This window comes from Nerophis ophidion, linkage group LG10 (genome assembly GCF_033978795.1).
Source record: "Nerophis ophidion isolate RoL-2023_Sa linkage group LG10, RoL_Noph_v1.0, whole genome shotgun sequence".
Taxonomy (NCBI): Eukaryota; Metazoa; Chordata; class Actinopteri; order Syngnathiformes; family Syngnathidae; genus Nerophis; species Nerophis ophidion.
In genome coordinates this window covers 45,241,431-45,313,519 of record NC_084620.1, presented here as the reverse complement: position 1 = coordinate 45,313,519, position 72,089 = coordinate 45,241,431, and the positions used below count along the sequence as shown (strand labels likewise).

Here is a 72,089-nt window from a genome sequence, read left to right as displayed (position 1 = left end):
TCTGCTGACATGCTAGCAGAGTAGTAGATTTTTTTTAAAAAAGCTTTTATAATTGTAAAGGAAAATGTTTTATCAACTGATTGCAATAATGCAAATTTGTTTTAACTACTAAACGAACAAAAAATATGACTTATTTTATCTTTGTGAAAACATTGGACACAGTGTGTTGTCAAGCTTATGAGATGCGATGCAAGTGTAAGCCACTGTGAAACTATTGTTCTTTTTTATTTTTATAAACGTCTAATGATAATGTCAGTGAGGGATTTTTAATCACTGCTATGCCGAAGTTCTAACTAATATTGATACTGTTGTTGATAATATTCATTTTTGCTTCACTACTTTTGGTTTGTTCTGCGTCGTGTTTGTGTCTCCTCTCAATTGCTCTGTTTATTGCAGTTCTGAGTGTTGCTGGGTCAGTTTTGGTTTTGGAATTGGATTGCATTGTTATGGTATTGCTGTGTAGTGGTTTGTTGGATTGATTAAAAAAAAAAAAAAACATTTTAAAAATCGATTAAAAAAAAAAGAGAATCGATTCGTATTCGAATCGATTTTTTCCCACCCGTAATATATATATGTGTGTTTGTATATATATTTGTGTGTGTATATATATATATATATATACACACACATTTGTGTGTGTGTGTGTGTTTTCAATTTGTCCTTTCCAGCCACTCAGACACATCATATTGTTGATGTAGATGATCTATAGCTACTGTACAGATTTACTTTGGACAAGATAAGTGTTGGCTACTTTTCTTGTTAACTTATTTGTATTCGACTTTATTACATGTTTGGGAAACATTTTGTAACACACCAGTTTTATTTATTTTCATATAGAAATTGATCAGAGCTGTTCATCTATCTTATGGAGGAATGTAGTTACTTATAGAATTGGCATGCAATGTTATAAAAAAAATATGGATTTTGAATCGAGAGTCGATTCTGAATTGAATCGTTACTCACAAGAATTGAACTGAATGGAATCACAGCAGTGCATAATACTATACAAAATGTGATTTGTACAATCATGCCTTGACTGACAAATATGATGTTGTTATTGCAATGCTTCTCAAATATTTTCTGTTAGGCCCCCCTTAGGCTCCACCGTTTAGTCTATAAAATTGTTATAACTATACCTCTGTATAAAACTGTAAGATTATTAACCTTAAAGTAGGGTTGTTCGGTAAAACGGTACTAATAAAGTACCGCGATGTTAATGAATTGAAATAGGTACTTTACTGCCTTTGAAAAGTACATGTACCGTTCTTTCATCTGAATGCTGCTGTGCGGCGGTGACTACAGAGCCGAGACGCATGATGTTGAGTGTGTCAAAACTTACACACAAAGTGCATACACCAGGGGTCTCAAACATGTGGCCCGCAGGCCAATCGCGGCCCGCGAGACGTTATTATGCGGCCCGCGCTTTGATATGACAATTTAATGTTGGTGCGGCGCACAAGTTTAATATGTACGGCTCTTGACAGGTCATGCTTGCCCACGTCCCCAATTTTCCCGGGAGACCCCTGAATTTCAGGGCACCATTTTGGTCTCTGCTTTTTGCAGATTATGTGGTCTTGATGGCTTTATCCGGCCAAAATATTCAGCTCTCACTGGATCGGTTCACAACCGGAATTGGAATCAGCACGTCCAAGTCCGAGTCCATGGTTGTCTCCGGGAAGAGGGTGGAGTACCATCTCCGGGTTGTGGAGGAGACCCTGCCCTAAGTGGAGGAGTTCAAGTACCTAGGAGTCTTGTTCAGGAGTGGGGGAAGAGTTGATCGTGAGATCGACAGGCGGATCGGTGCGGCGTCTTCAGTAATGCGGACGTTGCATCGATCGGTTGTGGTGAAGAAGGAGCTGAGCCGGAAGGCAAAGCTCTCAATTCACGATGATCTACGTTCCCATCCTCACCTATGGTCATGAGCTTTGGGTCATGACCGAAAGGACAAGATCACGGGTACAAGCGGCCGAAATGAGTTTCCTCCGCCGTGTGGCGGGACTCTCCCTTAGAGATAGGGTGAGAAGCTCTCTCATCCGGGAGGAACTCAAAGTAAAGCCGCTGCTCCTTCACATCGACAGGAGCCAGATGAGGTGGTTCGGGCATCTCGTCAGGATGCCACCCGAACGCCTCCCTCGGGAGGTGTTTAGGGCACGGGGAAGACCCAGGACATGTTGGGAAGACTATGTCTCCCGGCTGGCCTGGGAACGCCTCTGGATTCCCCAGGAAGAGCTGGACGAAGTGGCTGGGGAGAAGGAAGTCTGGGCTTCCCTGCTTAGGCTGCTGCCCCCGCGACCCGACCTCGAATAAGCGGAAGAAGATGGATGGATGGATGGCAATTCTCTCGAAGCCCCTGTTAGTTTTTACCAGATTAACAATAATCAGGGAGTGCCATAATGGCACTGCCTTTAGCGCCCCTTACACCCTGAACTGGCAGCGTGCAAGCCCAGTTGTGTGTTGCATCTGGCCATGAGAGATGCACGTGTGTTATTAAAAGATATATTTGATCAACAGTTACACACGTCACACTGAGGGTGGGCGTAAAAAATTTTTTTAACACTGTTACAAATATGTGCCAGACTGTGAACCCACACCAAACAAGAATGACAAACACATTTCGGGAGAACATCCGAAACGTAATACAACATAAACACACCAGAACAATTACCCAGAATCCCATACGGACCTACCTCTTCTGGGCTACAATATTCACACCCCTGCTATCACCAACCCCACACACCCCAAACCCTTCCTACTTGCGTCGGTTGAGGTGTAGCCCTGCAAGGTGTTCTGGGTATCTGTTCTCTTGTGTTTAAGTTGTGTTAGGGTGTGGAAATTCTCCCGAAAAGGGTTTGTCATTCTTGTTTGGTGTGGGTTCACAGTGTGGTGCATATTTTTAACAGTGTTAAAGTTGTTTATACGGCACCCTCAGTGTGACATGTATGGCTGTTGATCAAGTACGTCTTGCAGCCATGTATGTTGTTCTGCAGAAGTCTCACACAACATGTTGCAGAGCCGGCACATTTGATATGTGATATAAAAGCGTGCGCGATGACATGTTGTGTGGCAGTAATCTTCTTTTGGGGGTGCGCGGACCCCTGGAGGTACTTGAAGGTATGCCAAGGGACAAGTGAGATTAAATAAAAACATTCTAAAAAAACAGCAGCAATTCATAAATACTTTATACATATGTTTATTGAATAATACTTCAATGACGTATGAATGTAAGTTCATAAAGTGTGGAAAAATAATACAACAATCCAACATTCAGTGTTGAAAGCTAGACTTTTTGTGGACGTGTTCCATAAATATTGATGTTAAAGATTTCTTTTTTTGTGAAGAAATGTTTAGAATTAAGTTCATGAATCCAGATGGATCTCTATTACAATCCCCAAAGAGGGCACTTTAAGTTGATGATTACTTCTATGTGTAGAAATCTTTATTTATAATTGAATCACTTGTTTATTTTTCAACAAGTTTTTTATTTATTTTTATATCTTTTTTTCCAAATAGCTCAAGAAAGGTCACTACAAATTAGCAATATTTTGCACTGTTATACAATTTAATAAATCAGAAACTGATGACATAGTGCTGACTTTTACTTCTTTATGTCTTTTTTCAACCAAAAATGCTTTGCTCTAATTAGGGGGTACTTGGATTAAAAAAATGTTCACAGGGGGTACATCACTGAAAAAAGGTTGAGAACCACTGTTGTAGAGGACGTTAAAGGCAGTGCAGTCACGGCAGCCCTTAATAATGTCGGCCGGGTGAAAATTGGGACAAATTCGGGAGAATGGTTACACCGGTAGATTGTCGGGAGGTGCTCTGAAATTCAGGAGTCTCCCGGAAAAATCGTAAGGATTGGCAAGTATGTTGCTAGGGTGGGAAAGCCAATCATAGAAGGTGAATTCATCAAAAAGTGCATGTTAGCGTTTTTTAAGAAATCTTTTCTCGCGGCCCAGGCTCACCCAGTTTCTGCATCCAGTGGCCCCCAGGTAAATTGAGTTTGAGACCCCTGGCATACCCGCAATAACATCTTGAAGAGGAAGAATGGCAAAAAAACGACAATTATACTGGTTGATAAAGAGGGTGGTGATGTACAATATGGAGGTAGTTGGGCTTCAAAACTAACAATAAAAGGAGGGCGAAGTGTTGCTTTAAAGCGCGCCTCGCCAAAATGTGGCGATTAGTATTCCCGCCTTTGCTTCAAACTTAGGTGAACATTTAATATAATAAGCATTCAAGTCTGCACAAGGAGTTATAAAGTGAAGTGTGACAGGTAATAATGTAGTTGTTACACCTGTACTGCTGTTGGGCTCCCATGCAGACTGTAGTAGAGGAGCTCAGGGCAGACAAAAAGCCCAATGTGTTTAATGCCGTAACACTCTTCACTTTACCCGCCAATCAGTCTGCCAAGCCCCACTTTCCTGTCAGAATGACGACACCGCCAAGTCGTGACAATCCGCTTGCTTTATTATTAGTTTTGCAGGACACAACTGGACCCATTCATCACTCTACTGCACAGTGCACTCCCTCCCCTCTCTTTACCCGCCCACTGACGTCACTCAACCAACATGTTGACATTCTCACAAAAAACATACAGTACACTAACTACTCTCATTAACCAGCTCCTCTGTTGTGCACATGTAGATACATAACATGTAGATACATAACGTAACATGTAGGTACGTAACATGTAGGTACGTAACATGTAGGTACGTAACATGTAGGTACGTAACATGTAGGTACTTAAAATGTAGCTACGTAACGTGTAGCTACGTAACGTGTAGCTACGTAACGTGTAGACACATAATGTAATTTTCCTGAAGGAACTCTCCTGACGGAATAAATAAAGTACTATCTAATCTAATCTAATCTAATGTGTAGATACATAACATGTAGATACATAACGTGTAGATACATAACATGTAGATACATAACATGTAGATACATAACGTGTAGATACGTATCATATTGATACGTAACATGTAGGTACGTAACATGTAGGTACGTAACATGTAGGTACTTAACATGTAGGTGCTTAACATGTAGGTGCTTAACATGTCGGTACGTAAAATGTAGATACGTAACGTGTAGCTACGTAACGTGTAGCTACGTAACGTGTAGACACATAATGTGTAGATACATAACATGTAGATACATAATGTGTAGATACATAACATGTAGATACATAACATGTAGATGCATAACGTGTAGATACATAACGTGTAGATACGTATCATATTGATACGTAACATGTAGGTACGTAACATGTAGATACATAACGTGTAGATATGTATCATATTGATACGTAACATGTAGGTACGTAACATGTAGGTACTTAACATGTAGGTACTTAACATGTAGGTATGTAAAATGTAGATACACAACGTGTAGATACGTAACGTGTAGCTACGTAACGTGTAGATACATAATGTGTAGACACATAATGTGTAGATACATAACATGTAGATACATAACGTGTAGATACATAACATGTACTGTAGGTACATAACATGTAAGTACGTAACTTGTAGATATGTAACATGTAGATATGTAAAATGTTCATACATAACATGCTGATACATAACATGTAGATACGTAACATATAGATACCTAACATGTAGATACCTAACATGTAGATACGTAACATGTAGAAACGTAGCGTGTAGATGCGTAACATGTAGATACGTAACATGTAGATACGTAACATGTAGATACATAACATGAAGATCTGTAACATGTAGATACGTAACATGTAGATACATAACATGTAGATACGTAACATGCAGATACGTAACATGTAAATACATAACATGTAGGTACGTAACATGTAGATACGTAACATGTAGATACATAACATGTAAATACGTAACATGTAGATATGTAACATGTACATACGTAACAAGTAGATACATAACATATAGATACGTACCGTGTAAATACGTAACGTGTAGATATGTAACATGTTGATATATCACATGTACAAACCCCGTTTCCATATGAGTTGGGAAATTGTGTTAGATGTAAATATAAACTGAATACAATGATTTGCAAATCCTTTTCAACCCATATTCAATTGACTGCACGACAAAGACAAGATATTTGATGTTCAAACTCATAAACTTTGAAATGTGGACTCGTCAGACCACAGAACACTTTTCCACTTTGCATCAGTCCATCTTAGCTGAGCTCGGGCCCAGAGAAGCCGGCAGCGTTTCTGGGTGTCGTTGATAAATGGCTTTGGCTTTGCATAGTAGAGTTTCAACTTGCACTCACAGATGTAGCGACAAACTGCAGTTACTGACAGTGGTTTTCTGAAGTGTTCTTGAGCCCATGTGGTGATATCCTTTACACACAGATGTTGCTTTTTGACGCAGTACTGCCTAAGGGAACGAAAGTCTGTTATATCATCGCTTATGTTCAGTGATTTCTCCAGATTCTCTAAACCTTTTGATGGTATTACGGACCGTAGATGCTGAAATTCCTAAATTCCTTGCAATAGACCGCTGAGAAATGTTGTTCTTAAACTGTTTGACGATTTGCTCACACATTCGTTCACAAAGTGGTGACCTTCGCCCCATCCTTGTTTCTGAATGACTGAGCATTTCACGGACGCTGTTTTTATACCCAATCATGGCACCCACCTGTTCCCTGCACACCTGTGGGATGTTCCAAATAAGTTTTTGATGAGAATTCCTCAACTTTATCAGTATTTATTGCCACCTTTCCCAACTTCTTTTCACGTGTTGCTGGCATCAAATTTTAAAGTTAATGATTATTTGCAAAAAAAAAGTTAATCAGTTTGAATATCAAATATGTTGTCTTTGTAGCATAGTCAACTGAATATGGGTTGAAAATTATTTGAAAAATCATTGTATTCCGTTTACATTTACATCTAACACAATTTCCCAACTCATATGGAAACAGGGTTTGTATATACATGTATATACACATATGTACATATATGTATGTATATATATATATATATATATACATATAAATATGTGTACATATGTGTGTATATATATACATACATATGTATATTCATATATATACATATATATGTATATATACACATAAGTATATTTATATATATATATATACATATATGTGTATATATATATACACATATGTACACATATTTATATGTATATATATATACACACATATATATACACACATATACAGTATTTATATGTGTGTGTATATATATATATATATATATATATATATATATATATATATATATATATATATATATGGTTGTGTAAATGTATACATGTATGTCTCAATCCTGGATGATAGGTATCGGAATCGGCAGCATAATACCCTGATTGAAACATTCCTAATCGTAATGTCACGAGACTGAAAGATAAATGTTGTTATGTTAGGGACAAGCTGTCGAAAAGGGATGGATAGATGGATGTCAGAAGACTAAAGTTGCAATGTTTGGAAACTAGATTTGTAATGTAACAACAACAAATCGTAACGTTAGAAGCTGAAGTTGCAATATTAACAAACAAATGTTGACTTTTCCCTCTATACCAGTTGGAAATGATTATTAATTTTTTTTAAATTTTTTTTTTTTTTTTACAATGATAACGTTTTTCTCCCACAAGAGCACAAAATGTAACTAATTATAGTAGTAATAATATGTATTACAGTAATGATAAAAGAATGTGTCAGCATACTTTTTAGACATTTTTCCGTCGTTTATCACAATGAGACATTTGGGGAACACTTTCCACATGGGGGGAGGGCTCACATACCGCAACCATTTGTGAAAGTGTGTGAAAGCTCCATGTTTGTCCACTGACGCTGTCAGACGTGGAACGAGTGAGTGTGTGCGTGTGTGTGTCGTGAAAAAGGGAAGCTTTTCCAGACATTGCCAAATGACATCATCGCCGTCGCAAATAACCTCTGTGTGCACAAGGGAAGGAGGGTGTGTGTGTGTGTGTGTGTGTGTGTGTGTGTGTGTGAAGGCTATAAAAGCAAAGGAAGTCCAGCAAAAGTTCATTTTCTATTCAAGCAGCAGAAGACCAGCAACAAGACAAAAGGTAATAACTTACTTTTTTAGGGTTTTTGTTCATTGATTTAATATTTGAAAGGGTGATAAATTATTACAAAAATATATTTTTTAAAAACAGGCATTTTTATGAATTTAAGCAATTTGTTTAATTTTGTTTTTTTTCTTAACTATTTATTATAACACATATATAATTAAGAATAAGAATATTATTATACTTTTTTTGTATAATTTAAACATTTTTGAATACATACATTTTTAATTCATCAATAATTTAGTATGTTTTAATATATTAAAAAATACAATTATTTCTCGAAGAACATTTTGTTTATTTTTATTCATTTATTATCATAACACAATTAAGAATAATATTGTTATTAAACTGTTTTTGGAAGATTTAAGGCATTTTTTTAAGGTTTACGTTTGTTATTAGTGCCAATTTAACTGTAGTTGTGTACAATTGTGTTTTATTACATTTAAAATAGCATATTTACTACACTTTTTTGCAAAAAGTCTAGACTATTTGCCATTTTTATATATTTTCAAACACGTTTTTCGATTATTATAATTTTTTTTATATCACAATTTTACAATTTAGAGTACAAAAATGCACAATTATTACTTTTTCCACACAGGATGTTTTGCACGTACGTTCTCCTTGTAGTCCTACTGAGCACTGGCAGAGGCGGACAAGCATCTCTGTCAGACAAGCACACCGACTTTGGGCTGAAGGTCTTTTCCCACTTAGCAAGAGCCACCGGGGACAGCAATGTGGTCTTGTCCCCCTACGGCGTCTCCTCCGTGCTGGCCATGGCTCAGCTGGGTGCCGCCAGAAACACCCGCAAGGCCATGACGGCCGCCATGGGCTTCAACCTGCAAGGTATAACATATTAATCACTGTTCATTATCTCAAACAGGATTTAGTTTTTTTATTATTAATATCATTGTCATTATTGTTACTATCCACGACCCCTTCTGGAGATCATTTGCAAAAATACTTAGACTATTTACTATCAGGAATGTTTGGGTCCTGTTGACTTAGATTCATGTGGTTCTGTAAAACACTCAGACTTAATCAGTGAACACACTAAAACTCAAGAAGAGAAAAAAGTGCATAAGTCGCCGGGGTGGCTGGAGCCTATACCAGCTGCATTTGAGCGGTAGGCGGGTTACACTCTGGACAAGCTGCCATCTCACCAACACAGATAGACAACATTCACACTCAAAATCACACACTACGGACCATTTAGTGTTGACAATCAACCTGTCCATAGGTGCATGTCTTTGGAGGTGGGAGGAAGCCGGTGTATGTATGTACAGTATGTATGTCCCGATACCAATATGGTACCGGTATATACATATATGTATATATATATATATATATATATATATATATATACATATATATGTCTTAATTGGATTATCCAGAGAATAGTGCTCGATACCGTGGTAGAGCACAATATGTATGTGTGGGAAAAATCACAAGACTACTTCATCTCTACATAACTGTTTCATGAGGGGTTCCCTCAATCTCCTGACGATTGAGGGAACCCCTCATGAAACAGTTCTGTAGAGATGAAGTAGTCTTGTGATTTTTCCCACACACACACACACACACACATACATACATAAATATATATATATATATATATATATATATATTTTTTTTTTTTTTCACGCAAATTATGACTGACAAATATTATCCCGAGAGGTAAACCTAATTCTTGCAATATTTGAACTTCTTTACGTAACTGGAACATTATACTCTCAAAATACAACATTTTTATTATACTATCATCTATCATGAAGGCAATCGGTACATTTTTTTGAAGGAAAATATTTTTTTTCTTGCAAACTTCTTACTTTTCATGGTGAAATTGCCACGTTTGTCTTGTCTTGGTTTAACTTTATTTTGGCGATATCTTGTGACTTTTTTTGTAAAACATTATGATTTATTTCTCGTACAATTACTTTTTGTTGGAATTTTTTGATTTTTTCACCTCTTCATAGTCCGACCGTTTTGTTACCCTTAGCCCCGTTCAACTTCCTTATCATAATTACAACTTTATTTATAATCTATTGTCGCGGCGCCGCCTATTATTTTTCTGTTACAAGCAGTCTTGTTGAATCTTTATTATTTGACTAGTACTACTATTTAAGTTGTATTGTTATTTTTTTATTCAGAGCGTGGTATGTCCAGGCAGCAGCGTATGTTGCAGTTTGAGCTGCACAACGAGGAAGGTTTGGACATGGCGAGTGGAGTGATGGTGGAGAGGAAGATGATTCTGGAGAAAAGCTTCCGTCGCGGCCTCCTCAAGGCCTTCAGCAGCCACCCTCACCAGGTGGACTTCACCAGACCCAACCAGGCGGCCAGCGTCATCAATGCTTGGGTCTCTGACCACACAGCAGGTACTTACCAAGCTACGTGAAAGTATGGCTGAGGTACAAGAGGAGGTTAGAGCGTTCTGTTGGAAATATCCGCCCTATAACAATTGCCTAAGTATTCAATGGGCCCGTAGAGATTAGTTTTTCGAATAGCGTCACCATGGTAACACAAAATGTTCCCAATTTTGAGTACCCTTGTCGGCTAAAACGAGATATATCCAGTGGTATAACATATGGGGGGTTCGTTGGCTGGTTCGTTTTGTATGAGAAGTAAAAGAAACATGCGGAACTATAAAAAAAGTACCTTTTTTGAGAATAAAGGGTGGGTTTGCAACATATACACAGGTGCCTAGAGGGCGCTAACTTTCCAAAGTATTTTACACAGTATATCCCACCATCTCTTCATCTTGGGACGGCGTAGCGCAGTGGGGAGAGTGGCCGTGCGCAACCCGAGCGTCCCTGGTTCAATTCCCACCTAGTACCAACCTCGCCGCGTCCGTTGTGTCCTGAGCAAGACACTTCACCCTTGCTCCTGATGGGTGCTGGTTGGCGCCTTGCATGTGTGTGAATGTGTGTGTGAATGGGTAAATGTGGAAGTAGTGTCAAAGCGCTTTGAGTACCTTGAAGGTAGAAAAGCGCTATACAAGTACAACCCATTTATCATTTATTTATCTCACGGTTTCTCGTACGTAATGACGTAACTACGTACGTATGTAACACATTCACGCTCATTACCTTTAGGTGTTGTCAGCTAATAAAAGTGATTTATTTGGATAGTTAGTATTAACTGTCACTGATTGTGGTTTAACAGAACAAATGTTCCATAAGCTAGCTGTTTTGCTTGGAAAAATGTTGCCACCATTAGGTGGCAATATTACAGTACTAAAGTTGTACTTTTCCAAGATCAAAGTGAAAATATCATGATTGTAATAATGTAATTTAATTTTTTTTTATTTTAAAGTTGCAATATCACATAAAAAGTTGCGTTTTTGTCCAAATTGAAAGCTGTAATATATCGAGATTAAATTGAGTACACATTAAAAACGTAATAATTTTATTAGCGAGACCATTTTAGGGACATAAGGGCAAAAAGTACAAGCAAAAGTAACAGCAACTTAATTTCAATAATACTTCATGTAATTCAAGCAAATGAAAAATAATGTTGTAAAATATCAGCAAAAAAGTATTAATTTTACAAGAACAAATCGGGAATATTACAACACAATTTGTAATTTCACACAGGAAGAGTGCCAATATCGCGATAAAAAGTTATATTAGGAAAACTGAGTTTTACAAGAAAGGAGTCATAGAAAATTGTCGCATTTTCAGAGACAAAAGCTGCGATATACAAAGATTACAAGAATAAGCAAAATGTTAATATTACAAGGAAAAAACACTGTTCAACTCTTGTTTTTTTCTATAAATTAGGTTGAAAAGCTCTTTTAATTATTGCCTGGTAATCAATTTATTACGATAACTACCACATTACTTCTGACGACTTTTTATCTTTTAATATTACGATATTCAATCCATCCATCCATTTTCTACCGCTTGTCTCTTCTGGGGTCGCGGGGCGTCGCTGGAGCCTATCTCAGCTGCATTCGGGCGGAAGGCAGCGTACACCCCGGACATTACTTCCAAAATGATGTCGCTGTTATTGCAAAAATAGTTTTACATTTGCAACCATGACATAATTCTGTAAAAAATTCATTTTTTTTCCTATAAAATTGTGCTTTTTTTCCTCGTAATAGTTTAATGTCGTGATTACGTGACTATTCTTGCGATATTACAACTTTTCTTCTCGTTTAGAGTTCAATATGAGGCTTGTAATATTTCTCATAACTTTTTTTCCCCTATCAAAGCGTAACTTAATTCCCGTTATGTTGACATTTTTTTTTGCAAAAATTAAGTTTTTTTCTTGCAGTATTGAAAAAAAAAACTAACTTTTTTTTTTTTTTTGGCCTGCCGTCCTCCACGCAAATTTGTTCACTTGTTTGTTTCAAATTTTTTTGCAGGCGCCATTCCCAACTTTTTGGCGCCGGGATCGGTGTCGGATGAGACACGCCTTGTTCTCCTGAACGCCCTCCACTTCCAGGGGCTCTGGAAAGTTCCATTCGAGCCCACGCGGACCCACGAAAGAATGTTCCACTGTGCTAACGGCAGTGTTGTTCCGGTTAGCATGATGACGTTGACCAACCGCTTCAACTACGGTTAGCCTCAAATGATCTTACGAATCAACAAACGATCTTATCAGCTAACTAGTTTTGGTTCCGCGTCAACAGGTGAGTTTGTGACAACCGACGGCGTGGATTACGATGTTCTGGAGCTGCCATACGAGGGTGACTCACTGAGCATGCTGCTAGTGTCGCCCTTCGAGCGCGACGTGCCACTGAGCGCGCTCAGTAGCGAACTGAGCAGCCAGAGGATCAAGCAGTGGCGATCGGAACTACGTCATGTTCGGAGACAATTATCCATGCCCAGGTAAGGTGTAGGCCATGCCAGCTGGATTATGCTATTTATTAGTACCTTATTGACCTATCATTACTGACATTGTTGTTTTTTGTAGGTTTACGCTCAACTCTGACGTCAATTTAAAGGATGCTCTCGTCAACATGGGCTTGGGAAACATTTTCAATCTAGCTACTGCCGATTTTACACGCATCACCGGTGAGTACAACAATAAAAATACGCACACCGAGTTGTCATTCCAATAATAAGAAAAAGTCCACAATATGTCTGAGAAATTATGCAAATGTTGCAGACCGGAATACCGTATTTTTCAGACTATAGGGCGCACTTAAAATCCTTTTTTCTTTCTTAAAACTCGACAGAGCGCCCTATAACCTGGTGCGCCTAATGTACGGAATAATTCGAGTTTTGCTTACCGACCTCGAAGCAATTTTATTTGTTACATGGTGTAATGATAAGTGTGACCAGTAGATGGCAGTCAAACATAACAAATACGTGTAGACTGCAATATGATAGCAATGTGACTCAAGTAAACAACAACAACATTTTATATGTTCCATTGAAAATAGAGAACATTACACACGGCGCTCAAAAATCCATCAAAAAGTTTTAGTCCGACTTTGGTAAGCTATGAAGCCACACCGCTTGATGGATTGTTGCCGCATTAAACATACGAGTATTATTATGGTGTGTGTATAAGGTAAGACATATTATCTGGCATTTTGTTTCGCAATATTATGCAAAAGCAACTTTTCTTACCTTCTGGTACCTGCTGATTTGTATTTAGGATCTGCATAAGTTGAAATGTTCCAAGAATAAATCGGGAATATTACGACACAAGTTGTAATTTCACACGGGAAAAGTGGCAATATCGCGATAAAAAGTTAGATAAGGAAAACAGAGCTTTACAAGGAAGGAGTCATAGAAAATTGCCACGTTTTGAGGGAAAAAAGCTTCAATATACAACGATTACGAGAATAGACAAGATTATCATATAACGAGGAAAATCACTGTTCAACTATCTTGTTTTTTTATCTATAAATTAGGTCGCAATTTACACGAAAAAGCTCTCTTAATTAATGCCTTGTAATCAATTTATTTCTATAACTACTACAAGCGCAAAATCAACTTTTCTTACCTTCTGGTACCTGCTGATCTGTATTTGGGATCTGCATAAGTCCTGAAAATGTGCGCGCTTCTGCCTTTGTAGTCGATAAGCTTCTTTTTTTTCTCTAACTTCTTGTTATGCGACATTCATTCTCCGCTGTTGCCATTTCTAATATAAAATAAATGTGTTCCGAGAAAAACTTAAGAGCAAAAGTGGCAATGTTATAAGGATAATGTCAAAGTGTCATAAAGATAGAAGAGTAAAGATATAATTTAGTATTATAATAAAGATATAATTTATATTGTCAATGATTTAAGAATAAAATCGTAATTGTACGAGAACAAAAGTCAAAATTCAGTCAACAGAATTAGGAAAACGGGGATTACAGACCAAACTAAAGGTTTCCTAAACATTGACGTAAATCAGCCAAAGGTCGACAGACTATTGATTATTCTCTAATGGCTATAATCAGCGGAATAAACCAGCCAACCGGTTGCTCCTTCAGACCCGAGTTCAAAACTAACCTTGTCTTGTTTCCTTGAACTCTTCAGGCGATGAGAGGCTATGCGTGTCCAAGGTTTTCCAGACTGTGAAGCTGGAGGTCAATGAGCGGGGAACAAAAGGAGCGTCAGCCACAGGTAAGAGTCGGAGATCAAAGGAGCACAATGGAGCGTATACATGCATACTATAATAATAATAATAATAATAGATTGTATTTGTATTGTACTTAACATACGTCAGGAATTCTGGGCTTCATGTAAATAAATGACATTACTTTATTTGCATATATAAGTACAGTACTGTATATATGTATACTATTTATACCTTCAGTTTTAATACATATATACACATATATATATATTATATAAACACAAAAAGGCCAAAAATGTGAAGACACCTTCTCCTCATTCAATGCGTTTTCTTTATTTTCATTGTAGATTGTCACTGAAGGCATCGAAACTATGAATGAACACACGTGGAGTTATGTACTTATTAACACAATAACTGAAAACATGTTTTAGAGTAGAATAGAATAGAATAGAAAGTACTTTATTGATCCCTGGGGTATTCTAGTTATTTTTTTCAAAATAGCCACCCTTTGCTCTAATTATTGCTTTGCACACTCTTGGCATTCTCTGGATGAGCTTCAAACACACCTGTGAAGAGAAAACCATTTCTGGTGACGACCTCTTGAAACTCGTAGAGAGAATGCCAAGAGTGTGCGAAAAAGTAATCAGAGCTAAGGGTAGCTATTTGGAAAAATTAGAATATAAATCATGTTTTCAGTTATTTCACCTTTTTTTGTCAGGTACATAACTCCACATGTGTTCATTCATAGTTATGTTGCCTTTAGTGACAATCTGCAATGTAAATAGTCATGAAAATAATGAAAACACATTGAATGAGGTGTGTCCAAACTTTTGGCTGGTACTTTATAAGTATAGTTTTAAGTCCAGTAATGTATTTATTTATTAGATAGTGACCTTTTCTTGTGCTTTTAGCTGCTGTGATGTTCTCTCGAATGGCGGTAGAGGAGATCACTTTGGATCGACCTTTCCTCTTCCTTATCCAGCACAAAGGAACCGGAGCTATTCTGTTCATGGGACACTTCAACCAGCCTCTTTAAATACAAATGTATTTTTCTTTACTGAAATGACACTGATGCACTTCACAAAACAAAGGACATATGTTACTATGCTTCATTTTTAGTTGTTTTTTTACTAATTGTCTTGTTTGCAACACTGTATTTGTATTTATATTGTATTTATTAAAAATAAAAATATATTTTAAACAAGACTTTAGATTTGGTATTTCTTACTGTGGAGCAAAATACACTGTATTCTGTCATGATCTGTTACACCATATCGTGCCGAATTTTGAGTGTGTTGGCGTTTTTCCTGTGTTTAGTGTCATAGTTGTGGTTTAGCGCTCTTATTTTGGTTGCATTTTGTTTTGTTTGTGTTCTCCTGCAGCACCTACACACTTGCCTCTGAGCGCTTCCTGCACCTGTTTTCTTTTACAATGAAAACTATTTAACTTGGTAGCGGCTGCTACCTTTTTTTTTTTTGAATGAGTAAGTCTTTGCTGTTCTCCAGCATTTGGTTTTGTAGCCTGATCAGTTTAGTTTCGTTATGCGTAGTATTCCCTAAGCTTCAGTGTCTTTCCCTTTGCAGCACGCGCCTTTTGTTTTTATCATCACATAAAATACTTTTTACCTGCACGCTGCCTCTTGGTAACACACAAATTATCGCTGTGACGCGACCCATGGGTCCTAATATTCTTTAATATTAATTCCTTCTTTTAAAATATAGATTTGTTTTGTCAGTTAATTATGAGGGTTTCAACTAAATTTCTAATTTAATATATTTTCTATTAGAATTACAACTTTTTTGTCATAACAATAAGATTTGTTTCATGTCATAACTATTCCATTACATTATTATTGAAATATTAACATTTTTTCTTGTAAATTTATGACTTTTTTATTATTATCATATAATAAGACTTTAAAAAATAAATCACATTCTGACTTCATTTTTTGAAACATTACAAATGTGTGCAGTTACAACATTATTCCTTCAATATGACATATTTTTCTTCGAAGATACTTTTTTATTTTGGTATGACAAGTTTATTTCATACTATAAATGTTTTATTTATTTGTACATATTTTCTCTTGGAAAATTTGAACCTATATTATAAAAATAATTTGAATTGTATTATTTGGAAACCATTTCAACTTGTGGATTTATCATTTGCAAAAATAGACAAAGATTAATAGTACAATGTATCTGCATTCAAATCTATGAATTAATTTATTAATTCATTTTATTTTTAATATGTTTGGCAAAAAAATGTATACCCAATTCATAAGTTTTCAACTCTGAAACAAATGCATTTTGTAAAATATTTTAAGGATTCAATGTTTGTAAAAATCCAAAATAACTGTAACTATGTTATTTGGTAAAATAGTTTTAGTCATTATTTGTAATATTTTATATCAAGTAACGAAGAGGGGCCACAGTTTCAAGAGCCTAATTGCAAAATAAACACATCGGCTTTCACACTGCTCTGTCAAATGAATTCATTATTCTGCCCTCGCTACTCATTTTCATGAATTGATTAACGTGGACCCTGACTTAAAGACCTACAGAAACCCACTACTACCCACCACGCAGTCTGATAGTTTATATATCAATGATGAAATATTAACACTGCAACACATGCCAATACGGCCTTTAGTTTACTAAATTACAATTTTTTAAATTTCCCGGGGAGTTTCGTCATCGAAACGTCGTGTAATGATGACGTGTACGCAAGACGTCACGGGTTTTTAGGAAGTATGAGCGCTTCGCACACACACAGCTAAATGTCGTCTGCTTTAACGGCATAATTATACAGTTTTTTGGACATCTGTGTTGCTGAATCTTTTGTATTTTCTTCAATTAATATTGGAGAAGTCACAGTAGAAAGATGACGTTGGGAAGCTTTAGCCTTTTGCCACACAAACACAAGGTGATTCCTTGTTTAAAATTCCTGGAGGTGAAACTTTACTATGGATCAGAGCGCGGTCAAGAGAACATTGATCCCGACCACATGTCAACCAGCAGCTTTCGGTGAGAAAATTGTGGTTAAAAAGTCAGTTCTTACCGGAGAAAAGCTGAGCTTGTGCCGTCCATAAAGCTGCTGTCGACTCCCCTGAGACACTGCGCGTCAAGACACCCTTGGAGACACCCTTCCGACTATCAGGTAATATTAAACTCACTAAAAAACTAGACACACAATATAAAGATAAGGGATTTGCCAGAATTAACCTAGTAAATGTGTCTAAAAACATTGGAATCTGTCCCAATGCAATCGCGGTTTTTTTATGTAACTTTTTTTTTTTTGTAGTCCATCGCTATCAATATCCTCAAACACAAATCTTTCATCCTCGCTCAAATTAATGGGGAAATTGTTGTTTTCTCGGTCCGAATAGCACTTTTTGTTGGAGGCTCCCATTAAAAACAATGTGAATATGTGAGTAGCCACCAACATGTGACGTCATCGTCTGCGACTTCCGGTAGAGGCAGGGCTTTTGTCTTAGCACCGAAAGTTGTGAACTTTATCGTGGAAGTTCTTTACTAAATCCTTACAGCAAAAACATGGCAATATCGCGAAATGATCAAGAATAACACATAGAATGGACCTGCTATCCCCGTTTAAATAAGAACATCTCATTTCAGTAGGCCTTGAAACAAGTTGAAAAACTTATTCGGGTGTTACCATTTTGTGGTCAATTGGACGGAATATGTACTGTACTTTGCAATCTACTAATAAAAGTTTTAATCAATCAATCCATCAATCCAGCGTGTGCAGCTAGTTAACAATAGCGGTGTCGCCCTCTATTGGTCAAATTTTGCACTGCGTGTATTAAACAAGATTTGATTGTCACTGTCAAACAACAAAACAACATAAGACTACAAAATACATTGCAAAGTCATACACTTTAATACAAAACAAAATGAATATATTTATGCAAAAAGTATATTATGTATACTTAAAAATGGTTGACCAAGTTTTGTGATGAAACTTACACTGTTGCTGCTTGTCTGGATCGATGTGTCCGTCGCTTAAAAGGTCCGCCAGAAAACAATGATTCGAATACTTGCTCGTGGTAGAACGAGCAAGTATTCTTTGTTGGACAGCCGTTGTTAAAAAATTTTTTTTTTGCAATTTATTTAGATTTGTTTAATGTTTTCCAGGGTTGAATTGAGTAGTCTTCTTCTACTCACCCTATTGCTGCGTCACTGTGACACATAGCCCTCGCTGTCACCCCGCTGGCTGGCGGGAGTACTGCATGCATACACGATCAACCCAATTTTTAATGGTTTTATCGAGCCTATTCAGGTGATGTTCGGCAGGCCGAATGAAAATCTTTGGCGGGCCATATGTGGAACGCGGGCATGTTGTATATTGACTCCTCCTGGACGAATAACGTACGTATATTGAGGAGGTTTGTTCACTAACTCAGATGCAGTAGAAGGAAATTACGTAATACAATTCTTGTGGAATTGGCTTAGCGTGCTGTCTGTCAAATACTTCCCCAGCCAATCAGTGCGTGGTACTTGCATCGTTGGTCCCGCCTCCACCTGCTCGTCGCAATATTATCAGACAAAAAAAAACGGTGTGGCGAATATTCCACGTTATTTAGCGTCAAACGGACATCATCTGTCGCAACTTTTTAGAATCTTGCTTTTAGTGCGTAATTATGACGTAAATCAGCAGGAAAGGACATCGTTGATTTTATAAAAATCCAATGATGAACCGTATACCTGCTCCACAAAGCCCGTAAACTAGCACGGAAGGCCGTTTTTTTACGGCCGCTATTATTCATGATATCTTATTCTTACTTTTACGGATTAGATCCAGTCGATGATGCCTGTTAAACATGTCGGGGAATCAATACAAAGGCCACGAAGTCAGCTGCTGCATCAAATACTTCATTTTTGGATTCAACATCCTCTTCTGGGTAAGCTTTGATGGAAGGAAGCCTTCGAACAAGGTGGACATTTTGTTCGTAACCGCCTTTAAATGTCATTTAAATCCAGGCGTAATGCCTGCTCTTGTAATCCTACTGCTGGGGATGCTAGCAGCTGCTAATCGGCTTCTTGTTTGTTGTTGGTGCCCTTCAATGTCAGCCTTGCCAGCAACATAAACAATAGAATATAGGATTCATAGACTATTAGTTTTACAGCATTATTACAATCATTTTTATTCTCTATGTAATAAAGTTGCACAATGTTCCATATGTTCTCATATAGTACACATGATAATGTTGCTTTAACCCTTGTGTAATGTTCATATTGTTCATACTCAGCCAGGGTTTGTGGGTCTGATGGACCCGTTGCATTGTGGGGCTTTTAATGCCCCAATTCAAATGTGCGAGAAAATGAAAGCAGACAGTGTTTGACAAACAATGTTGCAACCTTGTGTGGGAACCGCAGGTGCAGAAACACAATAGAACAGGGGTCACCAACGCAGTGACCGCGGGCACCAGGTCGCCCGCAAGGACCAGATGAGTCGCCCGCTGGCCTGTTCTAAAAATATCTCAAATAGCAGCACTTACCAGTGAGCTGCCTGTATTTTTTTAAATGTTATTTATTTACTAGCAAGCTGGTCTCTGTTTGCTCGACATTTTTAATTCTAAGAGAGACAAAACTGAAATAGAATTTGGAAATCCAAGAAAATATTTTAAAGATTTGGTCTTCACTTGTTTGAATAAATTCATTTATTTTTTTTACTTTGCTTTATGAAAGACAATTTTTGAGGAAAAAATATAACCTTAAAAATTATTTTAGGATTTTTAAACACATATACCTTTTTACCTTTTAAATTCCTTCCTCTTCTTTCCTGACAATTTAAATCAATGTTCAAGTATTTGTTTTTTATTGTAAAGAATGATAAATACATTTTAATTTAATTCTTCATTTTAGCTTCTGTTTTTTCGACAAATAATATTTGTGAAATATTTCTTCAAACTTATGATTAAAATTCAAAAAAATTATTCGGGCAAATCTAAAAAATCTGTAGAATCAAATTTAAATCTTATTTCAAAGTCTTTTGAATTTTCTTTTTCATTTTTTGTTCTGGAAAATGTAGAAGAAATAATGATTTGTCTTTGTTAGAAATATAGCTTGGTCCAATTTGCTATATATTCTAACAAAGTGCAGATTGGATTTTAACCTATTTAAAACATGTCATCAAAATTCTAAAAATAATCTTAATTAGGAAAAATGACTAATGATGTTCCATAAATTCTTTTTTTAATTTTTTCAAAAATATTTGAATTAGCTTGTTTTTCTTTTCTTTTTTTTTGGTTGAATTTTGAATTTTAAAGAGTGGAAATTGACGATAAACTATGTTTCAAGATGTAATTTAATTTTTTTTCGTGTTTTCTCCTCTTTTAAACCGTTCAATTATGTGTTTTTTTCATCATTTATTCCCTACAAAAAACTTTCCGTAGAAGGAAAAAAAATGTACAACGGAATGACAGACAGAAATACCCCCTTTTTTTTTTACATTTATCTTTTTCTATACATATTTATTGTGAAAACTCATTAAGATGATCAGTGTTTCCACAAAGAAAAATATCATTAATTATTAATAATAACATAGAGATAAAGGTAAATAGATCAAATTGGCTATTTCTGGCAATTTATTCAAGTGTGTATCAAACTGGTAGCCCTTCGCGTTAATCAGTACCCAAGAAGTAGCTCTTGGTTTCAAAAAGGTTGGTGACCCCTGCTTTAACCCTTGTGTAATGTTCATATTGTTGTTACTCAGCCAGCGTTTCTGGGTCTGATGGACCGTTGCATTTTGTGGCTTTTAATGCCTCACAATCAAACACTTTTACGTTAAAATACTGAACAGATATTTATTGGGATAAGGTAAACATCTGTTCAGTATTTTAACATAAAAATGTTAAAATACATTAATATATTTATCAAATACATAAAATCCAAGTGCATACATAGTGTTAAAATACATTAATATATAAATTAATTAATACGTAAATCAAACACTTTTACGTTAAAAATACTGAACAGTTGTTTATTGGGATAAGGTAAACATCTGTTCAGTATTTTAACATAAAAGTGTTAAGATACATTAATGCATTAATCAAATACATTAAGTACAAATACATACATAGTGTTAAAATATATTAATACATAAATACATTTATACAGTAATCACAACCCACAAAGGCCGGCTGGCATTTTGTGGCTGTTGAAGCCTCAGAATCAAACACTTTTATGTTAAAATACTGAACGGTGGAAGAGGGGTTAGTGCGTCTGCCTCACAATACGAAGGTCCTGCAGTCCTGGGTTCAAATCCAGGCTGAGGATCTTTCTGTGTGGAGTTTGCATGTCCTCCCCGTGAATGCGTGGGTTCCCTCCGGGTACTCCGGCTTCCTCCCACTTCCAAAGACATGCACCTGGGGATAGGTTGATTGGAAACACTAAATTGGCCCTAGTGTGTGAATGTGAGTGTGAATGTTGTCTGTCTTTCTGTGTTGGCCCTGGGATGAGGTGGCGACTTGTCCAGGGTGTACCCCGCCTTCCGCCCGATTGTAGCTGAGATAGGCGCCAGCGCCCCCCGCGACCCCGAAAGGGAATAAGCGGTATAAAATGGATGGATGGATATATGTTTACCTTATCCCAAAAAACATCTGTTCAGTATTTTAACGTAAAAGTGTTTGATTGTGAGTCATTAAAAGCCACAACAACGTAACAACAATATGAACGTTGCACGGAAAATTTCTCTGCCAGTTTCTGGATCACAAGGTTGCAACTGGGGCTGGGCAATATGGCCTTTTTTTTAATATATCGATATTTTTAGGCCATATCGCGATACACGATATGTATCTTGGTATTTTGCCTTAGCCTTGAATGAACACTCGATGCATATAATCACACCAGTATGATGATTCTATGTGTCTACATTAAAACATTCTTGTTCATACTGCATAAATATATGCTCATTGTAAACTTTCATGCATAGAGGGAAATCACAATTAAGTTAAATGACCAAAACTGTATTTATTAAACAGTTATTAAGCAGTGGCACAAACATTCATGCCATTTCAAAACAGAAAGTGCAAGATTGTCAGAGACATTTTAAAACAAGCTATGAGTGCACTTTTGTGCATGATTTCACTAAGATGACATATCAAAACAACACTAAATTAAAGTGAACTTTTTGTACAGAACGCCACTACAATAGTTTAAAATATTCCATGATGTCACAGAATATATTTCAATATCTTTCAAATAAAAATGAGCTGCATAATAGGAAATCAAATCGCTATGGGGTAGGTTATTGCGGACATTATCTCCTTTTGTTGTTGACAATTTTTTTCATACGGAATTGATCTGGAAATGTTTGCCTAAGCATTTTGATGGCGTGGGCGTGTGGCACTGAATGGAGATGTTGACATGCGCAGTAAGCACTCTTTATTCTCGAGCAGGTGACTTTTCAAATAATGCTACATATTAGCAGTGATGCTACTTTTGATAGCAACACTTTTGCCGCATACTTGACAAAATACGGTAGTCTGTTCGACATATTCCCACTTGAAGCCAGACCACCGCCAGACGATGCTGTTTTTCTTGGGAATTCTTCCTTCATTTGTTACCAGATTCGCACCTTCTTTCTCTCGTATTACCACTCGCACCACAGCTAACGTTACCCATGCTGCTACTTCTCTGCTCCGCAAGGGCGTGTACGTATGTGACATATGTAAGAAGGTGCGCTTGTGGCTGTGAGAAGGAGAGACAAGAAAGAGTGGGAAACGCATGCAGTGTAAGGCCAGCAGCTAAAAGCAACTGCGTGAGAACGTATACTCGAATATCACGATAAAGTCATTTTCTTTATCGCACAGAGACAAACCCGCGATATATCGAGTATATCGATATATCGCCCAGCCCTATTTGCAGCATTGTTTGTCAACACTGTCTGCTCTCATTTTCTCGCACATTTGACCCTCTGATATTCTGTGTACCTACACTCTGTCCTTCTCTTGTCTAGGCTTGCTGTGTGTGTGTGTGTGTTTGTGTGTGCGTGTGTGCGTGTGGCACACAGAACATCAATTTCTACACTTCTATTAGCCCCGTGTCCAGTGGACCCGGACATCTTATATGTAATAGAAATGTGTAGGGGGGTGTATAGTGTGTGTGGTCATTAAATATGTAGTCTGATATATGTTCTTCATAGAAAATGAGCCAAAGTCAGTGAACCTAGGTTTGAAAAATTAATTAATTGTATCATTTTTCTTCATTGTATCATTTTTCCCACGGACCGGAACACCACACAAGGGTTAATATTATGGGAAAAAAGTTGGGGTGGAAAAATTAAAGGGAAAATAAAAAAAATTAAGGCAGTGATCCCCAACCACGGGTCCGTGACGCATTTGCTACGGGGCCGGAGAGAAACATTAAATGATTTATAAAGTACTGTATTTTCTCCTGACTTAACATTGGCCTGTCCCACTAAACCAGGCGTGTCAAACTTGTTTTCATTGAGGGCCACACCGCAGTCATGGCTGCCAATAGAGGGCCGCTTGTAACAGTAAACAATTAATGAATTTGCGTATTACTTTAAATATTTTTTTTAAATAATGTAAAGAGTAACAAAAATCTGTGGATTTGACCACTCTTTTTTTACAGTCTGGCAGCCAAGTTGCCAGACTTTTACTGTAAAATATATGATGTTATTTTATTATTATTATTTTAAAGGCCTACTGAAACCCACTACTACCGACCACGCAGTCTGATAGTTTATACATCAATGATGAAATGTTAACATTGCAACACATGCCAATACGGCCGGTTTAGTTGACTAAATTGCCATTTTAAATTTCCCGCAAAGTTTCCTGTTGAAAACGTTGGGGAATGATGAGGCGTATGATGACCCGTGCTTGTGACGTCACCGGTTGTAGTGGACATGTTCTTCCAGCCCGATCATAGCTATAAGTAGTCTGCTTTAATCGCATAATTACACAGTATTCTGGACTTCTGTGTTGCTGAATCTTTTGCAATTTGTGCAATTAATAATGGAGAAGTCAAAGAAGAAAGATGTAGATGGGAAGCGGTGTATTGCAGCTGCCTTTAGCAACACAAACACAGCCGGTGTTTCCTTGTTTACATTCCCGAAGGTTAAGCTTTACTATGGAACAGAGCGGTCAAGCGAACATGGTTCCCGACCACATGTCAACCGGCAGGTTCGGTGAGAAAATTGTGCTAATAAGTCGGCTCTTACCGTAGACATGAGTGGAGCTTGCGTCCTCCTGCAGCTGCGGACTATTACCTCCTCCCACCGGAGACACTGGCGGTCACCACACCTGTGGCCACACCCCTCCGACTTTCAAGTACCATATAATCTCATAAAACACTAGTAACACAATAATCAGATAAGGGATTTCCCACAATTATCCTAGTAAATGTGTCTAATAACATCTGAATCGCTCCCACTGCCCTCGCCTTTTTTTAAATTTATTTTTTAATTTTTTCATTTTTTTTGTAGTCCTTCACTCTCACTATCCTCATCCACGAATCTTTCATCCTCGCTCAAATTAATGGGGAAATTGTTGCTTTCTCGGTCCAAATCGCTCTCGCTGCTGGTGGCTATGATTGTAAACAATGTGAGGATGTGAGAAACTCCACAACCCGTGACGTCATGCGCACATCATCTGCTACTTCCGGTACAGGGAAGGCTTTTTTATTAGCGACCAAAAGTTGCGAACTTTATCGTCGATGTTCTCTACTAAATCCTTTCAGCAAAAATATGTCAATATCGCAAAATGATCAAGTATGACACATAGAATGGACCTGCTATCCCCGTTTAAATAAGAAAATCTCATTGCAGTAGGCCTTTAACAACATATTACTGTAGATATAAATACAGTGCCACTGTTTAATTTTCATTTTGGCAACTCAGCTGCCAGTTTTTTTACCATAGGAAAAAGTGGTACCTTAAAATCATCAACCGTGGACAAAACAAAACTGACAGCTCAGTCGACAGAATTTTACTGTAAAAAAACAAACATTGATTGTTTTTTTTTTCCAACTCACAGTAATACGCTGTAAAAATCTCCCTGAATTTTACAGTAAAATCTATTGGTTATTTTTATAGTGTACAATTTGATGGTTAACTTGCTACGAAACCATAAGTTAAGCAGATATTTAATCATTTATTTGGATTTTGACCAACAAAGTTAGATAATATAATAGGGTGTACCCTACCTTCCGCCCGATTGCAGCTGAGATAGGCTCCAGCACCCCCCGCGACCCCGAAAGGGATACACGGTAGAAAATGGATGGATGGAGTGTTTGTTGCAATATTGGACACTATTTTTTTTCCCTGTCAAACTAGAAAAAAAAACCTTATACCTTTTAGTAAGAAAGTAAAGAAAGAAAATATAAGGTAATTAATTGACATTATTTCCAGGCTTTTGCGGGCCATATAAAATGACGTGGAGGACCAGATCTGGCCCGCGGGCCTTGAGTTTGACACCTGTGCACTCGACACACTAATGCGCTTGTTTATAGATGTACAATAAAACTCCTCATAGGAAGTTGCCATTTGTTATAACTTTGTGACATGATACAATGCACATTAATAAACATATCAAATATAAATGGGACAGATTGTAGCCAAATCAGGCTGATTTCCATCAGAATTTTATTGCAAAGAAACAAGCCCAGAGTTAACACTAATTCAGCCTTTATAGTGAGTTGTACTTTTCACAAGTGGGAAGCCGGTCCCTGAAAATAATACCTACATTAAACTGGTTTGTGGTGCAAAAAAGGTTGGGGACCACTGTTTTAAGGTACAATTTTTTTAAATATGTATTTGCAAATATATTTTATTGAATTTTATGGTTAAAATCACATTTGACAATCATACTTTGCTCACTCAGACCCTTCATACATGCACACATACACACTTGATGAGAGAGGTGCACTTTGGCTTTAACAACTCAAAGTTTAAAGTATTGACTTTATTAGGAAAAAGTACCCAGATATTGTTTATCTGGCTCAGGATCAGCAGATGATTCAGATAGCAAGATGGATGAATATTCCTCGGCATCAAGGATCCTCAGGAAGTGATCACTTGATCACCTCACGGGGGACCTCTCCACCGTTCACACTTAAAAAAGAAGAAGAAAGTCGCATTTTTGTTTACATTGACAGATGTGTAAAAAAAAAAAAAAAAGGCACAAAAAAAGCAAGTCAACCGTGATAAAACCATATCAAAAGTGACTCAAAAAAGCAATAGTATTGTGGGAACAATAACAATAATAAAAAAAGGAAGTATAGATAAAATGATAAATGGGTTGTACTTGTATAGCGCTTTTCTACCTTCAAGGTACTCAAAGCGCTTTGACACTACTTCCACATTTACCCATTCACACACACATTCGCTCACTGATGGAGGGAGCTGCCATGCAAGGCGCAAACCAGCACCCATCAGGAGCAAGGGTGAAGTGTCTTGCTCAGGACACAATGGACGTGACGAGGTTGGTACTAGGTGGGGATTGAACCAGGGACCTTCGGGTTGCGCACGGCCACTCTTCCACTGCGCCACGCCGTCCCACAACAAAAAATATACAACACTTTTTTAAAATGTCTATAAGTTATGATGTAATATGTCAGTAAAGGCTTCCAAATTAGTTTCCATTTATTCATGTTTGTAGAGTTTATAAATCATATTTTTTCAAGAGTCATTACATTCACAAGTTCAAGAGACAGGTATTTTTTGACTAAAGGTTTGTTTAAAAAAAAAAAGATTAAATATAAATGTTTTTTTTTCCACATTAAAAATCACTCTTAAGATTTTTTTTTTCTCAGGAAATGTGTTTCGTAGTCTTTTGAGAATAAAAATATTTTTTCCAAAGTTTATAATGTGTCCTCTTATTTTGCAGTTGCTCGGCATGGCCTTGGTTGGCATCGGACTGTGGGCATGGAGTGAGAAGGTGAGTCCGACTTTCTTTGATTGAACACTTTTTAGTTTTTGATCCCATTTTTCATGAAATCTGATAGTATTTTCTTTGTATGTACACAAAATATATATTTCTCTCAAATACTAAATCTGTGTTGTGGCACGTCAAGATGCTGATTCAACAGCATAATGATTGCACAGGTGTGCTGTCGGTTGGCCACAATACAACCGTCAATATCTGCTGTGACCAGGTGGGCATCAAGTTCCACAATTATTTCGACTTCTATTCATAGGGTTCTTAATTTAAATCATCACTGAAATGATGAAACTCTGTTATGAAATACAAATGTACTTTACTATTACTCCTCATCATAAACATGCTATAAATGCAAACTTCTAAATTGGACAGTTTTTAAACTTTAACTGTCTCAAGTCTCAAAAGTGCCATTTTAAAGTGAAGAAGGAATTGCAAGTGAACTTGTACTTTACTTGTGCTGCAAAATTACATTACTGCACATACATTACCGTTTCTTCAAGTGTACCGTATTTTTTGGACAATAAGGCGCACTTAAAATCCTTTAATTTTTGCAAAAATCGACACTGCGCATTATAACCCGGTGCGCCTAATGTACGGAATAATTCCGGTTGTGATTATTGACCACAAAGCAATTTTATTTGGTATATTGTGAAATTATAAGTGCGACTAGTAGATAGATATAAGTCACACAGATATGTGTAGACTGCAATATGATGCCAGTAAACAACACCAAAACTTTAAATGTTCCATTGAAAATAAAGAACATTACACACTGCACTCAAAAATCTGTCAAAATATTTTAGTATGACTTTGATGCCGCACCGCTTGATGGACTGTCGGCCCATTACGACTACCGTAGTCAGAGATACAAGAATTACTATGGTGTGTGTATATTGCCTACTAGAGATGCGCGGTTTGTGGTCTCATCCGCAGAGTCCGCGGATAAACCGCGGGTCGGGCGGGTGACATGATGAAAAAATTGATTTTAAATAGATTCGGGCGGGTGGCGGTTGAACCATTTGGAAATATTTGATATACATGGTTCAGGGATCGACAACCTTTACCACTCAAAGAGCCATTTTGACCCGTGTCACAAAGTAAAGAAGACAACAGGAGCCGCAAACATTCCCGTAAATATCTGCTGGCAGTCACCCAGTTAACAAGGATTAGGGCGTGCTATGAAGCCATTGCCTTTGACGCCTTCTACAACATGTCCAAATAGCTTGCCAGTCCAGCAACATGTTGTATGTGGCTTCCGCTGACACACGCACACGACTGCAACGCATACTGGGTGATACAGAGTACACTGATGGTTGTGATATAAACAATTTTAACACTCTTACTAATATGCGCCACGCTGTGAAGCCACACCGAACAAGAATGACAAACACATTTCGGAAGAACATCCTCACAGTAACACAACATAAACGCAACAGAACTAATACCCAGAATCCTTTGCATCCATGACTCTTCCTGACTATATTATACACCCCGCTAGCACCAAACCCCGCCGCCCCCACACACCCCCGTACGTCGGTAAGGTAGGCGGGGTTGGGGGCGCGGGGGTGTAAAATATATTCAGGAAGAGTCATGGATGCAAAGGATTCTGGGTATTTGTTGTGTTGCGTTTATGTTGTTACTGTGAGGATGTTCTCCCGAATTGTGTTTGTCATTCTTGTTTGGTGTGGCTTCACAGCGTGGCGCATATTAGTAAGAATGTTAAAATTGTTTATATCACAACCATCAGTGTACTCTGTATCACCCAGTATGCCTTTCAATCTTGTACGAGTGTCTGCGGAAGCTGCATACAACAAGTTGCTGGACTGGCAAACAGTTTGTACGTGTTGTTGAAGGCGACAAAGGCAATGTCTTCATACCACACCCTTATTCTCGTTATCTGGATGAGTACCAGCAGATATTGGCGAGAATGGTTGCGGCTCCCATTGTCTTCTTTACTCTGTGATACGGGTCAAAATAGCTTTTTGAGTGTTGAAGGTTGCCGAACCCTGATATATAAAAACGGGCGGGTGGTGAGCGCTTGCGGTTTTGATAAAATGTTGGTGCGGGTGGATGACGACTTTAGTGATGCGGTTGCAGATGATATAATTGCCTATCCGCGTATCTCTATTGCCTACTAACTAGGCCTACTCAGTGGCCTAGTGGTTAGAGTGTCCGCCCTGAGATCGGTAGGTCGTGAGTTCAAACCCCAGCCGAGTCATACCAAGGACTGTAACAAAGTGACCCGTTACCTCCCTGCTTGGCACCCAGCATTAAGGGTTGGAATTGGGGGTTAAATCACCAAAAATGATTCCCGCGAACGGCATCGCTGCTGCCCACTGCTCCCCTCACCTCCCAGGGAGTGATCAAGGGTGATGGGTCAAATGCAGAGAATAATTTTGCCACATCTAGTGTGTGTGTGTGACAATCATTGGTATTTTAACTTTACTTTACTTTATTGACCGTATTATTATTGACAATATTATCTGGCGTTTTGTTTCGCAATATTATGCAAAAAATTACCTTCAGGTACCTGCTGATGTGATAAGATCTGCACAAGTCCTGAAAATTTGCAAACATCCGCCACTGTAGTCCTTGCCAATGCCGTAATCGATAAGCTTCTTCTTTTTCACTACCTTTTTGTTGTAGCGCATTCAACACTCTGCTGTTGCCATTTCTAATATAAAGTAATGTAAAGTTCTAACTTATATCTCACTATGGAAGCGCTAAAAACTACAATTGTAGTGTGTTTACATTATTCACCCACGAAACTTAAGTTATTAGAGAGTTCCAGTCGGACGTTTTTTCACGGGACGCATTTCTAGCGTTGTTGTTGCACTAGTGAGCCACGGATGACGAGATGCTGCTCCGTTGTTGATTTAAGTAAAGTCGGAATGTCATTAAAACAGTTAGCTCCATCTTTTGACACTTCTTCCACTCCCGTCCTTGCACGCTACACCGCTACAACAAAGATGATGGAGAAAAGACGCTGTTGAAGGTGAGCCATGTAAATAACTGCCCACAAAACGGCGCATCCTGAAGCGACTGTCAGAAAGTGGTTTGACCAAGGAACCAACAATACATGTTTTGTAAACCACAAGGAAGTGTTTTACATTTTGAAAAAAATCATAGTATGACTCCTTTTTGAAAATAGACCTGAATAGATCTGCTCATCGGCAGTGCGCCTTATAATCTAGTGCGTCATATGGTCCAGAAAATACGGTAAATTGATAATAACATTGAAATGTAAAATGTTGCACTTTTTAAACTGATCGGAGATGAATTGATGAGCCCAGCTGGTCTTGTGAGTGAAGCAGTAACAGCAGTAAGAGACTTTTTTAGGGACCACTTGAATTGAAATATCTGTATTAATTTGTACAAACTCCTGTATGAGTTGCTGGCACCTGATTATCAAAATGTAAATAATTATATTATTTAATAAGAATCATTAAAAAGTCTTTAGCTTTTTTTGGAACTGGTCAATTTTAAAAACGTTAGGTACAATGGCAAACAATTCTCAACATTTTCAACAAAATAAGCTACTGTAACAAAAACAAATACAAACACAGCAAACCATGCAAAGATTTAAAAAAAAAATAGCATGAAAAATTATTTATATTGTGATTAATAAATAAAGTACTATCTAATTATTATAAAGTATTTTGATTGTCAAGTTCATTGCACCCAAAAAGTACAAGAAACACAAATATGACAGGATGGTGCTCTGTGAATATAGATTAACCCTTTGATGCATAACATGGGTCAAATGTGACCCAACCAAGTTTTTATTATCTGTTTCTTTGCAATAATTGAATGTAATCTTTCAGTATTCCAGGTATTCCTCAATTAACTTGTTTTTGGTCATTAAACATTATTTTATTCTTTCTCTTCATACTTTTTGAATAAAATTGATTTTTGTATTACTACCCTTCCAATGCACAACATGGGTCAAAAATGACCAACATCTATTTTCTATGTTATTTCATGTTAGCCTGAGCGTTGCTTTGCTATATATTTCAAATAACTGTATTTTATCGTTTACTATCACATATATTTGGTAAATATCATGTTTTTGTTCAGCTAAAATCATAATTTAGGGTTAGGTCGCAACATCACAATGGACAACTTCTTCACCAGTGTCCCTCTGGCTGAGAAGCTCCTTGAGAAGAACCTGACTATTGTTGGGACTCTTTGTCAGAACAAACCAGACATACCACCTATCATGAAGCCATGCAAATCACGGATGATTCATAGCTCAGAATTCGGATATAATGGCAACATGACCATGGTGAGCCATGTGCAGAAGAAAGGAAAGGCTGTTGTCCTTCTGAGCACAATGCATGATGACAAAGCAGTGGATGACAGTCAGAAGAAGAAACCAGAAGTGATACTGTACTACAACAGAACAAAAGAGGAGTGTACACAACAGATCAGATGGTTGGCACCTACACATGCAAGCGGAGAACACGGAGGTGGCCCATGGTGCTATGGTACAATATGCTGGATATTGCCACCCTCAATGCTTACACCAACTTCACTACAGAACACCCTGGTTACATGGGTGGTGTCACCAATGCACGCCGACTATTCATCAAGGACCTGGGTAAAGAGCTGGTCATGCCACATATGAAGAGCAGCATGGAGGGCACGCCCACACTCCAAAAGCGTATCATAGAGGCAATGGGAAGATGCAGGATAGAAAAACAAACCATAGTCACCACCCAACCAGAAGAGGACATAAGACAGAAGGGTGCGGCGAAGAGGAAGAGGTGTGCGATCTTCCCATCTGCCAAAGACAGAAAAGTCAGCTGGTGTTCGCAGTGCAAGACGCCTGTGTGCAAGGAGCACAAACGCATAATGGTAATGTGTGCTACATGTGAGGAATCTGATAACTAACTATCCATCCATTTTCTACCGCTTATTCCCTTTTGGGGTCACGGGGGGCGCTGGCACCTATCTCAGCTACAGTCGGGCGGAAGGCGGCGTACACCATGGACAAGTCGCCACCTCATCGCAGGGCCAACACAGATAGACAGACAACATTCACACTCACATTTAAACAATAGGGCCGATTTAGTGTTGCCAATCAACCTATCCCCAGGTGCATGTCTTTGGATAACTAACTAATAAAGAATAAAAGAATCATAAGAACTGAATTGACTATTTTATTTTACGTTGGTCTAATTCACAAGACTGCGATGAGGTGGCGACTTGTCCAGGGTGTACCCCGCCTTCCGCCCGATTGTAGCTGAGATAGGCGCCAGCGCCCCCCGCGACCCCCAAAAAAAAGGGAATAAGCGGTAGAACATGGATGGATGGATAATTCACAAGTTTATTTTTGTTTCTGCCAGATGTTTGCCAAAATGACAAATAACCAGGTTTCAAATAATAAATGTATGATTGTTTGGCCCGAATCACATCTAAAACAGGCATTTGAAGTAAAATATTATTTTAATATGCCTTCATCCATTTTTGACCCATGTGTGTAAACTTGATGTAGTATTACAAAAAATACTTTTCTTCATTAAGTATAGTAGGAAAAATATAAATAATGATTTGTGGTAATCAAAAACAAGATTTTTAAAGAATAATTGAATTATTAAATTATAAAATACATTGATTTCAAAAGATACAGCAAAGAAACACTCAGGCAGCATGAAATAATATGGGAAATTGATGCGGGTCATTTTTGACCCACGTTGTGCATTGAAAGGGGTGTGGATATGTTATGCATCAAAGGGTTAAAAAAAAAAAATCAATATTAGCAAAAAAATAAAAAGTTTAAATATATTCCTACAAAATAAACTTTACACAGAAAACATTTTACATCACTGACTTTTTTTTGTAGTTACTAAACATTTTTGATAAACATTTGTTCAAACCTTATATATACACAGCCTTTAATCTTTTTATTAGAATGTAAAATAGTAAAACATATAATGGTCAACATTTGTTTTGTTGTATTATATGTTTGTTGTTTATTTTACATACATTTAATATTATGTAGTAATCATTTAATAACATGTTTGTTAAATAAATTGTGTAATAGGAAGAAAGAGTAAATGTAAGGTTTTTGTTAAGATACTTTGTCTTTGTGTCTCCTAGGGGGTTCTGTCCAACATTTCGTCCATTACTGACCTCGGGGGTTTGGACCCGGTGTGGCTCTTCATGGTGGTGGGGGGAGTTATGTTCATCCTGGGTTTTGCAGGATGCATCGGAGCCCTGCGGGAAAACACTTTCCTGCTCAAATTTGTACGTGGCACTCCATTCAATTATGACAAACATGGACATAATGATACAATTAAAATGTTCTGCTAATTACCGCAGTTTTCCGTATTTCTGGGAATCATCTTCTTCCTGGAGTTGACCACGGGAATTCTAGCCTTCGTCTTCAAGGACTGGATCAAAGACCAGCTCAACTTGTTCATTAACAACAACATCCGGGCGTACCGCGACGACATCGACCTGCAAAACCTTATTGATTTCACTCAGGAATACGTAAGTGTCACTCTTCTTGTTAAATGAACTACAGCAGTGGTCCCCAACCACGGGCCGCAGAAGAACTTTTTATTTAAAAAAAATAAAAAATTTATTTTTTATTTTTATTTTTATTAAATCAACATAAAAAACACAATATACACTTACAATTAGTGCACCAACCACAAAAACCTATGTTTTCCATGACAAAAACGTCCCTTTTTCATGACAAAGAAGAAAGAAAAAAAAAAAGCCCCCCCACCCCCCGGGCCGCGGGACAAATTATTAAGCGTTGACCGGTCCGCGGATACAAAAAGGTTGGGGACCACTGAACTACAGTACATGGTGCTTAAAACACATAGCCCTCAATCCCAGGGCATTCAATTAATCACAACTGGACTATTTGGTTTGTCTTAAAAGACATTTCGCTTCTCATCTGAGTAGGCTTCATCAGTTCATATTTGAAGACTTTGGTCATATCTAGTCTTAGACTTGGATTGGTTAGATTGGGCATTCAATTGATCACAACTGGACTATTTGGTTTGTCTTAAAAGACGTTTCGCTTCTGATCTGAGTAGGCTTCATCAGTTCATATTTGAAGACTTTGGTCATATCTAGTCTTAGACTTGGATTGGTCAGATTGAGTCTTTTTTTGGACCGTGATGTCCACATTGGAGAAAACAGAGGCCTCCATGTTGTGGTTTACCAAAAACCCACACATACCGATCAATACCTGCTTTTTGACTCACACCACCCACTGGAACACAAACTGAGCGTTATCTGAACCCTACAACACAGACCTGATAATGTTCCTACCAGGCCAAAGACAAAGAGCATAGGCATTTGAGGGACGGCCTCAAAACGTGTGGGTACCCAAGCCGGTCGTTTGTGAAATGTGCATCCAGTTCCAGAAAAAACTAGAACAGAGTGGATGAGGAGGGACAAGGTGACAGATGCAAAAATATTGTCATTCCAAATGTATCATGTCTATGTGAGAAAATTCAGAAGAATATTTAACCAACCCAACATTCCGGTACACTTCAAACCAGACGACACCCTGAGACAGAGACTGATGCATCCTAAAGACAGAACATACCTGTAATGAAGAATGCACTGATTCATATATTGGGGAAACAAAACAACCACTAAGCCGACGCATGACACAGCATAGGCGGGAAAACTCTTTAGTCCAAGATTCAGCTGTCTACCTGCACCTCAGGGAAAAAACGCATTCCTTTGACATCAAACATGTACACATTCTGGACAGGGAGGATGAATGGTACCAAAGAGTGAGGGAAGACATCGCTGTCAAGGTTGAAAAAACATCCCTGAACAGAAGTGGTGGTCTGTGACAACACCTGTCTCCCACAAACAACGCTCTCCTTTCAAGCATTACTAAGACTCTGCCATTTAGCATCCAACAAATAACAGGAGTTAGAAACATTCTGCTCGCAGAAGGTGACCAGAATGCCATTAGTGCATTTGTTTACAACTGAATGGAATGCTAACGTGGGGGATTCCGATTATTTTGGACTGGTAGTAGTCAATCCACAGCGATCGTTCTGCCACACAATACCTCAATGCTAATGAGAGGAAATTACACATCGACTGTCGTTGACTTGGACAGTTAAGATTGTTTGTTTACATTAAAACAGTTGTTTTTCTCACTGTGATAGGGCGAAACCATCCTTGCCCAGGCACACCCTCCTAGTTTTTGGAGTATAAATATTTGGGGTTTTGGCACCAGCCACGAGACTAGATATGATCAATCTAAGTATAAGACTGGATCTGATCAATCTTAGTGTATGAGCATGAACTGATGAAGTCTACTCTGATGAGAGATGAAACGTCTTCTAGGACAAACCCTGCAGTCCAGTTGCGATCAATTGAATTTATTTATCTACAGACGGACATAGCTTTGTATTTCATTATTGTTTCTTTTGTTAATATTAGAGTCTGTTCTGCAAAAATTCTAAACACACACAGCTTGTGGACAGGGACCCACAGTTAAAATATACATCATCATATACCGTATTTTTCGGACTATAAGTCACAGTTTTTTTCGTAGTTTGGTCGGGGGTGCGACTTATACTCAGGAGCGACTTATGTTTGAAATTATTAACACATTAATGTAAAATATCAAATATTATTTAGCTCATTCATGTAAGAGACTAGACGTATAAGATTTCAGGGAATTTAGTGATAAGAGTGACAGATTGTTTGATAAACATATAGCATGTTCTATATGTTATAGTTATTTGAGTGACTCTTACCATAATATGTTACGTTAACATACCAGGCACGTTCTTAGTTGGTTATTCATGCACTTATTCAGCCTGTTCACTATTTTTTATTTTTTTTAAAACCGCCTTTCAAATGTCTATTCTTGGTGTTGGGTTTTATCAAATAATTTTCCCCCAAAAATGCGACTTATACTCCAGTGCGACTTACATATGTTTTTTTCCTTCTTTATTAAGCATTTTTGGCAGGTGCGATTTATACTCCGGAGTAATTTATACTCCGAAAAATACGTTAATATAGAAATACAATACAATACATTTCAAAATCTACCCACCAAATACCCATTTACAATTTCATTTATGAATAAAAAATGAATCTTTAAATCCACCAAATCAGTCTCAATATCTTATTATTCAAATTTGATTAAAAGCTTGCATCTTGAAGATCTGCGATAATCTCATCATACATGACCAAAATTTTGCGACTGTGATAATCTCATCAAACATGACCAAAATTATGCGACTAATGTGGATTCCTCAACCATAAGGGGTGTGTTAAAAGTACTAAGCATAACGTTGCAATACATTTAGCTTGAAACGCTTTTTAAAAATGTTTAAAATGTTATTCTTTTATATAGTTAATCTTATTCCAGATCGTCGGGCCTCTACAGCAGTGGTTCTCAACCTTTTTTCAGTGATGTACCACCTGTGAACATTTTTTTGATTCAAGTACCCCCTAATCAGAGTAAAGCATTTTTTGTTGAAAAAAAAAGAGATAAATAAGTCAAATACAGAACTATGTCATCAGTTTCTGATTTATTAAATTGTATAACAGTGCAAAATATTGCTCATTTGTAGTGGTCTTTCTTGAATTATTTGGGAAAAAAGATATAAAAATAACTGAAAACTTGTTGAAAAATAAACAAGAGATTCAATTATAAATAAAGATTTCTACACATATAAGTAATCCTCAACTTAAAGTGCCCTCTTTGGGGATTGTAATAGAGATCCATCTGGATTCATGAACTTAATTCTAAACATTTCTTCAGAAAAAAAGAAATCTTTAACATCAGTATTTATGGAACATGTCCACAAAAAATCTAGCTGTCAACACTGAATACTGCATAGTTGCATTTCTTTTCACAGTTTATGAACTTTTATTCATAGTTTGTTGAAGTATTATTCAATAAATATATTTCTAAAGGATTTTTGATTTGTTATTATTTTTAGAATATTTAAAAAAAAAATCTCACGTACCCCTTGGCATACCTTCAAGTACCCCCAGGGATACGCGTACCCCCATTTGAGAACCACTGCTCTACAGGCTATACTAAAGCCTGTGCACTTTTGATGACGATTTTTCCCTCTTAATAAAGGTTTACTTCTAATGTTATATATATAAGAAGTAGTGGTCACTGGAATGAGCTGGCAGAGTCTAGAATTTAATCCATATACTACGTTATACATAATTAAGCACTGTGGAATCTGTTGCACTCTGTAAGCTTCAGAAGATTTTACCCAAAGATTGTGCCAATGATAGAACACGAATGACTTTCTTCTGAAAGATTTCCAGTTTTTAAGATAACTGGGATACGTATTACACCATAAGACATTGCAATAACTTATATGTGGTTCAAATAGAGTCAGAATTAGGAGAGTGTTAAGAAGAAGAAAGTGCCTCAATTTTGAATACCCAGAGATTACGACCTGGATAAATGAGAACATCCATAGACACGTAGTCATTAAATTCCACACTTAACATTTTAAGTCAAAATCAACAAGCTATGCTAATTTCCCAGCAGCAAGCAGCATACTTGTCTTGTCCAATGTTCCCCGCGCACAAACTCCCTGAGCATTCCTTTTAACATCATGTGTGCACGGTGTGCTTTACTTTTAATATAAGTAATTTGGCCCACATGCAATTATAAAAATAACAACAAACTTGTTTTTCATGAGCTTTGTGGTACAGCCATTGTACACCTTATCAGACAATGGACCGGCTTCCTTTGTTTCAGTTTCCGTGGCTTCTGTAACCACGGAATGCCCTAAGCCTCGCCATAGGATAGCAGCTCAATGAGGCTTGTGCCATCTACATATTTCTACTCCAACTATGGATGTGCCACTCTCTGATCGTTTCACGATAAAAATGAGGTTAGCACTGCCGTATTGACCCCTCATTAAGTCTGTCCTCTGTTAATGACATTGATTGGCTGCATGAATAAACCCTTGTGACCCCTCATATCATTTGCTGTAGTATCCAGCCCCGCCGGATACCTCAACCGCTGTCCGTCATTGTTTTATCTGTTTTCCGCCATAATGAAAATGTATTTTAGTTTTGGTCATCTAAATCAGGGGTGTCAAACTCAAATACAAAGTGGGCCAAAATTTTAAACTGAACAAAGCCGCGGGCCAAGGTTGAACAAATTAACCTTTTGATAGGGACCCAAACAAGTTTTGCAATGAATATTGAACAAGCAAGGCTTAAATAGGGCAGCACAGTGGTACAGGGGTTACTGCATCTGCCTCACAATACGAAGGTCCTGAGTAATCTTGGGTTCAATCCCGGGCTCGGGATCTTTCTGTGTGGAGTTTGCATGTCCTCCCCATGACTGCGTGGGTTCCCTCCGGGTACTCGGGCTTCCTCCCATGGAACAGGCAGAGCTTATATAACGTAATAGTGCAAAATCAACTTTCAAAAAACAAACGAAAAAAATCAGTGGTATATTAAATAAAACATAATTTAAAAAATGAATGCCTCTTTTCTATTTGCAGCCTTCTGAGGTAAATATCAACATTAACTTTTTCCGCAGGCTAATAAATTCGAAAATAAAATTGAAATCAGGTGGGCGGGGTTTGGTGGTAGCGGGGGGTGTATATTGTAGCATTCCGGAAGAGTTAGTGCTGTAAGGGCTCCTAGGAATTTGTTCTGTTGTGTTACGGTGCGGGTGTGCTCCCGAAATGTGTTTTGTCATTCTTGTTTGGTGTGGGTTCTCAGTGTGGCGCATATTTGTAACCATGTTACAGTTGTTTATTCGGCCACACTCAGTGTGACCTGTATGACTGTTGACCAAGTATGTGTGTGTGAAAGCCGCGTATTTTATGTGACTTGCCCAGCACACTGTTTATGTGGAGGAAAAGAGGACGTGACGGCATGTTGTAGAGGACAGTGCCTTTCAGGCACGCTCCCAATATTGTTGCCCGGTTGGAAATCAGGAGAATGGTTGCCCAGGGAGATTTTCGGGAAAGGCACTAAACTTTGGGAGTCTCTGGGAAAATCGGGAGGGTTGGTAAGTATGAGTATTAGTGGTGAATGTGGTGTTACCGGCGGGCCAGTTCTAATGTTAATTTGATATTGCCTCAAGGGCCAAATGAAATTAAACGGCGGGCCAGAGTTTGACACCAATGATCTAAATTAATTTACTTTTAGTCAACTAAATTCCTCAATATCTTAGTGACAAAAATACATTAAATTCTGTCGACTGAAACATAAAGTATAAGTCATCTTTGAAATTGTCTTGAAACCACTTTTATTAGGGTTTTACTGCAGAACATCTTAAAAACCAAATCCTCAAAAAGATCTGAACTCCATGAATATTTTAATAAGTACATTTTACACTAACTTTACTGTGTTATTTTTTAAGCTGGAATTAAGCATATTTTTCAAATGTTGTATAATATATGACTAAAATGATCATGTGAAGAAATTAGTTTTACTCTCTATTTTGTATAACTACCAGTGTTGGGTTAGTTACTGAAAACCAGTAACTAGTGACAGTTACTAGTTACTTTATTTTAAAAATAACTCCGTTAGTTACACCAAAAAGTAATGTGTTACTGTGAAAAGTAACTATTTAGTTACTTTTTTTTTCTTTTTAATTTTAGGGCTCCCATTAATGCCCTTTTTAGCCTTCATTTCAGTACTGTCATTCCACTGGAGAATAATACAATCTGTTGATTTGAATCATTGAACTCTGCTAAGCAATGTGGTCTACATACAACACACAAAGACAAAGATATGTTTGAAAGGGCCAATTTATTTCGGGCCAGAACAAATTGACAAAACTATTGTAAATAGCTGCAACATTACATACATAAGTAACAAACCGCATAATAACATGTCACAACATAGCTGTAAACATGGCTTCACCGAAGGAAGGCACACATGACATGATCATTTAATGTAACTATATACCGCACACATACTGCTATACACATGCCTAACCAGGTATTTTTTTCTCTCAAGGAATTGTGAAATAAAATCATGTTTTCAGGAGATCAACACTATACTGAAGCCCAGAACACTCTACGCCAGGGGTCACCAACACGGTGCCCGCGGGCACCAGGTAGCCTGTAAGGACCAGATAAGTCGCCCGCTGGCCTGTTCTAAAAATAGCTCAAATAGCAGCACTTACCAGTGAGCTGCCTCTATTTTTAAAATTGTATTTATTTACTACCAAGCTGGTCTCGCTTTGCTAGACATTTTTAATCCTAAGAGAGACAAAACTCAAATAGAATTTGAAAATCCAAGAAAATATTTTAAAGACTTGGTTTTCACTTGTTTAAAAAAAAACATTTATTTTTTTACTTTGCTTCTTATAACTTTCAGAAAGACAATTTTAGAGAAAAAATACAACCTTACAAATGATTTTAGGATTTTTAAACACATACCTTTTTACCTTTTAAATTCCTTCCTCTTCTTTCCTGACAATTTAAATCAATGGTAAAGTTTTTATTTTTTTTTATTTTTATTGTAAAGAATAATGAATACAGTTTATTTTAATTCTTCATTTTAGCTTCTGTTTTTTCGACGAAGAATTTTGTGAAATATTTCTTCAAACTTATTATTATTAAGATTCCAAAAAATTATTCTGGCAAATCTAGAAAATCTTTAGAATCAAATTTAAATCTTATTTCAAAGTCTTTTGAATTTCTTTTACAATTTTTGTTCTGGAAAATCCAGAAGAAATAATGATTTGTCTTTGTTAGAAATATAGCTTGGTCCAATATGTTATATATTCTAACAAAAATGCAGATTGGATTTTAACTTATTTAAAACATGTCATCAAATTAATCTTAATCAGGAAAAATGACTATTGATGTTCTATAAATTATTTTTTTAATGTTTTCAAAAAGATTTGAATTAGCTAGTTTTTCTCTTCTTTTTTTCGGTCGAATTTTGAACTTTAAAGAGTCAAAATTGAAGATAAACTACATTTCAAAATGTTATTTTCATTTTTTTCGTGTTTTCTCCTCTTTTAAACCGTTCAATTAAGTGTTTTTTTCATCATTTATTCTCTACAAAAAAACTTCCGTAAAAGGAAAAAAAAATGTACAACGGAATGACAGACAGAAATACCCATTTTTTTTAGGTATATAGATTTATTTATGAAATTGAGCAAATTGGTTATTTCTGGTAATTTATTTAAGTGTGTATCAAACTGGTAGCCCTTCGCATTAATCAGCACCCAAGAAGTAGCTCTTGGTTTCAAAAAGGTTGGTGACCCCTGCTCTACGCAAACTTCTGTCTCGAATGACCTACGTCTGTAAATAAAAATGTCGTATTAAACATTGTATCCAAATAGATAATGAAGTAAAACATTGAGATGACGATAGTTTGTTAGAGTTAGTAAACACAACCTTTTTCATTCCCACATCTTGGCGGTGTGCAGAGCGACTGCTTTAGTGACCGCTCTACATTGTGTTTCTTTCTCATCATACATGGTATCATGATACATGGCATCATCATACATGGCATCGTCATACATACCTGCTGTGAATGATTCCACCATAGTAAGGTGATTTTTTTTCAGCCCGTAGTGTGTTTTGTTGTTGCGTCTTGTTCATATATGTTATTTCCCCAACTCGACTGGAGGCTTCGGTTTCAGATGCTGCAATAATTTTGTTGTGCGGATGACTTTTTGAAACGCTTTGCGGCGTGCGGTCATTTGTACCACGCCTGTTGCCACGAAGCCAATGTACTGACAACACTTTTCTTGGGAACAAGCGTCTCGCTCTCGTTAGCGGTAGCATTAGCCATGTTGTGTCACATGTAGGAATGTCCGGTAATATTGATATTATCGGCCGATAAATGCTTTAAAATGTAATATCGAAAATTGTCGGTATCTGTTTCAAAAAGTGGCTTCACGGTGGCAGAGGGGTTAGTGCGTCTGCCTCACAATACGAAGTTCCTGCAGTCCTGGGTTCAAATCCAGGCTCGGGATCTTTCTGTGTGGAGTTTGCATGTGAATGCGTGGGTTCCCTCCGGGTACTCCGGCTTCCTCCCATTTCCAAAGACATGCACCTGGGGATAGGTTGATTGGCAACACTAAATTGGCCCTAGTGTTTGAATGTGAGTGTGAATGTTGTCTGTCTATCTGTGTTGGCCCTGCGATGAGGTGGCGACTTGTCCAGGGTGTACCCCGCCTTACGCCCGATTGTAGCTGAGATAGGCGCCAGCGCCCCCCGCGACCCCAAAAGGGAATAAGCGGTAGAAAATGGATGGATGGATGTTTCAAAAAGTAAAATGTATGGCCTTTTAAAATGCAGCTGTGTACACAGACGTAGGGAGAGGTACAGGGTGTCAATAAACCTTTAAGGCACTTCCTTTGCTTGCCGGCCCAGTCAGATAATATCTACGGCTTTTCACACTCACAAATTAATGCAAGGCATACGTGGTCAACAGCCATACAGGTCACACTGAGGGTGGCCATATAAACAACTTTAACACTGTTACAAATATGCACCACACCGTGAACCCACACCAAACAAGAATGACAAACACATTTCGGGAGAACATCCGCACCGTAACACGACATAAACACAACAGAACAAATACCCAGAAGTCCTTGCAGCACTCACTCTTCTGGGACGCTACAATATACACCCCCCACCCACAAACCCACAAACCCACAAATCAACACTAACCCCCAACCGCCTTACACGTCAACCTCCTCATCATCTCTCTTAGGGAGACCATGTCCCAAATTCCAAGCTGCTGTTTTGAGGCATGTTAAAAAAAAGTAATGCACTTTGTGACTTCAATAATAAATATGGCAGTGCCATGTTGGCATTTTTTTCCATAACTTGAGTTGATTTATTTTGGAAAACCTTATTACATTGTTTAATGCAGCCGGCGGGTCATCACAATAAAATTAGGCATAATAATGTGTTAATTCCACGACTGTATACATCTGTATCGGTTGATATCGGTATCAGTATTTAAGAGTTGGAAAATATCGGATATCGGTCAAAAAGCCATTATCAGACATCTCTACTCACATGTGCCACAAGTTATGGAAGCTCCTAAGGGGTAATAAGTATGCCGTAACAAGAGTAGAAAAAAATTGATTTTTACATTTTTGAATCGTCTGGGGGAAAAAAAAACCTCAAATATATCGATAAAATCGATGTATTGTGCAGGCCTAATGTAAGTTAGGATTGGCGTATGTTGTTTTTAATGGTGTATTCAGGTGTACTGGAGAGGAGGCTACACCGGATAGTCGAACCTCGGATTCAGGAAGAACAGTGTGGTTTTTGTTCCGGTCGTGGAACTGTGGACCAGCTCTATACTCTCTGCAGGGTCCTTGAGGGTGCATGGGAGTTTGCCCAACCAGTCTACATGTGCTTTGTGGATTGGAGAAGGCATTCGACCGTGTCCCTCGGGAAGTCCTGTGGGGAGTGCTCAGAGAGTATGGGGTATCGGACCGTCTGATAGTGGCAGTCCGCTCCCTGTACAATTGGTGTCAGAGCTTGGTCCGGATTGCCGGCAGTAATTCAGACCCGTTTCCAGTGAGGGTTGGACTCCGCCAAGGCTGTGCTTTGTCACTGATTCAGTTAATAATTTTTATGGACAGAATTTCTAGGCGCAATCAAGGCGTTGAGGGGATCTGGTTTGGTGGCTGCAAGATTAAGTCATCTTTTTGCAGATGATGTGGTTCTGATGGCTTCATCTGGCCAGGATCTTCAGCTCTCACTGGATCGGTTCGCAGCCGAGTGTGAAGCGACTGGGATGACGATCAGCACCTCCAAGTCCGAGTCCATGGTTCTCGCCCGAAAAAGGGTGGGGAGACCCTACCCCAAGTGGAGGAGTTCAAGTACCTCGGAGTCTTGTTCACGAGTGAGAGAAGAGTGGATCGTAAGATCGACAGGCGGATTGGTGCGGCGTCTTCAGTAATGCGGACGCTGTATCGATCCGTTGTGGTGAAGAAGCAGCTGAGCCGGAAGGCAAAGCTCTCAATTTACTGGACGATCTACGTTCCCATCCTCACCTATGGTCATGAGCTTTGGGTTATGACCGAAAGGACAAGATCACGGGTACAAGCGGCCGAAATGAGTTTCCTCTGCCGGGTGGTGGGGCTCTCCCTTAGGGCAAAAGCTCTGCCATCCGAGAGGACCTCAAAGTAAAGCCGCTGCTCCTCCACATCGAGAGGAGCCAGATGAGGTGGTTCGGGCATCTGGTCAGGATGCCACCTGAACGCCTCCCTAGGGAGGTGTTTCGGACACGTCCGACCGGTAGGAGGCCACGGGGAAGACCCAGGACACGTTGGGAAGACTATGTCTGCCGGCTGGCCTGGGAACGCCTCGGGATTCCCCGGGAATAGCTGGACGAAGTGGCTGGGGAGAGGAGCATCTGGGCTTCCCTGCTTGGGCTGCTGCCCCCGCGACCTGACCTCGGATAAGCGGAAGAAGATGGATGGATGGAGGGGTTTTTAATGGGCAAAGTCTCTTGTTGTCATGCATCAGTCAGTCTGTGAGTTTATCAATCTCAGTTTTTAGATCATTTTAATTTTAAAGTGTAATACTAACTGTCAGGAGTAGAGCTGTCTGAGATATCCGAAATTCCGATATTGTCCAACTCTTAATTACCGATATCAACCAATACCGATATGTACAGTCCTGGAATGAACACATTATTATGCCTATTTTTTGTGATTTCCTGCTGAATGCATTAAACAATGTAAAAAGGTTTTCCAAAATAAGAGAACAACTTTAACTCAAATAATGGAAAAAAGTGCCAACATGGCACTGCCATATTTATTATTGAAGTCACAAAGTACATTATATTTTTAAACATGCCTCAAAACAGCAGCTTGGAATTTGGGATATGCTCCCCCTTGGAAATACCATACTTGGAATTTCACAAAGTCTAAGTCTAAATCTAAGAAAGTGCATTATTCTTTATTTTTTTAAAACATGCCTCTAAACAACAGCTACAAAACAATGAAGGCACACAGCTTCAGTCCAGAGTATACTAGAGTAATAAAGTAAACAATAACATAGTCCTCATTTAGTGCAAGACGGTCTGGCATACTGTATAACGGCAAATTATGAACTGGGCTCAATCTGCCCTGCTCTAACTTGTTTGTATGAGTAACAAAAATGTGCTGCAAGCTAGTGGTGAGTGCTTGAAGTGGCTTACCAGTCAGCCAGAGCTTCTGAAATGCTGTGTTGAGACAGGGCACCTTCGCTCACTGCAAGCTGCAAAGTGTGCGCCATGCAGGGCAGACTATCCACACCAAACTCCACCGTCGTGCATTGTCCCTGATCACAAAGTGGGCTTTCGCCCCAGGGTGGGTTTTGTTGTCTTTTTGTTTTTTCTCTGCGGAGTCTTTAAGCGACAACTGTGTGTTACTACTTTTTTTCCGCTGTTTTCTTTTCATCCATCTTCCGCTTATATTCATCGTGTATCTCCTTATGATTCTTGAAAAGGCAAGAGATCAAATTGCTCGTAAAGGAAGACGTTTTAGTTCCTCCTCGCATAACCAACTTTTTGCAGTCATCGCAAATTGCCAGTTGTTTATCCGTCAGACACACTTTAAAATAATCCCAAACCATACACATGGTGTCGTTCATCAGTCATCGAGCGAGCTCGCTTGTTAGAACGGGCAACAACACATTCTTGTCGCTGTTGTGCTGTGCTTGCGGCGGTTTGATGAGGTAATCAAGTGTCGCCAGTAAACCTCTCATGCTGCAGTCGTCAACTCCCGTGCTGTGTGTGGGAGAGGGGAGGGGCTGCTGACTGGGTTAATATCTGTGTTTTACCTGACATGTACCGCGCGGTAAACGGCGTTTTAAAAAGTCATTAATTTTACTTTTTGAAACCGATACCGATAATTTCAGATATCACCTTTTAAAGCATTTATCCGCCGATAATATCAACAGGCCAATATTATCGGACATCTATAGTCAGGAATTGTGTCGTGGTTATCATTTATAGCGTTGTTTCCCAGTGAAAAAATACAAACACCTTTTTATTAGTTGTAGTTGTGATTGGATCTCCACTGTGATGTACCACCCGCCCCTCCCCTGCATGCTACTGTGATTGGATAGATTTCTTATTTGTCCCTTCCGCCTAGAGACAAAATTAAATACAGTATGATTGCATTTTCTCTTGTCAATTATGTTTGTCTCGTTTTTATTCGTCGACTAAATTGTCAATTAATTTTGTCATTGTTTTCATCATCGTGCAAATAAGATGAACATTTATAGTCAATGAAATTAACACTGATTCCGAGCAGAAAGCAGTTGTGGGGAGTGGGGATCATGAATTAGGTAGCTCTACAACAGAGGTTGGCAACCTTTACCACTCAAAGAGCCATTTTGACCCGTTTCACAAAGTAAACAATGGGAGCCACATAACTCTTTTGAAATTTATAATGAAATAATACTGCATACAGAGTTTTTTTTTTTGCTTTGTGCTATGTATAAATCAGGGGTCTCAGACACGCGGCCCGCACCCAATATGAAAATATAATGTTAGTGCGGCCCGCGAGTTTTATATGAATGCCGCTTGACAGCGTCACACCTGCTAACCCTCCCAATTTTCCCGGGAGACTCCGGAATTTCAGAGTAATTATTCTCTCGAATGTACGCTGGTGTTCACCCAATGAACAATAATAAGGGCGTACAATGATGGCACTACCGCTAGCGCCCTCTACGTCTTGTACAAATGGTTTGCCAGCCCAAAGAATTGTTTGACGAGGCTAATGCAGACTCACGTAAGAGACTGCAAGGCATCCTTATTCAACAGCAATACAGGTCACACTGAGGGTGGCCATTTAAACAACTTTAGCACTCGTACTAATATGCGCCACACTGTGAACCCACACCAAACAAGAATGACAAACACATTTCAGGAGAACATCCGCACTATAACAAAACAGAAGAAATACCCAGAATCCCATGTATCCCTGAGGACACCGGGCTACATTATGCACCCAGCTACCACCAACCCAACCGCGCCCCTCCGTGCGTCGGTTGAGATGGGCGGGGTTGGCTAGGGCGGGGCTGTATAATGTAGCCTGGAAGAGTCAGGGATACATGGAATTCTGGGTATTTGTTCTTTCGTGTTCATGTTGTGTTATAGTGAGGATGTTCTCCTGAAATGTGTTTGTCATTCTTGTTTGGTGTGGGTTCACAGTGTGGCGCATATTAGTAAGAGTGTTAAAGTTGTTTATATCACAACTCTCAGTGTGACCTGTATGGCTGTTGAGCAAGTATGCCTTGCAGTGGCGTATGCGTTCAGATAGAGGTCGCAACCAAAATGTGACCGGCCGGCCGGCACGCAGATAGCGTGGTGAAAATCCTGGCGTGATGAAATGTAGAAAGGGTGTTAGAGGCATTGTCATCACAGCACGCCCTCAAAGTTGATGTCTGAAAAATATTTTCCCGGGAGATTTCTGATTGAGACACTGAAATTTTGAAATCTACCGGACTTTTCCGGGCGGTTGGCAAGTATGCGGCTGAGCCACATCAGAGTGGTAAAAGAGCCGCAGGTTGCCGATCCCTGCTTTACAGGCACTGACCGAATTCCTGAAGAGGAATTTCTACACCATTTTGTTGCACCTGGCGAGCAAACACGCGTATGAACATCTCTAGGTAAAGTTGACAGTTTCCGTCTTAACAGAGCAAGCATGCCTGATAGAAAAAGTTCAAAAATATGGTTTCACTTTTAAACATGTCCAAGATTAATGCAAATTTGGATATGCTAGATGGGTGTAAAAATAATGGATTTTCAAATGAATTGCAATTCTTACTTGTAACGATTCTTAATTGACCTTCAACTTTCAAATTTGTTTAAGTGACCAGACATGCACGTTGCAATCAAACAGCTGGTGCTGAATTAGTACAATACTTACAGCGCAAACACTTTGTAGGGTTCAATGACTGGCCCATTCAACTTCGTGCCAATAGACGACAGTACTTTTTGACTACAGCAAACTGAAATAAAAGCATGTAACCAGATGAGACTCAGATGTGTAACAAAACCGGATCCAAAAGATAGAATTATCAGCTCTGAGTAAAATTGAGATGTAGACACAAAAAAGTATTTAAAATTGGTATCATGTCGATTTGCAAGTACTGGTAACCGGTACCATATCGGTTCAAATGTGACGGGTACACATTCTTTATCTGGAATTTGTTAGTTCCAGAAAAATCCTTTAGAAATCATTGTATTATTGAGGTACCCGAAAGTGTTTTTTTTCTTGCATCTGCATGTTACACATTTTAAAATAATTTTTTAAAATTATTTACATGTTGTTTTTTTCTCAGTGGGAGTGCTGCGGCGCCTTTGGCGCGGACGACTGGAACCTCAACATTTACTTCAACTGCACCGATACGAACCCCAGTAGGGAAAAGTGTGGTGTTCCGTTTTCCTGCTGCACCAAGGATCCAGCGGTAAAAAAAATATATATAAAATTAAAATGTAAATATTCATTGGAACCCTTTTTTTAGTAAGAAGCAATAGGAAATATTCGTAGTATTGATATTGTAGTGAGATTGACTATACTGTTTGTTTTTGTTCAGGAGGACGTGATAAACACTCAGTGTGGATATGACATCCGAGCAGAACCGGTAACTAACCTCTAATTGTGTATAAGCAGCACTTTATCTGAACATTTGGTTTGAGAAACATGTCATGCACTGCCCTGACTATTCTAGAATAACACCAACATTTTTTCTGTCATCTTTCACTTATGCCTTCTCCCTCTGTCAGTTTTGACTTGAAATGCATGAAAATCTGTCGAGGAACCCTTATTTCCCAGTGAACAACATATACTTTTCTTTAGCGCTTCAGTGCAATATTGCGTTTTTGCTTTCTCTGTCTGTTTTCCCCGCCGCAGACTTTGGATCAAACGTAATCATGACAAATTGTGATATATTTTTAAGAAGCAGACAGCAAAACAACACAGTTGAGACTAATCTGTCATAATACAAAACCCAAAACCAGTGAAATTGGCATGTTATGTAATTCGTAAAAAAAACAGAATACAATAATTTGCAAATCCTTTTAACTTATTTTCAATTGAATAGATAGGGACAAGCAGTAGAAAATGGACATGGATGGGTAGACTGCAAAGACAAGATATTTAATGTTCGAACTGAGAAACTTAATTTTTTTTTTTTAAATATTCATTAACTTAAGAATTTAATGGCAGCAACACATTGCAAAAAAGTTGGCACAGGGGCTTTTTTACCACTGTGTACATGGCCTTTCCTTTTAACAACACATAGTAAACATTTGGGAATTGAAGAGACCAATTTTTGAAGCTTTTCAGGTAAAATTATTTCCCATTCTTGCTTGAGGTACATCTTAAGTTGTTCAACAGTCTCTGTTGTCGTATTTCAGGTTTCATATTGTGCCACACGTGTCTTGGCACTGTTTTGCTGAAATAAGCATAATACCTATGATAATGTTGCTTTGATGGCAACATATGTTGATCCAAAACCTGTATGTACCTTTCAGCATTAATGGTGCCTTCACAGATGTGTAAGTTACCCATGCCTTGGGCACTAATACACCCCCATACAATCACAGATGATGGCTTTTGAACTTTGCACCTATAACAATTTGGATGGTTCTTTTCCTCTTTGTTTCGGAGGACACAACGTGCACAGTTTCCAAAAACAATTTGAAATGTGGACTTGTTAGACCACAGAACACTTTTCCGCTTTGCATCAGTCCATCTTGGATGAGAGCTCGGGCCCAGCGAAGACGGTGGTGTTGCTGGGTGTTGTTGATAAATGGCTTGGCTTTCGCTTTGCATAGAGGTTTAACTTGCACTTGCAGATGTAGCAACAAACTGTAGTTACTGTCAGTGGTTTTCTGAAATGTTCCTGAGCTGTACCGCCTGATGGATCTTAGGTCTGGAATATCATCCCATACGTGCAGTGAATTCTCCAGATTCTCGGAACCTTTTGATGATATTACGGACCGTAGATGGTGAAATCCCTAAATTCCTTGCAATAGCTCGTTGAGAAATGCTGTTCTTAAACTGTTCGACAATTTGCTCACGCATTTGTTCACAAAGTGGTGACCCCCGCCCCATCCTTGTTTTATGAATGACTGAACATGTCATGGAAGCTGCTTTTATACCCAATCATGGCACACACCTGTTCCCAATTAGCCTGTTCACCTGTGGGATGTTCCAAATAGGTGTTTGATGAGCATTCCTCAACTCTCTCAGTCTTTTTTGCCCCTTCAGCCAGCTTTTTTGACATGTTGCAGGCATCAATTTCCAAATGAGCCAATATTTTAAAAAAATAACAGTCTTCCAGTTTGAACGTTAGATATCTTGTCTTTGCAGTCTATTCAATTGAATATAGGTTGAAAAGGATTTTGCAGATCATTGTATTCTGTTATTTTTCACCATTTACACAACGTGGCAACATCACTGGTTTTGGGGTTTGTTCAACAAACGGCCTTTCTTCAGCAATGTGTCTGAGGTTTAACGCATTTTGGGGCAAAAGTGCTAATTGGTCAATCAATCCATTCTTTCTCCTTAAAAAAGTAATTAGTTACAATTACAAATTACTCTGCCAAAAAGTAATTGAGTTAGTACCTCATAGTAAAAGTAATTAGCTGCTCAGTAACTGTGGTGTTATTTTTCATTTTAATTTCAAATTACTATTACATTTGATGATTGAGGAATAAAATCGGTACATACACTATTTTACAACATTTGGCATTTGTCTTAACTCAAAGGATTCCAGTGTGCCATATGATATGCAAAGAAATAAATATGCATAAAAAAGAAATATTCCGTAAAGCAGGGTGTCTTCAGTATGGCCCGCAAGACGCCATGAGTTTAATAATGAATCTGGCCCGGAGGGGTGTTTCCGAATTAATATTGTATATACTACAATATGTATGCCAAAAATATGCCACCATGTTGTGGAAAATGTGAGTAAAGCAAGACAATGACCAACAATTGGGACCTGATGTGATTTTTTTTTTTCATTGTCATTGTCATTTTATTGTCATTGTTCATTAAGAATAACGAAATTGTAGAAAACAGCACAGCAAGCACTTATATGACCCAATACTAACAACCTTCACTACGAATGGCGCAAAAAAAAAATGCAACCAACACAAAAACTACGCACTTGGTCAAACATAACACAACCTGCTCACTGAACTTTGTTGTTTTATAAAAAAGAAAACGTCCACGCACCATAAAAAAAATTCTAAATAACACCCATATAAATCCATCTTAATGCACGATGGGAAAAATGCAAAACACTCTCTCCACAGTTTGGCACATTTTAGTTGCTTGATATTTCTGATTGATTACAAAACTTTAAAGAGGTCGTCACGGAAGTAAACTTTAACATACTCTTAATATCCAATTATATTAATTATATATCCATTATATTATAATATGTTCACACACACACATATACTGTACATATATGTATATATATATAAATATATATATACACACACACACATATATATATATATAAATGTTTATATGTATGGAAATATATTTATATGTATGTATATATATATATGTATATGTATGTATATATATATGTATATACATATATATGTATTTGTTTATATATGAAAATATATATATGTATATGTATATGTGTTTATATATGAAAAAATATATATATATATTTATATATATGTATATGTATGTATGTATGTATGTAATATATATATATATATATACACGTGTGTGTGTATATATATATATATATATAATATGTATGTGTGTGTTAGTTTCCATGCTTTCGGCCCCTGACAAACTTTTTTAGCCCAATGCGGCCGCCAAGTTAAAAATGGGGCGCATTTGGCCTTTAAGTAATGCAATTCTCTGCACCTGTATACCAAAATACCATAATCTAAATGTTATGTTATCACTGCACCTTAACTGTAATCTAATTGTTATGTTATCACCGCACCTAAACCGTAATCTAAATGTTATGTTATCACCGCACTTTAACCATAATCTGAACACGGAAGTGAAGCACCACCCACCTCTGAACGACACACGCAGCAGGCGTTTGCTGCAGGAATGTTAAAAATGGGGAGCATTTGGCCTTTAAGTAGTGCAATTCTCTGCACCTGTATACCAAAATACCGTAATCTAAATGTTATGTTATCACTGCACCTTAACTGTAACCTAAATGTTATGTTATCACCGCACCTTAACCGTAATCTAAATGTTATGTTATCACTGCACCTTAACCGTAATCTAATTATTATGTTATCACTGCACCTTAACCATAATCTGAACACGGAAGTGAAGCATCACCCACCTCTGCACGACACGCGCAGCAGGCGTTTGCTGCAGGGACGTCATCTTCTTACGGCGAAAAATAGTCCTTTCCTGTCGGGAGATAGTTTCACAAGGTACACTTTCTTTTGTGTATTTTTGCTCACTTGTGGCTCATTATTAGCAAGTGAACTGCATCCAAGTTCCGCCCGCTATAGCACGGGACGAGGGTCGAAAAGGAAATTTTGGTGTTAATTGCCAATGTCAAAAAATTAGCGCAGTTATTGAAATTTATAGTAAACGTGTTATTATCGTGTTAACTTTGACAGCCCTAGTAATAATGCATTCCAATTTCCACGTATGTGCAGATTTTGGGTCAAACGCGATCCCAGTTATCTGATAGCCTGATAGTGTTTCCTAGCGACCAGCAGCAAGTAGTCCGTCTCAGACACTGGTAACTACTCCAACATAAAAGTGTAATTGGCTTTTCATCACTCTTTCTTTGTCACTCTGTGATTTTTGACACATTTGGGGTAGAATCAACAATCCAGCTCTTCTCACTCAAGACAGAAAGCATTCTCATTGACCTTTTCAGTGCAATTGTCTGCAAACTTTCAGTTAAACGTCATCTTGTAATACGGAAAGCAGCAACCGTTTTTGTGTAATCCTGCCAACTAAGTTACAATGAAGCAACTCCGCAGGACTCCGAGCAAAAAGACTACATCAACGTGAAAGGCTGTGTGCCGCAGTTTGAGAAGTGGCTCCAGGACAACCTCACCTTGGTGGCCGGGATATTCATCGGAGTGGCGTTACTCCAGGTTAGTATATCCGGCTAGAAGGTTCCCTTTATTGTAGTAGTCATGTGTTTTACAGAGTTGTGTCAAATCTTGCAGATCTTCGGGATTTGTTTGGCGCAAAACCTTGTCAGCGACATCGAAGCCGTGCGGGCAAGCTGGTGAGAAAACTATAATTATTTCTCATTATAAAGTAACATACTTGTTTACATATTTTAAAGCTATCTGTCTTTATCTTACATCGTAGTGCATCAATCTTCTGCTGATGAGTAGAAAAAAGCTAGATTTGACTTTGCTCCTTTATTAAGTAAACACTGGGTATCTCTAAAGTCAAAAATTTTTTCGGATGTTATTAATTTGTTGTTAAATATTTATTGCTGAATGTAATAAACCACAATGTCTTTTTCCACGCCAATCATTAGCTATGATGCTTGTGGTTATGTGCTATTTTTACGATAACGTCTGGTTTACGTAAAATTATTTTTGCAGTTTTTTTGCAGTTTGTTTAGTTTTTTTAAAGCAGTGGTTCTCAAATGGGGGTACGCGTACCCTTGGGGGTACTTGAAGGTATGCCAAGGGGTACGTGAGATTTTTAAAAAATATTTTAAAAATAGCAACAATTCAAAAATCCTTTATAAATATATTTATTGAATAATAATTCAACAAAATATGAATGTAAGTTCATAAACTGTGAAAAGAAATGCAACAATGCAATATTCAGTGTTGACAGCTAGACTTTTTGTGGACATTTTCCATAAATATCGATAAACATTTCTTTTTTTGGGAACAAATGTTTGGAATTAAGTTTATGAATCCAGATGGATCTCTATTACAATCCCCAAGGAGGGCACTTTAAGTTGATGATTACTTTTATGTGTAGAAATCTTTATTTATAATTGAATCACTTGTTTATTTTTCAACTACGTTTTAGGGTTTTTTTAATCTTTTTTTTCCAAATTGTTCAAGAAAGACCATTACAAATGAGCAATATTTTGCACTGTTATACAATTTAATAAATCAGAAACTGATGACATAGTGCTGTATTTTATTTCTTTATCTCTTTTTTTCAACCAAAAATGCTTTGCTCTGATTAGGGGGTACTTGAATCAAAAAAATATTCACAGGGGGTACATTACTGAAAAAAGGTTGGGAACCACTGGTTTAAAGGACAATTAAAAAGATAGCTACTCCAAATTTAGCACCATGCTAATTTCCACCTGTGGTCCTTTTAAGGCACGGTTAGCATCCACAATCAAAATGACACAACAAGATTAAAAATATATAATATTAAAGTTAAAATTTAAAATGCAGGTGCAACATACAAATACAAGGTGCTACATTGTCTATTGTCACGCTAGTCAGTAGCTGTGATGCTTGCGGTTATGTGCTATTTTTACGATGGCATCTGGTTTACGTCAAATTATTTTGCAGTTTCTGTTCATTTTGTTTAAAGGACAACTAAAAAGATGGCTGCTCCTAATTAAGCACCATGCTCATTCCATCTGTGGTCCTGCTAAGGCACGTTTTACATCCACAATTAAAATGACACAGCAAGATTAAAGTCACAATTTAAAGTACAGGTGCGATATACAAATACAAGGTGTTAGTGACACATTTGTGTGCACTGTTGTCAAGTTACGGCATTTTAGGATTGATCTTCTGAATTGTAATGCGTTTATTGTTACTCCATTAGGGTGCCCCCCACCCTCTCGGTGCGACAACCACAACTGCCCACGAGCAAGAAAGCGTACTATGCGTGAGACATTGTGCGTAGTTAGTTAGTGGGTGGTAGAAATCCTAATAGCTTTCGCTTACTTGTGCTGTGTCTTGTTTGTTGTGTTGTAGTAATATTAAGCTATTAAATTAGGAATGTTTTGTGGTAGCGCTGGCATCAGTGCGTTAAAGGGCAAGATGAAGTAGCAATACATAAAATGAATATGATATTCCTGTTCCTGCTTCGACTTTGTGTCGATTTAGTGCTAGAATTTGTAGAATTGTACGTAGTAGACTGGGGGGCTGTAAGTTCCAGTGTTTACTCATTATATCTGTCTTTCTCTACTAGTTTCTTTACCTAAAGAAGAAACAGCACTTTATTTTGAACAGGTAAGCAGGCAATTTTTCCCCCAAAATTCCAGAATTTGGTTGAATGTGAGTGTGAATGTTGTCTGTCCATTTGTGTTGACCCTGTGATGAGGTGGCCACTCGTCCAGGGTGTACTCCGCCTTCCGCCCGATTGAAGCTGAGATAGGCACCAGCGCCCCCCGCGACCCAAAGGGAATAAGCTGTAGAAAATGGATGGATGGATGGTTGAAATTGACAATAGAGATATAGTGTTTGGTCCATGTTGATATCTGAAGTACTTTTAGCGACAAACTAGAGCTGGGCGATATTATCGATAAACTCGATATATCGTGGGTTTGTTTCTGTTCGATATAGAAAATGACCATATCGTGATATTCGAGTGTATATTCTCACACAGTTGCTTTTAGCTGCGGGCATTACACTGCATGCTTTTCCCACTCGTTCTTGTCTTTCCTTCTCACAGAGACATAAACAAGCGCACCTTCTTACATGCGTCACGTGTGCAATGTCACACGCCCTCCCAGAGCAGAGAGGTAGCTACATGGGAGAAGGTGCGAATCTGGTAACAAATGAAGGAAGAATTAATTACCAAGAAAAACAGCACGGAGTGTATCGTCTGGGGGTGGTTTGGCTTCAAGCGGGAACATGTTGAACAATTATGCGGCAAAAGCGTTGTAACAAAAAGTAGCAGCACTGCTGATATTTAGAATCATTTGCAAAGTCACCCGCTAGAGCAGGGGTCGGGAACCTTTTTGGCTGAGAGAGCCATACAAGCCAAATATTTTAAAAAGTATTTCTGTGAGAGCCATATAATATATTTTTTTAACACTGAATACAAGTAAAGGTGTGCAGTTTTAAGTAAGACCAACATTTCTAGAGTATTATAAGTCTCTTATACGTTTTAATAACATTGTTATTCTGAAGCAAACCAACGATAAATAAAATAATTTTTACCGGTAATGCGACTTCTTGAACAGTTGCGGTAGGAACCGGATGGATGGATTAAAATGCATGAGAATGTTTTATATTTTGAACGTTATTTTTGACACTGTGATTACCAGCGGAATTATTAATTACTTACCGTGTTAAGCAATGTCAGCTAAGATTTATCTGGAGCCAGGTGCAGTCATCAAAAGAGCCAGGTCTGGCTCTAGAGCCATAGATTCCCTACCCCTGTGCTAGAGAATGAAGAGTGCTTGAAACTGTGCATGTCAACATCTCCTTTTGGTGCCACACCCACTTAATGCAGAAGCAACAATTTCCAGATCAACACTGTATGAAAAAAAAATCAACAGAAGGAGTTAACGTCCGCAGAAACCTACCACAGAACGAAGGACGTACACCGTTTGATTTCCTATTATGCAGCTCATTTGTATTTGACCGTTCTTGAAATATCTTGCGTGACATCATGCACAAAAGTGCACTTTATTTGTTGTAAACTATTGTAGTGGCGCTCTGTACAAAAAGTGCACTTTAATTTTGTGTTGTTTTGATAAGTCATCATAGTGACATCATGCACAAAAGTGCACTAATTGCTTGTTTTAAAATGACTCTGACAATCTTGCACTTTGTTTTGGAAATTAAATGAATGTGCCACTGCTTAATAACTGTTTAATAAACACAGTTTTGGTCAATTGACTTAGTTGGGATTGCCCTCTGCATGAAAGTTTAAAATGAGTATATATTAATGCAGTATGAACAATAATGTTTTAATGTAGACACATAGAATCATCATACTGGTGTGATTACAGTATTTTTCGGATTATAAATCGCTCTGGAGTATACGTCGCACCGGCCCAAAATGCATAATAAAGAAGGATAAAAACATTTATACGCCGCACTGGAGTATAAGTCGCATTTTTGGGAGAAATTTATTTGATACAATCCAACACCAAGAATAGACATTTGAAAGGCAATTTAAAATAAATAAATAGTGAACAACAGGCTGAATAAGTGTACGTTATATGACGCATAAATAACCAACTGAGAAGGTGCCTGGTATGTTAACGTAACATATTATGGTAAGAGTCATTCAAATAACTAACATATAGAACATGCTATACGTTTACCAAACAATCTGTCACTCCTAATCGATAAATCCGATGAAATCTTCTTCCTCGATGTTGCTTCTAAACAACTCTGCCAACTCCAAAGGTGTGCACCGCTTCCTCTTGTTGTTTTCTGCTGCATATTTCACTACATCCAGCTTGTAATCTGCAGTACATGATTTCCTTTTCGGTGCCATTTTTGTTTAGCCCTTCTCAGTTTTTCTAAGTTACCGCCAAAGATGAAATGATCAATTTTAATAGCTACGGCAGTAGCATATAGCAGTTAACATTCCATGACCCACAATGCACTTCTGCCATTACCTTCCCCCGCCGAGTTCTTATTGGTTGACGTGTATGTGACGATAGCTGACGTGTGTGTGTGACGATTGCTGACATTTTCTTCGTCTCCTCTGCGAATGAGATAAATAATATTATTTGATATTTTACGGTAATGTGTTAATAATTTCACACATAAGTCGCTCCGGAGTATATGTCGCACCCCCGGCCAAACTATGAAAAAAAAATTGCGACTTATTGTCCGAAAAATACGGTATATGCATTAAGTGTTCATTTAAGGCTAAGGCAAAAATATTGAGATATATATCGTGTATCGTGATATGGCCCAACGATATTGAGATATTAATAAAATGCCATATCGCCCAGACCTACGACGAACACATTTTTATTGCGACCCAGACTGTTCTCTGACCCATAGGGATGGGTACCTTTCGCAATTGAACTGATACAGCATCGATTCCCGGTACCTGTCAATCGATAACAGTACCAATTTTCTGTGTTTTGTGTGTGTTCGTGCGGTACTAAATGTTTTTATATTTACCTTATTTTCCGGACTGTAAGGCGCATTTAAAATCGTTTTTTTTCTTTAGTGATTTACGGAATAATTCTGGTTTTGCCTACAGTCCTCAAAGCATTTTTGTTGGTACGTGGTGTAATGATAAGTGTGACCAGTAGATGGCAGTCAAACAAAAGAGATACGTGTAGAGTGTAATATGATGGCAATGTGGCTCTTTTTGTGCTGTATTTTCCATTGAAAATATAGCACAGCGCTCAAAAACTATCAAAATCTTTTAGCACGAGTTTGGTAGGCTATGAAGCCGAACCGCTTGATTGATTAAACATACGAATATTATTTTGATCTGTGTATAAGGTAAGACATTATCTGGTGTTATGTTTCGCAATATTTTGCAAAAGCAACTTTGCTTATCTTCAGGTATCTGCTAATCTGTAATTGCGATCTGCATAAATCTTGAAAAATTGCGCGCGTCAGCCTTTGTAGTCCGTGCGACCTTGTAGTCGATAAACTTCTTATTTTTCTCTCTATTTTTTTTGTTTTTATTATGGGACATTCATCCTTTGCTGTTGCCATTTCTAATATAAAGTAGTGTAAAGTTCTTACTTATATCTGTCAGTAAACTCGCCATGAAAGCGCTAAAACATACCGGTGTAGTGAGTTTACATTATTTACCCAAGGAACTTTAGTCATTAGAGAGTTCTGGTCGGATTGTTTTTCACGGGACACAATTCCTGAGTTGTTTCCCAATAAGGAGATGCGGCTTCGTTATTGATTGAAGTAAAGTCTGAATGTCATTAAATCAGTTTGCTCCATCTTTTGACACTTCTTCCACTCCTGTCCTTGCACGCTACACCGCTACAACAAATATGACGGGGAGAAGATACTGCCGAAGGTGAGCCACTTAAATCATACAAAACGGCGCATCCGGAAGCGACTGTCAGAAGATGCTAGAAGATGATTTGTAGAACATCATTTCTGCAACATTTTGACCAAACAACCACCATTACATGTTATGTACACCACAAGGGAGTGTCTTTAATGCGCTTTATAATCCGGTGCGCCTTTTGTATGAAAATAGACCTGAATAGACCCGCTAATCGGCAGTGTGCCTTATAATCCGGTGCGCCCTATGGTCCGGAAAATATGGTAAATTGATAGTAACATTGCAATGTTATAAAATAAAATTGAAATTAATATGACTCCTTTAATGCGCCCTATAATCCAGTGCGCCTTATATATGAAAACAGATCTAAAATAGACCATTCATCGGCAGTGCGCTTCATAATCCGGAGCGCCCAATAGTCCGGAAAATACGCTAAAATTTCATACTGTGCTGTCCAGTTATGTATTGTTTTCTTCCAGTCTCATCTGTAACTATTACATTGTAGACGTTGCGTGCATTTATAATTCCAGGACACTGGGTGGCGATAGTGTACAGACTATAAATGAGAACAATGAAATTGTCAGGACCTTGTAAATAAAGCCAGCAAAACTCCAGATAAATTTCTCTTTGAGTGGATATATCACAGCAAGTTTGCATTCATTTCGGTTTGTCTTCAGCATGTTTCTGTAGTCAGGAAATTTGTCTTTCAGTTGAGCCTACAAAGTGTTTATACTGTAAGTATTGTACTTTTTACACACCAGCTGTTTTGAATGTAACATGCAGCTTAGTTGTGGTTTTAATTACCAAATTTGGAATTGTTGAATTTGCCATGTAAAATTACTGATGCTAATGAGTAGTATGTTTATGCCATAGCCTATGTAAATTAGTATCAAGCTAAAGCGCTTTCTATCGGGCATGCTTCCTTTAATTTTTTGACATGAAAAAATGGCAACACTACCTCGAGGGTGCCCGTTTGAGTCCGCTATGAGTTTTTGAGTGCTCGATTGCCCGACAAGTGTATCAAAATGTGGTACCGTTTGGTTTTACGCTAATTGTTACCCAGTAGTACCTATAGAAGAACTAAATTCTGTACCCATGCCTAATGATGTGTTTTGCACAAAAATCTGAGTTTTGTCCAACCTGTAGAAATATTATTTAAGTATAGTACTGTTATTAACTCACACTTTGTTTAACTTCAAGAGATAGCATATTTTTTTAAATCTCAGGTACAGTTAGACTTTTTGAAGTGTTATCCAGTTAACGGGGCACTATTTCTTATAGCCACAAAAAAATTTACCAAAATGTTAAACAGATACGATAATATAAAAACACCTTTGAAGAGCACTTTTTAAGACGAAGGAAAAAAAAATTGCTGAAGGATTTTTTTCTTTTTTTTTGTCTTGGTTAAGCGGATTTTACGAACTCAGCTCCTGGACTTGAGGCCTCCATGAGGACGTCAAGAGCAGGACGGATGACTCCACTGCTCACCTACACCGCGACAAGTATGGATCCCAATGCACTACACGCAGATTGTAACATGTTTTAAGATGAAATGATCTTCATGCTGATAACATAGTTGTGTTTTTGCCATTCCACTGTGGAGGAATTCTTGTGTTTGCCGTACGACTGAATGCTATTCAGCGCCGTGGTACGGATCACTTGCTCTGGTGTGCCAGAGAGTCTCGGGACAAAACACAGTTAACCGTCTTCTTTCGTTACTTGTTTGACCTTTTCAACATTTAAGTTTTTTGCGGGAGAAATCGAACCAGACCATTTAGGTAAAAGTCAATCAGATCCATGCCAATTAAAGAGACTGTGCAACATTTCCATTCCAACCTTTGGAGTAATTGTGTGATGTGTTTGCACCAGGGCTTGCACAGACCAGTCGGCCTTAAAGGGGAACATTATCACAATTTCAAAAGGGTTAAAAACAATAAAAATGAGTTCCCAGTGGCTTGTTTTATTTTTCGAAGTTTCTTTCAAATTTTTACACCTCCCGGAATATCCCGAAAAACTGCTTCAAAGTGCCTGATTTTCACCATCGCTATATCCACCCGTCCATTTCCCTGTGACGTCATACAGGGCTGCCAATACAAACAACATGGCTGTTACCACAGCAAGATATAGCGACATTAGCTCGGATTCAGACTCGGATTTCAGCGGCTTAAGCGATTCAACAGATTACGCATGTATTGAAACAGATGGTCGGAGTATGGAGGCAGAAATTGAAGAAGAAATTGAAGCTATTGAGCGAATAGCTATTGACGCTATTCGGCCATAAAATGGGTGTACCTAATGAAGTGGCCCATAGCATGGCTGCCCTATTAGCATCGCTGGTAAAATGTGCGGACCAAACAATCAGGACTTTCGCATCTTGTGACACTGGAGCAACTTAAATCCGTCGATTGGTAAGTGTTTGTTTCGCATTAAATGTGGGTATCTAGTATTCAAATGTACATACAGCTAGCGTAAATAGCATGTTAGCATCGATTGGCGTAGCATGTTAGGACCGATTAGCTGGCAGTCATGCCGTGACCAAATATGTCTGATTAGCACATAAGTCAACAACATCAACAAAACTCACCTTTGTGATTTCGTTGACTTAATCGTTGCAAATGCATCTGCAGGTTATCCATACATCTCTGTGCCATGTCTGTCTTAGCATCGCTGGCAGACACTCTGGCAAATTCAATGGGGGTCTGGCGGCAGATTTCTTGAATCCCTCCCTGTTAGTGTTGTTACACCCTCCTAAAACACACCGACGAGGCATGATGTCTCCAAGGTTCCAAAAAAAAGTCGAAAAAACGGAAAATAACAGAGCTGAGACCCGGTGTTTGTAATGTGAAAATGAAAATGGCGGGTGTATTACCTCGGTGACGTCACGTTCTGACGTCTTCGCTAAAAGACCGATAAACAGAAAGGCGTTTAATTTGCCAAAATCCACCCATTTAGAGTTCGGAAATCGGTTAAAAAATACATGGTCTTTTTTCTGCAACATCAAGGTATACATATTGGCGCTTGCATAGGTTTGGTGATAATGTTCCCCTTTACGAGGCACAATGGCGTTTATTTTCTGACGTCGACTCGTCACACTGACACATCCTTGTAATGTGGGCCAGGACATCCAAGTAGAGTAGAAAAGGAGAGTTGGACTTGCTTGGATTTGTCTTCTTTTTCTTGATTTGTGTGCTTTTAACATGGTTAAGTAGCATATTATTACGTATAATTCTGAAAATCTCACCCGGTTAGTAGGGTGGTGAATCTTTGGGCGCCACACGATTCTATTCTTGAGGGTAACAATTCGATTTAGAATTGATTCTCGATTCTAAAACATTTCCCGATTCATAATGATTCTCAATATAAAACCAATACTTTTTAGTAAAATTACGTGCCAGATAAATGGTAAATTGGTTGTACTTGTATAGCGCTTTTCTACCTACAAGGTACTCAAAGCGCTTTGACACTACTTCCACATTTACCCATTCACACACACATTCACACACTGATGGAGGGAGCTGCCATGCAAGGCGCTAACCAGCACCCATCAGGAGCAAGGGTGAAGTGTCTTGCTCAGGACGCAACGGACGTGACGAGGTTGGTACTAGGTGGGGATTGAACCAGGGACCCTCGCGTTGCGCACGGCCACTCTTCCACCGCCCTCCCGGGGCCATAGTTATACGATTTAAATACAGAACAGCTCTGATCGATACTTTTTCAAAATACGGGTTTTGTTGAATAAAATTCTACCCAAATTTTCAATAAAGTCAAATACAAATAGGCATACTTGCCAACCCTCCCCAATTTCCGTGCCCCTCCCGAAAATATCCCGGGGGAACCATCCTCCTTAGTTTCTCCTGATTTCCACCCGGACAACAATATTAGGGGCGGGCCTTAAAGGCACTACCTTTAGCGTCCTCTCTCACCTGAAAAGGAGACTATTATATATGTCTCCGTTATCCATAGGTTTATCTGTAACCCATAAAGTAGGCTGGCACAGAGCTATTTCTTAGCGTGTGTTTATTCCAGCTGGCACGTTAATACACTGACACACAACATCCGGATTCCCATCATGCATTGCACCAAAACTACAGCCAGTAGTAATGGCCGACAACATAACAGAGACAAAGCAGAAGAACGAAGAAGAGACATGGGTACGACGAGTAAGAAGAAGAAGTACGCTGGCAAGTTCCAAAATGATTGGAAAAAATTATTTCAGTTCATCCAAGACAGCTCGAAGGAGAAGGGGTATTCTGCCTGCAAATTTTTTTAGATCAGCTTTTTCTATTGAACACGGTGGCCGAACAATATACTCATTCATGAACTGATTACTTTATTTATATATATATATATATATATATATATATATATATATATATATATATATATATATATATATATATATATATATATATACACACACATATATGTATATACACATATATATGTATGTATGTATATGTATATATATATATGAGGTTGAAAATATTTACACGAATTTGGAGGTCTCAAGGTTGGCAAGTATGCATATAAGGCAACAGAAAAAGTATCCAACACTTCTCTTTTCTAAAGTAAATCTGTACAGCAGATATAGATCATCTACGTCAGGGGTGTCAAACTCATTTTAGCTCAGGGGCCACATGTAGGAAAATCTGTGGACAAGCGGGCCTGACTATTAAACTCATGGCTTTAAAACAAAAAAATAAAGACAACTTCAGATTGTTTTCTTTCGTCTTACTTTGGCCAAAAATAGAACAAACACATTCTGAAAATATTACAATGAAAATATAGAAAAAAAGCGGTAAAGTTTAGATCCATGAAGGAAAGAAGAAAGTGAATGAATGTTTATAACTTTTACATATGCATAAAAAATGTTATTCTTTTGTTTAATTTGTTTTGTGAATTAATTAATGTTTGACAGCCTTTTTCCAAAACACAATATAGAATGTGAGATATAACAGGATAATGCATACATTTATCATTAGTTTTCAAAACGCTAACAAAAAAGTGGGACCCCAGAAATGTACTGTGGAACCCCATTTTGATGACTTGATGGGGTCCCTAGCCCCAACACTGATGGAGTATTGGTGCATGCAAAACACGCGGGCCGGTTCTAATACCGATCAAATATCATCCCGAGGGCCATAGATAATTAATTCGCGGGCCAAGTCCGGCCCGCGGTTCTTGACTTTGATATCCCTGATCTACATCAACAATATGATTAGTCAGAATGGCTGGGCGTATTTTTATTTTTATTTTTTTTTAAATCTTTTTAATTAAGAATTGTTACAAGTAAGACTTGCGATTCATCCGAAAATCAGGTGTTGTACTTCCTGTCAAGTTAGACCCTTATCAAGGCAAAAATCGGTGCAGGACCTTTTCGCTGGCATTTTGTGAAACACGCTTTGCATTTTTCTTCAAAGTTTTTGAGCATGGAGATGAGACTTTTAGACATGCATGTGTTTTTATTTATGACGAGGAAACAACGTCATCAGTGACTTATCGGCCTTCAACAATTCTGAAGTCCTGCACGTAAATGACTGATGATATATTTTTTTCCACGTCAAGATGTGGGACGCTTCACAAACCCGTAACGTGTTAACGTGGGAAGAAAACCCGGACTGGTGTTTTCCACAGTGAAATGTCAGAATTTTGAACACACTTCAAAACACTGTTCTCCCCACACAAAAAAGGTGAAACTCAAAAGTCGAGATGTTGGATACAGTAACAAAGATGGCGCATGTTGAGATCTCAAATACACACATGCCAAATGTGAATGTGACCAGAATGGGGAATGTCACAACTTTGTCAAGCTTGAAGACGCTTGTTGTCGTCTCATGTGGAGGTCTTAAATGAAACACTGGCACAAACATGAATCTACACACCCACCAGTCTCACGCTCACAAAAGTCGTGACGAAAATTTAAAGGGGAACATTATCACAATTTCAGAAGGGTTAAAACCCAGGGACTTGCACATGATTATATAGGTGCAGGGGCTCAACGTCAGAAAAGAGCAGGAAATGTTTTTTTCTGGTCCTTTACACAATATGGAAATTAATATAAAATTACATTTGCTAATAGGAAGCTAACTACTTAGCTGTGTGTCCTTTGTAGGTAAAAGTGATTGCCATTTCTTTTGTGTCAACATATTATTGTCATAATGAGTTAATTCACATTATAATAGGCCTGGAAGACATGAAAAGCAACAAAACACTGGTTTATTGTTAGGCTATTTATTGTTAAAGATAAGCACTTTAATATTGAACATTGAACAGTGCAACATGAACTTCGAAAAAATTAAATAAATAAATACCCAAATGGAAAAAACTTAAATGTGAAAATCTGTCCTTCTTCCCTTAACTTGATATAAACACCATCAAGTTGTAACTTACGGTCTTTCTCACTTAATGCTCAGACTAAACAACTGAAACGCAATACAACTTTATATCTAAACCTCTACTGTGAGAGAAATGTGATCCGCCGTAAACACAGTGCATTTTATTTAGAAAATTAACCCGGTGTTTGTTTTTGTATTTTGTACACTACTTCCTGTCCCGCACGACCTGCTCTGCTCTGTGCGGAATTGATGTGCCGTGCTCAGTTGATGCGCTGTGCTCCGACGTCCGGCAAAAACAGAAGCTGACACATTGAATAATAGAATAATACAGCGTTGTTCTGAAATATTACCCATATTAGATGCTGAATAAGTGGACGGCGAGTAGACCATAACTCACAGGTTCAAGTACCTCCACTGTCACGTGTCCTCAGGGACGCAGTTGGCTCTCTCTCCTCTCTCTCACTCACTCACTCGCCCTCTCTCCCTCTCTCTGTCGGAAGCGGCAGGCTCAAACAACCCGGTATTACAACAAGACGTGGAGTTTTTGTACCGCTGTTTTTTGTTTTGTTTTGTTTTTTTACATCCCAACAGGAATTTATTAATGTTGTTTAAAGAAAAAAAAAAAAACACACACACAGGCAGAGGGCACTTTTTAGGACGAGGCAAAAAAGGGCAGGGGTTCAAGCACCCATAGGGCTCTATGTGTGGACGTGCCAGTTAAATAATAAAAATCAGTTCCAAGTGGCTTATAGCACAGCAAATTATAGCGACATTAGCTCGGATTCAGACTTGGATTTTAGCGGCTTAAGCGATTCAACAGATTATGCATGTATTGAAACAGATGGTTGGAGTATGGAGGCAGATAGCGAAAACGAAATTGAAGAAGAAACTGAAGCTATTGAGGGAATAGCTATTGACGCTATTCGGGCATGCATGTCTGCGTTAGCATTGCCGGTAAAATGTGCAGACCAACCGATCAGGACTTTCACATTGACACGGGATCAACTTAAATCCGTCGATTGGCAAGTGTTTGTTTCGCATTAAATGTGGGTGGAAGGAGACGCTAGATGTAAATATAGTTTCAAATGTACATACAGGTAGCCTAAATAGCATGTTAGCATCGATTAGCTGGCAGTCATGCCGTGACCAAATATGTCTGATTAGCACATAATAACATCAACAAAAGTCACCTTTGTGATTTCGTTGACTTTATCGTTGGGAATGCATCTGCTATCCAGACATTCTTGTCATCTCTGTGCCATCTCTGTCGTAGCATCGCCGGTAAAAAAAAAACGAGGGACTTTCGCATCTCTTGACACTGGAGTAACTTAAATCTGTCGATTGGTAAGTGTTTGTTTGGCATTAAATGCGGATGGAGGGAAAGGCTGGATGTTAATATAGCTAGAAATGAGGCGTAATGCTGCAATATGTATACACAGCTAGCCTACCTAGCATGTTAGCATCGATTAGCATGCCGCGCTAATTGATGCACATTCTACGTAAATCAACTTGAATCCGTCCCTGATCGTGTTGTTACACCCTCCGACAACACACCGACGAGGCATGATGTCTCCAAGGTATCGCAAAACAGTCGAAAAAACTGAAAATAACAGAGCTGATTTGACTCTATGCGTGTGATGTGGTAGGGAAAAATGGCGTTGAGTACCGATGTGACGTCACGTTCTGACGTCGTCGCTCAGAGAGGGATAAACAGAAAGGCGTTTAATTCGCCAAAATTCACCCTTTTAGAGTTCGGAAATCGTTTGAAAAAATATATGGTCCTTTTTCTGCAACATCAAGGTATATATTGACGCTTACATACGTCTGGTGATAATGTTCCCCTTTAAGAAACACTATTGTCATTTATTGTTTTCTTTATGGGGACGCATGCCCATGTTCTTACAATTCATGTTTGTGTTTGTCAGTGAAACACTTCAGTATTTTCCTAAAGTTGTAGCACTGTTTATAAATGTGTAAATAAACAAAGGCTTCCCCATTTGTGTTCATATTTTGGTTTTGTTGTATTTATTTCTTTAAATCATTCAATCCATACAGTATGTAGCTGTGCACTCATGATTAGCCAATAATTTATCAATGTTTGATTGAAATATCATCTGTATATTTTTATCACCACCCTTACACGCACTTGAAGTAAACCTGGAGCGCTTGTTTTTTTGTTGGAAATGTTAAATGACGTTACAATTGCATTGTGTTTGTTGATTTGTAATTTTTGTTTTTGGTTGTGACTGTTAGGGTTACACAGTATGTCCCGTGAAAACTGTTACTTATTGTATGCTTTTGTCCATTGCATTGTTCAAAACATTTGAATGCTTTTGGAATAAAAGCTGATTTTCAAACATTTGTTCTGTGTTCTTTTACCCCATTAATGTCTTTTTGTGAGTTTTACTTGAAACATGAGCTTTTGTAAGGTTTGCAATCGTAAAAATTTGTTTTGACTCAATATGACCGTAATGTTCTTAGTAGGGTTGTGAATCTTTGGGTGTCCCACCATTTGATTCAATATCGATTCTTGGGGTCACGATTCGATAATGTATCGATTTTTTTCGTTTCGATTCGCGATTCAAAAACGATATTTTTCCAATTCAAAACGATTCTGTATTCATTCAATACATAGGATTTCAGCAGGATCTACCCCAGTCTGCTGACATGCAAGCAGAGTAGTAGATAAAAAAAAAAAAAACTGCTTTTATAATTGTAAAGGACAATGTCTTATAAAGTTTTTACAATTTGTTTTAACTATTAAACGAACCAAAAATTCGGCTTATTTTATTTTTGTGAAAATATTGGAAAAGAGTGTGTTGTCAAGCTTATGAGATGCGATGCAAGTGTAAGCCACTGTGACACTATTGTTCGTTTTTTAATTTTTATAAATATCTAATGATAATGTCAATGAGCGATTTTTAATCACTGGTATGCTGAAATTATAACTAATATTGATACTGTTGTTGATAATATTCATTTTTGTTTCACTACTTTTGGTTTGTTCTGTGTTATGTTTGTGTCTCCTCAATTGCTCTGTTTATTACAGTTCTGAGTGTTGCTGGGTCAGGTTTGGTTTTGGAACTGGATTGTATTCTTACGGTATTGCTGTGTAGTGGTTTGTTGGATTGATTAAAAAAAACAAAAACATCGATTTTTAAAAAATGAGAATCTATTCTGAATCGCACAACGTATTCGAATCGATTTTTTCCCACACCCCTAGTTCTTAGAATAAAGAGAAGATGCGTTTAAAGCAATACAAAATTGTTTCAAGGATAACTCCTAAACCAAACATGCAATATGTCTAATAATGCCTGTATTCATGTGTCTTTGTGATTTTAAATAAAAAAACATGCTTTTGTCAGATTTCAAAAAGAAATACATTTTTTTTACCACAATATGACAGTAATGTTCTTAGAATCTGAAGAAAACGCGTATGAAGCAATAAAACAATGTTTCTAAGATAATTCCTAAACCAATAATGCAATATTTCTAATAATGCCTGCACTAATATATCTTAGGGAGTTTTACTAGAAATGTGTGCTTTTTGTAAGGTTTTCAAACGCAAAAATTAGTTTTTAACTCAAATATGACAGTAATGTTCTTAGAATCCGGAAAAAATGAGTTGCATGCAATAAAAAAATGTTTCAAGGATAATTCCTAAACCAAACATGAAATATGCTTGTATTAATGTATCTTTGTGAGTTTTACTAGAAACATGTGCGGTTTGCAAACGCAAACATTTGTTTTTTACTCAATATCACAGTAATGTTCTTAGAATCCAGACAAAATTTGTTTAAAGCAATAAAATAGTTTCAAGGATAATTCTTAAACCAAACATGAAATGTGCCTATTGATGGCTGTACTAATATGTATTTGTGAGTTTTACTTGAAATGTGTGCTTTTTGTAAGGTTTGCAAACACAATTTCTTTTTTAACTCAATAGGACAATAATGTTCTTAGAATCCAAAGATGTGTGTGAAGCAATACAAAGTTGTTTCAAGCATAACTCCTAAACCAAACATCCAATATATCTAATAATGCCTGTATTAATGTGTCTTCGTGAGTTTTACTAGAAATGTGCTTTTGTAAGGTATAAAAAAGAAAATAAATGTTTTTACAGTAACGTTCTTAGAATCTGGAGAAAACGTGTTTGAAGCAAAAAAAAAATAGCTTCAAGCATAACTCCTAAATCAAACATGCAATATGTCTAATAGTGCCTGTATTCATGTGTGTTTGTGAGGTTTTTATAAGGTTTGCAAACGCAAAAACTAGTTTTTACCTTAATATGACATTAACACTTAGAATCCGGAGAAAATGCAGTTGAAGCAATAAAAACTTGTTGCAGGGCTAACTCCTAAACCAAACATGAAATTGATTAACGTGGACACTGACCTAAACAAGTTGAAAAACTTATTGGGGTGTTACCATTTAGTGGGCAATTGTACGGAATATGTACTGAACTGTGCAATCTAAGTTTCAATCAATCAATCAATCAATCAATGCACTACATACAAGAGACCAGCAGGTGGCAGCACTACATACGAGACCAGCAGATGTCAGCACTGCATACAAGAGACCAGCAGATGTCAGCCCTGCATACAAAAGACCAGCAGGTGGCAGCCCTGCATACAAAAGACCAGCAGGTGGCAGCATTGCATACAAGAGACCAGCAGATGGCAGCACTGCATACAAGAGACCAGCAGATGGCAGCACTGCATACAAGAGACCAGCAGATGGCAGCACTGCATACGAGACCAGCAGATGGCAGCACTGCATACAAGAGACCAGCAGATGGCAGCACTGCATACAAGAGACCAGCAGATGGCAGCACTGCATACAAGAGACCAGCAGATGGCAGCACTGCATACAAGAGACCAGCAGGTGGCAGCACTGCATACAAGAGACCAGCAGGTGGCAGCACTGCATACAAGAGACCAGCAGGTGGCAGCACTGCATACAAGAGACCAGCAGATGGCAGCACTGCATACAAGAGACCAGAAGATGGCAGCACTGCATACAAGAGACCAGCAGATGGCAGCACTGCATACAAGAGACCAGCAGATGGCAGCACTGCATACAAGAGACCAGCAGGTGGCAGCACTGCATACAAGAGACCAGCAGATGGCAGCACTGCATACAAGAGACCAGCAGATGGCAGCACTGCATACAAGAGACCAGCAGATGGCAGCACTGCATACAAGAGACCAGCAGGTGGCAGCACTGCATACAAGAGACCAGCAGATGGCAGCACTGCATACAAGAGACCAGCAGGTGGCAGCACTGCATACAAGAGACCAGCAGGTATACACACATGCGGTTTGGTACAGATGAATTTTGTATTATTGTTGTCATGAATGACTTCTTGTTGTCTAGTAGTAAGTACTAAAATAAAACAGTGTGGGCTTCATGGAAAAGACATACAGTACTAATTCCAGGGAACCTTGGATTCGATACCAGCACCAATTTGAAGTACTTTTTGTGGAAGGCTGGGTGATACCGCTGAAAACTGTATCACGATATCAGTGTTGTATTGGTGCATATCTATAAATTTTTATATCTTTTTTAATGAGAAAATATGTATTAATTCAAATGTAACTTCCTCTGATTATAATCCCTCAACTATCATGGAAATGTCAACACAAACATGAAAACTCAAGTAATGTCGACAAAATATTAAAATCAAATCAAACACTTGACTATAAGATCTTAAAAATAAGGAATATGTACGAAATGCTTTGATAGAGTGTAAAAAAATAGTGCGAAGTGTGAAAATGTAAACAGAGAAACCTGAGAAGGACTATTTTCTGCAGGTCTTGTGGCAGGAAGTTGCAGCGGTGTTGTCAGACCACCTTGGTCTGACTGCGGGTCCCCTTTAAAAACATCAAAAACTGTCCAGGTGACATTTCCTCTTTTATCCACAATTTCTTCATTTCACTTTCTTTTCAAACAATCGAGGCTTCACAGTGGCAGAGGGGTTACTGCGTCTGCCTCACAATACGAAGGTCCTGAGTGGTCAGGGTTCAATCCCGGGCTAGGGATCTTTCTGTGTGGAGTTTGCATGTCCTCAACTCTGGCTTCATCCCACTTCCAAAGACAGGCACCTGGGGATATGTTGATTGGCAACACTAAATTAGCCCTAGTGTGTGAATGTGAGTGTGATTGTTGTCTGTCTATCTGTGTTGGCCCTGCGATTTGGTGGCGACTTGTCCAGGGTGTACCCCGCCTTCCGCCCAATTGTAGCTGAGATAGGCACCAGCGCCCCCTGCAACCCCAAAGGGAATAAGCGGTAGAAAATGGGTGGATGGATGGATGGATGTCAAACAATCAAGCACCGGACATGCACACTTGACAGGGGAGAGTGCCTATCTCAGCCATTGAACATTTTAAGTACAATTAATAAA

General features: G+C 38.2%; 2 protein-coding genes across 5 annotated transcripts; both read left to right on the top strand.

Annotated features, from left to right (window-relative positions):
• Positions 1-7,847: 7,847 nt before the first annotated feature.
• Positions 7,848-15,785, top strand: serpine1 (serpin peptidase inhibitor, clade E (nexin, plasminogen activator inhibitor type 1), member 1). Its single transcript, XM_061913903.1, has 8 exons — positions 7,848-8,057; positions 8,662-8,906; positions 10,211-10,435; positions 12,427-12,621; positions 12,694-12,892; positions 12,978-13,078; positions 14,540-14,626; positions 15,491-15,785. Exons 2-8 carry the CDS (start codon positions 8,663-8,665, stop codon positions 15,613-15,615), a joined length of 1,176 nt encoding a protein of 391 aa, XP_061769887.1. The 5' UTR covers positions 7,848-8,057; position 8,662; the 3' UTR covers positions 15,616-15,785.
• A 3,316-nt stretch (positions 15,786-19,101) lies between these two features.
• On the top strand, positions 19,102-68,042 carry LOC133560889 (tetraspanin-5-like). Of its 4 annotated transcripts, none has more exons than XM_061913907.1 (11): positions 19,102-19,500; positions 27,454-27,504; positions 33,610-33,756; positions 33,832-34,002; positions 48,774-48,899; positions 49,029-49,076; positions 53,431-53,547; positions 53,623-53,684; positions 55,586-55,626; positions 59,348-59,359; positions 60,760-68,042. In XM_061913907.1, exons 1-9 carry the CDS (start codon positions 19,420-19,422, stop codon positions 55,596-55,598), a joined length of 816 nt encoding a protein of 271 aa, XP_061769891.1. In that variant the 5' UTR covers positions 19,102-19,419; the 3' UTR covers positions 55,599-55,626; positions 59,348-59,359; positions 60,760-68,042. The 4 variants fall into 4 exon arrangements, with proteins under 4 accessions (XP_061769891.1, XP_061769888.1, XP_061769889.1 ...); XM_061913904.1 differs by lacking the exon at positions 59,348-59,359 and adding an exon at positions 55,217-55,289; XM_061913906.1 differs by lacking the exon at positions 59,348-59,359 and having other exon boundaries at positions 19,103-19,500.
• The last annotated feature ends 4,047 nt before the right edge of the window (positions 68,043-72,089 follow it).

Excerpts from the sequence above, each read along its gene's own strand:
- serpine1 (XM_061913903.1), top strand. The coding sequence starts at position 8,663 with ATGTTTTGCACGTACGTTCTCCTTGTAGTCCTACTGAGCACTGGCAGA. Across the intron at positions 12,893-12,977 it reads AGACAATTATCCATGCCCAG|GTTTACGCTCAACTCTGACG; the intron begins GTAAGGTGTAGG and ends TGTTTTTTGTAG. Across the intron at positions 14,627-15,490 it reads AAAAGGAGCGTCAGCCACAG|CTGCTGTGATGTTCTCTCGA; the intron begins GTAAGAGTCGGA and ends TTGTGCTTTTAG.
- LOC133560889 (XM_061913904.1), top strand. The coding sequence starts at position 19,420 with ATGTCGGGGAATCAATACAAAGGCCACGAAGTCAGCTGCTGCATCAAA. Across the intron at positions 19,501-27,453 it reads GATTCAACATCCTCTTCTGG|TTGCTCGGCATGGCCTTGGT; the intron begins GTAAGCTTTGAT and ends CTTATTTTGCAG. Across the intron at positions 34,003-48,773 it reads TTGATTTCACTCAGGAATAC|TGGGAGTGCTGCGGCGCCTT; the intron begins GTAAGTGTCACT and ends TTTTTTTCTCAG.